We start from the raw sequence: 71,188 nt of genomic DNA, 5'->3' as shown, positions 1-71,188 counted from the left end.
GCCTGCTATCATGACTTCAATATTATGTTGGAGGTCTAGCCAAAGGAACAAGGCAAGAAAAATAAATGATGTAAGGATTGGAAAGGAGGAAATAATAGCAAGGATGCTGAAATAATAGTAAGACAAATATATAAAACTTTACTGTGTTCCTATACTCTACAGGTAATTAGGAAATATAATTTAAAGTTGGGAGATTTCACATAAAAATCTGGCTTTCTGACTTCTATTGAGAAATGGGGGGAATTCCCTGGTTGTCCAGTGGTTAGGACTCCGGCCCTTCACTGTTGAGGGCGTGGGTTCAATCCTCGGTCGGGGAGCTAAGATCCCGCAAGGTATGCGGTGTGGCCACACACACACAAAAAAAGATAAGAAAAATGGGGTATCTGGTACCATGGGGCAGTAGTCAGGTGGAGCTGGGCTAGCCAGACCTTTAGGTGAGCACATATATTACATGTGTCTGAAAAGTGGAAAAGCAAGATGGCCAGGCAGGGCCACATGATTTTTCATGTCCCTGGCCCACTTTACTCATTCATCTTATTTATAGACTCTGTGGGTATATGACTCTGAGGAGCCCTGTAAATTCTGCTTCTTTTTCGTCCAGTCCTCTGTCTGTCTCTAAGCCAGAGCTGCCCTCAGTTTCTCTATCAATAAATGTGGGGAGTTGAGTCATGGTTTACTGACTGTATACTAAGTGCCACACCCTGTGTTCTGTGCCTTATTTATATGTTACTGAGTCCTCAAGACACCCCTTGGAAGCAAGCTCTCTTATCATGTCTATTTTACAGGTGGGGAAACCAAGGCTCAGAGAGGTATAACAACTTGCCCAAGGACTCACAGCTGGAATGTGTGGAGCTGGGCCTCCAGTCCAGGACTGACAAACTCCAGAACTCCTGCCTACTCTTAGGATTTCTAAAGCTCTCACCAGCTCTGATGAGATGGTTATTTTTGGAACCACTTCTCTGAGGCTCCAGCCACAGCTCAGCTCCTTGGCCACACTACCCTGTCCAGGCCACCAGGCTCTCCTGCATGGATGACCATATCATCAGCCTTCTCTTTTTTTAAAAAATTAATTTATTGTATTTTATTTATTTTTGGCTGCTCTGGGTCTTTGTTGCTGAGTACGGGCTTTCTCTAGTTGTGGTGAGTGGGGGCTGCTCTTCGTTGCGGTGCATGGGCTTCTCATTGCGGTGGCTTCTCTTGTTGCGGAGCATGGGCTCTAGGCGCATGGGCTCAGTAGTTGTGGCACAAGGGCTTAGTTGCTCCGCGGCATGTGGGATCTTCCTGGACCAGGGCTTGAACCCGTGTCCCCTGCCTTGACAGGCGGATTCTTAACCACCTCGCCACCAGGGAAGCCCATCAGCCTTCTCTTTGGTCTCCCTGCTTTCTCTCTTCCCCCACCATGATCCATTCTCTTGACAGCAGCCCAAAGGATCTCTCTAGAGCCTGATCAGATTATGCCACTTTCTTGTTTAAAACCCTCCAGTGGCTTCCAATCCCTCCCAGGGTGAAATCTAAAGTTTTCCCTATAGATTTCAAGGTTCTATACCATGCAGCCCTTGTCTCCTACCACTTTTCTTTTTTCTTTAAATTTATTTATTTTTTAAATTTTTTTTAAATTTTTTTATTTTTTGGCTGCGTTGGGTCTTCGTTGCCGCGCTCAGGCTTTCTCTAGTGGTGGCGAGCAGGGGCAGCTCTTCATTGCGGTGTGTGGGCTTCTCATTGGGGTGGCTTCTCTTGTTGCGGAGCACGGGCTCTAGGCACGTGGGCTTCAGTAGTTGTGGCACGCGGGCTCAGTGGTTGTGGCTCACGGGCTCTAGAGTGCAGGCTCAGTAGTGGCGCATGGGCTTAGTTGCTTCGTGGCAAGTGGGATCTTCCCGGACCAGTGCTTGAACCCGTGTCCCCTGCCTTGGCTGGCGGATTCTTTAACCACTGTGCCACCAGGGAAGCCCTCCTACCACTCTTTTCTTATTTCACTCCACTCCAGCCACACCTGCCCCCTAGCTGTTCTTCCAACATATAAACTAGTTCCTGCCTCGGGGCCTTTGCACTTGCTGTTCCCTCGGTCTAGAATGCTCTTCTCCCAGATTTCTTATGGCTGGCTCCCTCCTTCTATTCACCTTTGTCCAAAAGTCATTTCCTCAGAGAGGACTTCCCTGGCCAATCTGTCTAAAATAACCCCCACCCACTCCCATCATTCTCTAGTCCCTTACCCTGCTTCGTTTTTATTCATCACCCTTGACATTATATTAGACATTTCTTTATTGTCTGTTCCCCTCATTAGAAACCCACAAGGACAGGACTTTTTTCTGTTTTGTTCACTGGTATATCTACAGTGCCTAGAACTTCCCAGGAATTGCTCGATCAATATTTCTTGAGATATTTTGAACGAACAAGGTCCCCTCCACATATCCCCTCCTCCCACCTCACAGAGGCCAAGGGTAAGTTTCCCCCAGTAAGAATCCGCCACATAGGCTGAGAGAGAGCTGGGAGGTAACGTCTGGTATAAAGGACTCTTTCCTTTGTCTTAAAAGGGAGCTGAGAATATCTGGGACAAATGACAAAGGCGGTGGCTTGGAAGTCTCAGTTGACAGAGCAGGTATCCTGCCTGGCCCAGGAGAACCGGTTGCACCAATTTTATCACCCCTGGGGAGGAAGGAGTTGAGGTGGCAGCTGCAGATGCTCCCAACCCCCAAGGCTGCCAGCAAGTGCCCTGTGGATTCTCAGGACCTGAAGGGTGGTGGTGTCAAGGGAGTTTAGTAGATTCTACCTCAGGGTTGGGGGTGACCCCATACTGGCCAAGGGTGGCTGGTGTATGGTCAGGCACAGAACCTGAGGCAGGAGGCCAAGACCCAACTTCTCTGTATAGAATCACAGAGAGTAAACTGAAGCCCAGAAAGCAAAAGGGTCTTGTCATGGCAAACTGAGTTCAGATCCAGCTCTCCTGACCCCCAGGTCACAGCTACCTCAGTCCATTCATTTATTCACTCAACAAATATTTAATGAGCGCCTACTATATGCCAGGCATAGTTCTAGGCATTGGCGGTACACCATGAGCCAAACAGGTAATGATCTGTGGAGTTCCCCTGTAGAGGAAGCAGAAGATAAATAACAAAGTAAATAAGCAAATTATATAATATGTTAGGAGGTGATAAATTACTGTAGAAAAGAGAAAAAAATAGAGGCAAGTAGAGGTTTGGGGAGTATGGGGTGTGGGGCAGGTTGCAGCATTATTTGGGGTGGCCTGGAAAGCCTCACTAGGAACGAAACATTTAGGAAAATACTCAAGGAAGAGGAAATGAGCCATGTGGTTATCTGGGAAACAGCATGTCAGGGAGAGGGCACAGACCTTGCAAAGCAATGCCCTAAGGCTGGAGGGCCCTGCTGTGTTTGAAGAACAGTAGAGAGGCCAGTGTGGCTGGAGCAAGGAGTTGGAAAGGTAGTGAGGTGACGGGAGGATCATGACACATCATGTAGGGACTTGAGGGACATTGAAAGGCCTTTGGCTTTTACCCTGAGGTATGTGGGGAGCCATCAGGGGGGCTGTGAGCAGTGGATCTGACATGTATTTTTTAAACGACCCCTCAGGCTGCCATTTAGAGAATGTGCTGGAGCGGGTAAGGGTGGAGACAGGAAGGCCAGAGAGGAAGTGTATTAGTTTCCTATTGCTGCTGTAACAAATTACTACAAACTCTGTGGCTTAAAACAACTCAAGTTTATTTTCTTTCAGTGTTGAGGTCAGGGGTCTGGGATGGTTCTTAATGGACTGAGATCAAGTTACTGGCAGGGCTGTGTTCCTTTTTGAGGCTCTTGGGGAGAATCCATTCCCATGCCTTTTCCAGTTTCTAGAAGCCACCTGCATTCCTTGGCTTGTGACCCCTTTCTGGCTTCAAAGCCAGAAAGGTAGCATCTTCCATTCTCTCTCTGACTCTGACCCTCCTGCTTTCTTCTTGTGATTGCATTGGGCCCACCAGGATAATCTCCCCATCTCAAGATCCTTAATTTAATTCTTCTGCAAAGCCCTTCTTGCCACTTAAGATGACATTCTATAGAATGTGGACATCTTTGGAAGGCCAATATTCTGCATACCACTGGAGGCCACTGCAAAAATCCAGGCAAGAAATGATGGTGAAATGAGTCAGAGTGACAGCAGTGAAGATGATGAGAAGAGGTGGGGTTCTGGATATATTTTGAGGGTAGAGCCAACAGGATATTCTGAGATTGGATGTGGACCTTTCTTTTCCAGTGGAGGGGGACTTCTAGTCTACCTCTGTGTTGGGCCTGGACCTGGGTGAGGATGTGGGTTTCTCTGGCATGAGGACCAAGGAGTCATCAATCCATTACTGGAAACTATGTGGCTCCTTAGGGCCTGGTGCCTGTCACATGGCCTGCACGTGCTCAGTTGAAGGGGTATGAAGTATGTCTTGTAACCGACCATTAGCTCAAGTGCAGGGGCCCCTCCAGGGCACAGTCTCCCCCGACTCCCCACTGTCCAGGTTCTGCTGGGTCTGACCTACCCCTATTGCTAACTTTGGCCTGTTCTCCAGGAAGGTCACACTTGCTCCCATGTCCATCACACTTTATTTATGTGTTTGTTTATGTGTGAAACCGAGTCTCCCTAAAACCGAGTTCCTGTACTGAGTTTATGATTAATCTCTCTATTCAAAACTTTATTCCCCTGCTTGTCTCCTCTGACCTCAATCCCTTTTTTGTCCCCTCTGGCCTCAATCCTGTGCTAACTGAACGCTAATCAACCAGAGTCAGCTATTGTTGATAACATCATCAATGTACTAAAATTGCTACTACGTCATCATTAACTTACAAACTCAGGTTGTTTCTCTAGGGCAAGATGAGCCCACAGATCCTCAAGCCATGGACCCCCTGGACAGAGAATTATAAAAAGGAGACCTCCTGATTCCTGAAACCATGATTAAGAAATGTCACAAGACAATGATTAATCCTAGTTCCTTTGTTCTTGCCCCTTAAAACATCCCTAACTCAAAGACCAAGATGAAGTGGATCTGAGACTTATCTCCCACTCCTTTGCTTGATGCCCTGCAAATAAATCCTTACTTTGCTGCAAATGCCCGCTGTCAGAGTTTGGCTTTCTGCATCACGGGCACACGAGCTCTTTCTCGGTTTCATGTGTATCTCTCTGTCCATTTATTCGTTTGGATGTAGGCAGTATAAGCATAGTGGCTAAGCAGGTTGTATTTACAGTAAGAATCCCAGCTCTGCCCCTACAAGCTGTGTGACCTTGGGCAAGCTATTCAACTTCTCTGTTTCTCCAGTATCTAATGTACAAAATGGGGATGATAATAATGCTCATTTCATGTAGTTGTTGTGTGGGCTAAATGAGCTATTTCTTGCAAAATGCTCAGTTTGGTGTCTTGCTTAGAACAAAGTGCTCAATAAAGATTTTCTATTACTTGCTGGGGTATAGATGCCAGCCACGCTACTTAATAACGGTGTGACCTTGGGCAAGTCATTCAACCTCTCGAAGCTTCTATTTCCTCAGCTGTAATCTGTACCTACCTCATCGAGCTATAGTTGGGATGATTAAGTGAGGTATTCTATGTAAGCCATCTGATTCAGCATGAGGGCTCAACAGATGTTATTGACTGTTATTCCTGTCATTATTGTTTATTTATTGTGTAAATATATATTGGATGCATATTCTGTGCCAGGCCCTTCACCTGTATTCTCAATGAATCCTCAGAATGTGGCCTGGTGTGGAAGTTAGTGTCTCTTTCACAGATGGGGAAACCGAGGCAGATGACGCACCTTGCCATATGGCTGAATGGAAGAGCCCCAGTTCTAAACTAGGTTTGTGTGATAGGCACCAAAACATGTTTTCTTTTTGCTTATGTACAGTATTACATAATTTACAGGTGTACAATATAGTGATTCACAATTTTAAAGGTTATACTTCATTTATAGTTATAAAGTTTTGGCTATATTCCCCATGTTGTACAATATATCCTTTAACTTATTTTATACATAATAGTTTGTACCTCTTAATCCCCTACCCCCAAACATGTTTTCTTTTCATTACTTCAACACACTTTTTTTTGAGTTAAAATTCACATAACATAAAATTCACCATTTTAACTATTTAAAGTGTACAATTCAGTGCTTTTTAATTGGGTTGTTTGTGGTTTTTGTTTTTGAGTTGTAATAGCTTTTTTTTTAAGATAATTTTATTTATTTAAAAAAATATTTATTTGTTTACTTTTGGCTGCTTTGGGTCTTGGTTGCACGGGATCTTTGTTGTGGCATTCGGGATCTTTCGTTGCGGTGTGTGGGCTCTTCTTTGTGGCACGCAGTCTTCTCTCTAGTTGTGGCTTGCGTGCTCAGTAGTTGCAGCGCGTGGGCTTAGTTGCTCTGCGGCATGTGGGATCTTAGTCCCCCGACCAGGGATCGAACCCGTGTCCCCTGCACTGGAAGGCAGATTCTTAACCACTGGACAACCAGGGAAGTCCCTTTTTAAAAAATGTATTCTGGGGCTTCCCTGGTGACTCAGTGGCTAAGAATCTGCCTGCCAATGCAGGGGATACAGGTGTGAGCCCTGGTCCAGGAAGATCCCACATGCTGCGGAGCAACTAAGCCCGCGCGCCACAACTACTGAGCCCACATGTCACAACTACTGAAGCCCGCGCGCCTAGAGCCCGTGCTCCGCAACAAGAGAAGCCACCGCAATAGCAGCCCGCGCACCACAATGAAGAGTAGCCCCTGCTCAACGCTACTAGAGAAAAGCCCGTGTGCAGCAACAAAGACACAACACAGCCAAAAATAAAATAAATTAATTTTTAAAACTTAAAAAAAATGTATTCTGAATATTAACCCCTTGTCAGGTATGGAATTTGCCAGTATTTTCTCTCATTTTGTGAGTTGTCCTTTCACTTTCTTGATAATGGACTTTGGTGCACAAAAGTTTTTAATGTTGGTGAAGTCCAATGTATCTATTTTCTTCTTCTGTTGCTTGTGCTTTTTGTGTCATATTTAAGAAACTGTTGCCTAATTGAAGGTCACAAAGATTTATACCTATGTTTCCTTCTAAGAGTTTTACAGTTTTAGTGCTTACATTTAGGTCTTTGATCCATTTTGAGTCCTTTTTTGTATATGGTGAGAGGTAGGGATATAAATGCATTCTTTTGCATCTGAATATCCAGTTGTCCCAACACTTTGTTGAAAGACTGTTCTTTCCCTATTGAATGGTCTTGGTACTCTTGTTGCAAATCAATTGACCATAGATGTATGGGTTTATTTCTTGTCTCTCAGTTCTATTCCATTGATCTATATATCTATCTTTATGTCAGGGCCACACTGTTTTTGTTTTGTTTTGTCTGGGTTTTGTTGTCTTTGTTGTTTTACTGAGAACTTTTTTAAAATTGAGGTATAGTTGATTTACAATATTGTGTTAGTTTCAGGTGTACAGCATAGTGATTCAGTTATATGTTCCATCATAGGTTATTATATTCCATCATAAGTTATTACAAGATGTTGAATATAATTCCCTGTGCTGTACAGTAAATCCTTGTTGCTTATCTATTTTATGTATGGTAGTTTGTATCTGTTAATGGGGGTGGGCTTTTTTGCATTTTTTTATTGAGATATAATTGACATATAACATTATAGTTATCTCTTGCTATCCTCAGGGATTCGTTCCAGAATCCCCCCTCAGATACCAAAATTTGAGGGTGCTCAAGTCCCTTATTATAAAATGGTGTAGTATTTGCATATAACATCCTCCAGTATACTTTAAATCATCTCTAGGTTACTTACAATACCTAATACAATGTAAATGCTATATAAATAGTTGCTGGTGCACAGCAAATTCAAGTTTTGCTTTTTGGAACTTTCTGGATTTTGTTGTTGTTGTTGTTACTATTTTCAAACCTCAGTTGGTTGAATCCATGGATACAGATCCTGCAGATATGGAGGGCTGACTGTGTATTAGTTTCAGGTTTACAACATAATGACTCAATATTTGTGTATATTGTGAAATGATCACCACAATAAGTGTGGTTAACATGCGTCACCATGTGTAGCTACAAATTGGTTTTTGTGTGTGTGCTGAAGATATTTTTAAGGAGCAATCCCAGATACCCTCCCTCCCCCGCAAAAAAAACCCTCACCTAAATCCGATTCCCCCACATTGCTCTTCATGGGTGCCTAGTCTGTCTGAACCACCTGAAACCAAGCCGGTGGCTTACTTTAAAGGTCGCTCAGCTTCCGCTCTCAATTGAGGAATGTGTATGTGAACTTTAAAACAGATTCTCTTCTGGAAGGAGAGTCACAGGGCAGCATGCTCAGCAGAGTGACTGCCGGGGCATTGTTCGGGGTAAATAATAACGACCAGATAGCTGCCGCTGATCATGGGATGTTCATGAGCTTTGGGAGGAGGCTGGAACATTGAGGGCCAGTGCAGGTCTCCCCGTGAACGGGCATATAGAACGTGGGACTGAGAGGTGGGCTCCCAGGCTGAACGTGGAGACCCTCAGGGAGATGGTGTCACCAGCACGAGGCGTGGGGATGTGTGTCCCTCTGGTCCGTGAGATCCAGGTGGTCGTGCATCAGATACACAGTGTCGCAGTAGGTCAGAGATTCCAACAAGGGAGCCCAGCGAAAGGCATGGCAGGAGGTTGTCCCTACCACTGGGGGCCATCTTGAGAAGGCCAAGTGTGGGTTCTGATGCAGAGCCAAAGGTCTGTGTTCCCTGCCAGAATGATGCCTACAAGGTACCATCTGGGTTTTGCCTTTTCCTGAAAGTTCCTGCCACCAGGTGTGCATTTGCTTGTCAAGGAGCAAAACTGTCACCCTGAGCAAGTGGCTAACTCAATCTTACCCTCACCCTCATCCCCAGGGCCAGGCCGTGACTTGACTTCTCTGCTTGAGCTCCTGGACCACAGAGAGCTTCTCTCTGCTGTGATGAGAGACCCAAGGGTGACTCCTGGGCCCGGTTCCTCTGAGATCCCCCAGTTACCTCCTCCCCCAGTTACCTCCTTCCCTGGTTCTGCCAGCTGTGTTGCAAGAAAAAAAAAATGGGGTGCAAGAGGATGGTCATATTTCAGGTCTCAGGCGAGTCCCTGGGACGGGCCGCCAAGTAAGGGTCCTTGGCTTCACTCAGGAAGGAATTCAAGAGTGAGCCCAAGTAGAGGGAAAGCAGATTTCTTTAGAAATATACACATTCCATTGACAGAATGCAGTCCATCTCAGAAAGTGAGAGTGACCAGGACTACATCGTTTTGATTATTGTAGATTTGCAGTAAGTTTTGAAATTGGGAAGTGTGAGTCCTCCAATTTTGTTTTGACTATTCAAGGCCCTTTAAAATTCCATATGAATTTTAAAATGCAGCTTATCCATTTCTGCAAAAACAGGCAGCTCATATTTTTATAGGGGTTGTATTGAATCTGTAGATAAATTTGGGGAGTTTTGTGACCCAACAATAATGTCTTCCAATCCATGAATATGGGATGTCTTTCAACTTATTTAGATGTTTAATTTCTTTCAACAAAGTTTGTACTTCTCAGTGTACAAGACTTGACTTTATTAGGTTGAACACTTCTCTTCTGTTCCTAGTTTGTTGAGCGTTTTTATCAGGAAAGGGTGTTGGATATACTCTGCTTGGTTTTTACAGCTAAAAATTAGCAAAGTCCCCGGTATTTGACTTGGTATAATTATGTGAGACCAAATTATAATAATTTTTATGATTCATATTCAAAACCCATTCTTCATAATAGGCTTTATTAATTCAGCTTTTCGTGACTTTTTTTTTTTTTTGGCTGCATCACAGGGCTGGCAGGATTTTAGCTCCCCGACCAGGGATCGAACCCGGCCCCTTGGCAGTGGAAGTGAAGAGTCCTAATCACTGGACCGCCAGGGAATTCCCTCCTTGACATATTTTTAAAGAAAATTACAAATATATGGCAGGGTGTCTTTAACCATGTGACCTTGGGCAGTTTCTACTTCTATGGTTCTCAGTTTCCTCAGCTATAACATGGAGAGGGTATAGTAATGCTTATTTCATGGGGCTGTGGTGGATGGAAATAAGATGAGATTTTTGAAGGCAGGGTACTTGGTAAACAAATCAAAACTGCATGCTTCTATTGCTGCTCTTACCAGAGATATTTTAACATTGCAATGTAACGTGTTTAGTTAAGTACATAAGGTATGTAAAGGACACTGATCTTAAGTATAAAAATATAAATTTGTATACACACATGTGAACACCACTGGATCTTGATACTGAACCTGTCAGCACCCCACAATGGTCATTCTTCCTGGTCTATACTATCCCAGGAGGTAACTACTATTCTGACTCCTATCACCACAAATTATAAATAAGTTTTGCCTGTTTTTGAACTTTGTATAATTGGAATCATACAGGCTTTTGTGTCTAATTTCTTTCAGTCAGCATAATATCTTCAAGTTATTCAAGTTGTTGCAAGTACTGGTAGCTCATTCTTTTCACAAAGTTTTTAATGAGCTAACACCCGTCGGTCACAGTTTGAAAAGGCTGTGCATTTGCCCAAGAGACCAGAAAAATGAGGACCGGGGAAGCCCAGAGCTCTCCAGTATTGAGCCAATACACCCTATGAATCTCTACCAAGGCAGTTGAATCCAGGATGGCAGCTACCTTGCCCATGTGTCACTACCTCCCATCCCACATGCTAGGCAGACATCATGAATTTTTTTTTTTTTTGGCCACGCTTCGTGGCCTGTGGGATCTTAGTTCCCCGACCAGGGATCGAACCCGCACCCCCTGCATTGAAAGCACAGAGTCTTAACCGCTGGACTGCCAGGGAAGTCCGCAGACATCATGAATTGATCTCAGAACATTTTTAAGAGATGTCCTGATGCAGACTCAGAATTCTTCTCAACCCAGTAATCCGAGTGACCCACACACCAATTAATTGAGGTTGGTACTAAAGATTAAATCGGAATGTTCTGCTATCATATTCCCAAGATGTATTTCTGGGCTCCCAGAGTTACGACATGAGGGCTCTGCTATCATCCCGGCTTACCCCACAGCAATATGAGACTGATGGTGGTGAGGTCTGCAGAGTCCGACTGTTCATATAGTCTTTGGGCCATGGCTCAAACCCAGCAAATGTTTTGCTACCTGTGTGCCTGGTTGCAGCATGACTTAGATAAGGAGGGAGAGGCAGATTTCTTAGATATGGAGGGGTTGCTGTGCCCATTAGATGGCTTGATGGAACCCACCTCGTTTTTGTTTTTTATTTTGATAAAAACATTGCAATGTCTCAATTACAAAACAAACAGAAGTGTGATTTATGTTTCACAATTTATGCTGCTGTGAATTCTTGACAGTTCTAGTATGTCTCTCACATTTGAAAAATTTCTTCCAACCTGGAAAGTTGGGTGAGATGAACTCGCTCATCCTCTGGGAATAGTTACCTTTAGGTGCAGGCTGGGGTTGTGGCAGATTACAACAACAACAATGACAAGGACAACATTCAAGGCATATTTTTGTCTATATGTAGATAATAGTCTGGGGAGGAGACAAGACTCATATATGTGAAATAATAGAGGAAAAGTTCCATTAAGCTCTCATTTATTTGAAACTCTGTTCCTAAGCAACAGAGTCCAGGAAGGGATAAAAAAGAAGCCAAGTTTTTCTTCATTGGAGAGCACTTCAGAACTGGTTTACTCAGAACTGCTTTACTCTTTGTTTTCATGCAAGGCTAACAAATGCAAAAGATTGGAAGCAGCAGATTAGATTGGTGGGCTTGGGCGAAGTATTGGCTACTAGACAGCCTCAGTGCTAATAGATGGAAAAGTGATTCTTTTTTTTTTGGCCACACCGCGCGGCATGTGGGATCTTAGTTCCCTGACCGGGGATCTAACCCACGCCCCCTGCATTGGAAGCGCGGAGTCTTAACCACTGGACCACCAAGGAAATCCGTAGAAGTGATTCTTGACAGCAAAAGACAAGGAAAAACAATGAAATGTGGCCCCACAACCAGTTGGCCCTTTGTAATGCAGGGGCAAAAAAATCCTCAATTCTGCTACTTTTGAAAGTTTTGAGTCTTCTCCCGGTTTAATTGCTATAGTGCATAATGATGACCCAGAATAAAATATACATTTCTGAGCACCTGCTGTGCTAGGCCTATGCTAACTAAGCAACTTACATTCCCTATCTCACACAAGGTTGGAGGTGGTCCTGCTGCTGTCTCCAGTTTACAGTTTTGGAAAGGGAAGCTCAGAGTAGAGGAAGTAACTGCCCAAGTAAGTATTCAAAGTGGGTTTTGAACCTTTGCAGTCTAGCTTTGCTGTTAGCCTCTACTAGGTTTCGAAGAACGTGTTAGGTGAATACGGAGTAGACGGGCATTGCAGGTAGAGAAACAGCATTATGTGAAGGCTATTAAGTTAAGCTTGTCAGTCACTCAATTTCTCTGAGTCTTGCTTACTCACCTACAAAAATAGTAACAGTATTATCTCTCACAGGCTTGTGAGAATTAAATGTGATATTGCATGTAAAGCATTTTCCACAATGCCTGGATCATAGAATGTGCATAACGTTAATTACTGTTTTATAAAATATTCTTACTTCTCTTCCTGTTCCTCTACCGCTACAGAACTGGTTCCAAGGAGACTACATTTCCCAGCATGCAACCTCGCCCTTTGACCCTAGCTAGACCTAAAAAGCGCGCCGCCGAGAGCTTTAAGCAGGAAGACTATAGCCTCCCGGCATGCAGCGCGCCACCCTCCGTTAGATTTGAGGGACGGCCGGCGCGTTGCCCACCGGGAGTTGTAGTCAGTGGCGTGTTTCCTTGACGCCGGCCGGGCCGGGCGTGGGGGCCTGTGGTAGGTGGCGCGGCCGGGCCCAGCTGCGGGGCGGAGGTGGCGGAGAGGCCTGCGGCGGCAGGGAGCGGCAGAGCGGGGAGCGGGGAGACGGCGCCGAAGCCGAGCCGAGCCGGAGCGGGCGGCGCAGGCCGGCGCGGCGAGCAGCAACCATGTCGGTGTTCGGGAAGCTGTTCGGGGCTGGAGGGGGTAAGGCCGGCAAGGGCGGCCCGACCCCCCAGGAGGCCATCCAGAGGCTTCGGGACACGGAGGATATGCTAAGTAAGAAGCAGGAATTCCTGGAGAAGAAGATCGAGCAGGAGCTGACAGCCGCCAAGAAGCACGGCACCAAAAACAAGCGCGGTGAGTCGGCCCGGCCCCCTCAGACTCCTCTGGCCCGGACTCCACCTTCGTGAGACTTGCTCCAGTGTTTGCTCAGATTCTGGAACTCTTATCCCGTCAGACTTCCTTCCTTGCCTTTCCTGGTCCGGGACCCCTCCCCGTCTGACTCCCTTCAGTGTCTCCCGGAGCCCTGGACTCCTCCATCGTCAGACTGCTATTCCAGCCGTCTCGTCTCAGGCTCTCCCCATTCTGCCAGGCCCTTTCGACTCTAATTTCACAGCACTTCTTCCTCCACCCTCACTCTATTCGTTTCTCTTCTGCCTTTTCCTCCTCCCTCTGGCCTGCCCTCACCCACCTTCCCAGATACTGCCGCCGCCTCCTTGGCTCATTTCTGCCCTCCATCCTAACACTTGTGTCCTTCCTGGTTCCACCCCTACCCTCTCCCGACCCCTCTGTGGAGTCCATGAGCAGTCCTTGGTCTCTCCCCATCCCCCTGACTCAGAATTCTTCTTAAGAAGCCGCCTCGATGTAGAGAAAAGGGGACTGGGGGAGAGGAGAACCCCGGGTTCGGGCTCTATTCACTTGCTGAGTGAACTTGAGCAAGTTCCTTGTCTTCTTGAGCCTCATTTTCCCCATCCGTCAGCCGGGCTTTGGCCTCCATGAGGCCTAAGGTGCCTTCCAGCCCTGTGATTCACTTCTTGTTGCCTTATCAGAGTTTCACATAGCGCAAGCCTTCACCCTGTGATTCACCGCTTCCCGGTCCCTGTGTACCAGAAATAAGGATTCCATTCCTCCTTTGGCCCTGACTCCTCCCCCAGTCCCCGCTGTGGTTCAGGGGAGGGATATTGAACTCTGAGGCACTTTACTTACTGTTGTATGGCTTTCTGGGCAAGTGCTTTGTATTCTTCTTAAGTGAGGTGAATGTGAAAACGCTTTAGTAACTGTAAAGCAGTTTAGGAATATTTGATTTTTCTCGTTGTTATGGCAATATGAGAGTGAGCCATAGCGTAACAACCCTCCCCCTGAGAAGGAGGAAAGGCGAGAGGGGTTTAGGAGCTTTACAAACAAGTATTTAACTCAGAAGTCTGCAGGTCACTAGCTGTGTGACCTTGAGCTAGTGAATTTACCACTGAAAGGAAGATATGGATTTACAGTGCCCAGTATACAGTAGGGGTTAAATAGATGTTTTCTTCATTTTAGCAGAAGAACAAAATAACCCATCCTGAGGATGCTTCTTTGCTGATAGTCAGTGGATACTCTGGACATTCTTTTTGGGGGCTTACTGCATGCACTGTATTCACAGGGTGAACAAGACACAGCTTCCACCCTAATGAGGGAGCAGACAGGGAAATAAATGAAGAAAATTTTGTCTAGTGATGAAAAGTGCTAAAAAAAAAAGTGGGGAGTGATGGGGTGGGAAGGGGTGTCACTTTAGATAGGGTGGTCTGGGAAGTCCTCTTTGAAAAGGTCAGGTTTGAACTGAACCTTCAGAACTTACCAGCTCTGTAGAAATCTAGGGGAGAAGCCTTCCAGGCAAGCAGACAGCATAGAAAAATGCCCGGAGGTTGGCCTCTTTTAGAGAAGACCTGTGTTTCTAGAATGTAGTGATTGAAGAGGAGAGTGGTATAAAATAAGTGGGTGGGGGGTGGACTTTGAACTTCCTGGTAAAGAGTTTAGATTTTATTCCAAGTGGGTGGAAAGCTGTTGGAGGGTGTTATGCATGTCCTTATCATTCACTTAGTTTTAAAAAACACCATCTGGCCTCTCTTTGGAAAGTAGACCTGTGGGGGGTGAGAATGGGAGCTGGGAGACCAGTGAGGACAGAGGCAAGCCATGCATTTGTGGCCTGGAGTCCAGTTGTAGCTCTGGAGATAGAGAGCAGGGTTAGATTTTGCTGTCTCTGGCATTTTTCTTTGATGACTCTCCCTCAGTTAGGATCCTCTGTTGTTCACAGAGGTAATTTAGAGTCAGTGTTTTGACCAGGCTGCATTTGGGGAATGCTTTGCCCATTGCCGGGTGGAGAAGGGCATCAGTTTACATCATCTCCGAACTGAGAGAGCAATTCTCCTGTGGTCTTTTGGTCTGGAGCAGTTTTGTTTCTACCGTTTTAGAGGTGATTGAATTGGCTTTCAAGAGGCTTGGAGAGAGGCTGCCAGCAGACTGTGGAGGACCAGTCTCAGCTAGTTGTAATAACTTTTTGTAAAGCAGTCTGTCTTCTTGAGTTTACTTTAGAGGACAGGAGCTACTGCCCTTCTTTTTAGTGTCCTCTGGGGAAAGGTCTTATTTGCTTGTAGGGATAGTGCTCAGAGGTGTTAACACCACAACATACCATTCATTTAGTTACTTTTTTTTTTTTTTTTTTTTTCATTTAGTTACTTATTGACTTGAACTGTGCTGGGACTTGGAGGATCAGAGATGAAAATACACTGTGCCTGCCCTCCAGGGACTCAGGATTGGAAGTGTGTGTATGGTGGGGGGTTTTTTGTTTTGTTTTGTTTGTTTGTTTTTTGAGTTTGTGTGAGAGAGAGAGAGAAAGAGAGAGGGAAGAGGAGGAGAAGGAGGAGGAGGGAGGAGGAAGAGGGGAAGGAAACATACCAGTCAGTGCTGAAACATGAGCGTGTACATGGGGCTCAGGCTGCAGAGGAGAATATTCTTGCCTGGAGGGGAAAGGGCAAAGGCTGCTTGGCTGAGGAGGGAGATGTGAAGTGGGTCAGCAAGGAGTTTGGGGAGCCCTGAGTGAGAGTATCTCCTGGTGGGAGTCGGTGGGGCAGGACAGCAGATGGTTAACACTGGGTAGTGACCTGTAGCCTTTAGACTTTGACCTGGAGATGGTGAGGAGCATTGGCTGTCTCAAAGCAGAAGAGACAGACCCGCTTGGATTTCTGAAAGAGCACCGCAGCAGTAGCAATAAAGGAAGGAGTGTCAGCCGACCAGGAAGGGACTGGAGGCAGGAATCCAGTAAGGGATATGGGTAGAATCTCATGGACAATGCACTTGAGCTGTAGCTTTGTCACTAGCTGTGTGTTTTGGGCAGGTTACTCTGTACCTCAGATTCCTCCTCTGTAAATAGGGGTACTAGTATCTACTTTATTAGATTAAATTATGTTATGCATGCAAAGCTCTTAGTAGAATGCCTGCCATATGGTAAGTGTTCAATAAATGGTTGCCATTATCATTATTACAAGGAGACTCTTCAGGTGGGAACAAAGGGCCTAGAGTAGAAGCATGGAAAACTAGATGAGAAGTAATACACATCAGAGACTTTTCTGAAGGAGAATCAGAAGAAGGTTGGTGATTGGTCAGAATCGTGGGCAAGATGAAGGAGAGGGAGGAGTTGAAGACAGTTCCCAAGTTTACAGCTTGGACAATGGGTAGGTGGTGATGCCATTAACCAACTTCAGAAACACGGAGGAGGAGCAGTTCTTCATAATTGTGAGTCCTTTGAAGTTTGTAAAACTCCTTTTTTCTTATGAGTCTCATGATATACACTGAGACTTTGAGCTCCGTGAGGCAGGATGTGATAGTCATGTTCATTGCCGTGTCCCCTGTACCTAGCACAGTGCTGGCATGTAGCTAATGCTTAGTAAGTATTTATTAAATGATTGCAAACAGTCTTGGGGGTATGTTCTGTTATTCACATTGTCCGGAGAGGAAAATGAGGCTGGAGAGAGGATGTAACCTGACTCAGAGACCAGTTTTTCTGGTGGCTGTGGGCATCTCGTGTTTTGTTTACTCCCATGATGGCTGAAGGCATCATCATGACCTTTGTCATCACTCAGATCATTAAACACTCACCTGTGCAAGGTGTGGTGCTGAGTCGGGGGAAAAAAGAAGTGAGACAGGACTAGGTCCTGCCCTGTGAAGTGTGTAGCCAAATGTGGATGCTATTTTTGTGATGTAGATGTTGGAAAGATGATAAATTGTCCTTTGAAACAAACCTCTGCTGCTCAAGTAGATTATTTGCATCAGGCAGGTGTGTTCCAGGCAGTGGTTTCAGTTAGGGGCCTAGAGCAAAATTTGGATTGCATATTTTTTCCAAACTTCTTTTTGTTTCCTTTAGTGATGTATTCATTCTTAAGCATGTGGCAGGCTCTTAAACTGTGTCCTAGGTCCCATGCTCAGTGCCGGGAGCTTAGTGCTGGGAATATAGAGAAACCAGACACAGGCCCTGCCATCCAAGGCACTTAAATATTGTCATTTTTCCTTTACTATCAAGTGGAAATAATATTCATCTCACATGACTGTAGTGAGGATTAACTAAGATAATATTCAATATATGGAAGAGTGTGGCACATTGTGGCTATTGAGTAAGTATACTTTTTTCCTTTTCTGATAAAGTTTTTTTTTTTTTTTTTTTTTTTTTGTGGTACGCGGGCCTCTCACTGTTGTGGGGTCTCCCGTTGCGGAGCACAGGCTCTGGACGCGCAGGCTCAGCGGCCATGGCTCACGGGCCCAGCCACTCCGCGGCATGTGGGATCTTCCCGGACCGGGGCACGAACCTGTGTTCCCTGCATCGGCAGGCGGACTCTCAACCACTGCGCCACCGGGGAAGCCCTAATAAAGTTATTGTTGATCAAACCTCTTTGGTCAAGTGGAAGAGTTCTTTCACTGAGAACTAGATGGGAGCCAGGATTGCAGTATAGGTGAACTGACGAAAATCTCCCCAGCTTAGGTCTTTTTTGGTACCTTTCCAAACAGTGCCCAGTTGGTGTTCTCCTTAAGGAAGGTGATCATATATCAAAGATTATTTTCTTCTTAAGGCACTGTAACTAGTTATGAAATATCTACCCTAGGTGGTTCAGACTTCCCTGTTTTCCCATTTTAATAAAGATGAAACCAGGTTGTAGAAAGGATCATATTTTAGTTTAACAAGAGAATTGTGTGAGATTGGGAAGTGGAGATTGGATATCTCACCCTACACTGGTATGTTTCTTTTGGGTTTATGGATGCAAATCAGTTCATTTACAGGTTAATTTAGGTTCAGTTGAAAATGTCTGATGGATGCAGACAGGCCAGACGCTGATGGGAAATATGTCTTCATTAAGTCCTGTTTATTGCTGGAGCCGGGGTGGCTCTCTGATGTTTAATAAAGTTGCTCTAAAATGTTAACACATGGGAAGACATCTTAATAAGTTAAATTTAGTGAATGTGGCTTTTTGGTTCTCTGCAATCAAGGTGTCAGGTTGAAAGCACAGCATCTTAATGGTGCATGTGCCAGCAGGATCTCCTGTCCCAGAGGCCCAGGGATGGAAAACCCGAAACCCACCCAGGGAACTGAGCAATGAGGATTTCTCTTGATGATGCTTAAGTTTCTTGTTTAAAGAGATGGTTGGCCAGATTGGCTTTGGTTTACTTCTGAAGACAGATGGAGTGTCAGAGAAGTCTATGCGTTGGCTGTCCAAACATGCTGGCGCCTCTGATTCAAATTACAAAATCTTTTTTTGCCCCATTTGGCAGGAAGATTAAATATTTTTAAGTGCCTGCCAGTAGGTTTCTAATGTGATTTGAAATTCAGGATAGATTTTGTTTGGAAGTTTAGCTAAATGTGAGGACCTTTGAGCTAGACTGTTTTGCTCAGGGAAGTTCTGAGTTGCCCTGAGTTGGGTTTGAGTGTGGAGAACGAGGTTCTGGAGAAGAGCCTGTAAAGATGTGTGTGAGCCATATACCTCTGGGGCAGAAAGCCAGGACCTGATTTGTTTACAGTGGTCCAGAGCCCTGAGATGGAGCTAGGGCCTACTGGGAGGAGCGGGTGGAGTTCTTGGGGCCTTGAGGGATTCCTTTGGGTAGGAAAGGTTTGTGAAAACTTGGTCCTCTTGCTCTGCTGCTGTCTTTGAAAAAGTGAGAGAGAGGATATCCAAAAACAACAACTTTATATTGGTCACTTTGAGAATGGATGGTTATAATTAGAAGGAAAATTTGAGCATAGCAACAGAAAACAACAGACCTAGCTGGATATAGTACTGGCCTGTTTTTTAAGGTGTTTGGCTTAAGTCAGCAGACGTTTGTTTAGTTCCTTCTAGGAGGAAGGCAGCATGATGGTGTAAGTAGAAGATTCCCAGTTAGAATGCCAGCTTCACCACTCACCAGCAATACCTTGGCAGTTATCCTCTGAGTCTGTTTCCCCATCTGTAAAAAGGGAGTAATAACAATACTTCTCAGGGTTCTTGTGAGGATACGGAATAAGGTGATATGTACAGAATGCGTACCAGAGTGCCCGGCACAGAGGAGGCACGTAAATGTTTTCTTGGTTTCCCAGGTATAGTCTTAGGTACAATAAAGGATATAAAGATGGATAAGACACTACAAGAGCTTACAGTTCAGTGAAGATGACACACACATGTACAAGTAACTGATGACAGGCAAACTATGTACAAATGAAGGGTTAGAGGAAAATACAGCAGGAAGAGATTAATTCATCTCTGAGGGGTGGCAGGTTCATCTCACCCAGTCACCCATCCAGTGCCCAAATTCCCTTTGCAGTATTCCTGCCAAGTGATTAACCTCTGATTGAACCTCTCTGCTGATAGGATTTGTATTAGGTGCTCTATCCTCCCACACTACAGCATAGTCTGTCTTTGGACAGCTCTGACTATGAAATCACCTTTCTTATTTGGAACTGAGATCTGTCTTCCTGTAGTGCCTACCTCTGGTACAGGTTGGGGTGGTAGCTCTGTAGGGAAGCAGTTTGGGCTGGAGGAAAGAATGTGGGATCTGGAGTTAGAAGGTTTACGGGCAGATCCCACCTCTGACACTAGACAGTGGTGAACTGTTTTCTTCACTGGGAAGACAGGTTGCTAATTCTGCCTCTTGGGGCCACAGAGAACAGGTCTAATCCCCCTTTGGGAAGACAGATCAAGGAAAATGGGGCTTACGTCTCAACAGGTCTTCTGTGTTCCATTGATGGTTCCTTGCCTGTTGTTTCTGTTCTTTCCTTGTTACTCTCCTCTGGGTGGGCTCCTGTTCATCAGTTTTGCTCTTAAGGTGTGGAGTGGGCAGAGCTGACCACTCTGAATATGCCGGCTGAGGTCTGAGCAGCACAGCCGAGCACACACAGGACTAGCCGTTTGTTAGGAATTAATTTGGTTCTGTGTGCTGTATGGCCCTGATAATTCCCATATCACTGACACAGTTGTGTTTTTTGTTTTTTTTTTAAACAATTACACTTCCCTGTGGCCTTTCATTAGTGAAGGAATGAGCATCTAGGAGCACCTAAAGTTTGTTTGGTCCTTCTTAAGGAGTGTTAGCTGAAGGATTGAATGATTTAAGTTCTTAACAAGAGCATCTGGCTGGCTTGATTCTCCCATAGCTTCTATTTCTAGTTTTCCCTCCTCCCTCTTCCTTACATGGCAAAGCTGGCGGGAGGGCTTATTTGAGGGATGCGGGAAGGCTACACATCTTCATGGTCCTGGATGTTTAGCTGAAAAGATTAGTGGAATGGTATGGTAGAAAAGTCTCTGGGTTTGGGATCAGGAGACCTGAGTTCACATTCCACCTCTGCTCGCCAGTGGGAGTCTCCTCCTGTTTCTGAGCATCAGCTTCTTCAGCTGCAAAAGCAGTACACGCTATTTACTATACAACTTTGCTCCTCATACAGAGAACAAACAGGTGGTTGCCAGAGGGCAGGGGAGTGGGAGGCATGAGTGAAATAGGTGAGGGAGATTAAGAGGTACAAACTTTTAGTTATAAAAATAAATGAGTCAGTGGAAATGTACCACATGGGGAATATAGTCAGTAATATTGTAATAACTTTGTGTAGTGACAGATGATAACTAGGCTTATCATGGTGATCATTTTGTAACATATAGAAATACTGAATCACTATATATGCACCTGGAACTAATATAGTGTTGTAGGTCAATTATACTTCAATGAAAAGAACAAAAAGCAGCACAGCATTATAAATTAACTATACTTCAATTTTAAAAAAGGTTAAAAACAACAGCAATAACAACAAAACTTTGCTACTCAAAGTGTGGTCTGTGGGAACATTGTGAAATTGTTAGAAATGCAGACTCTCAAGCCCCACCCAGACTTACTGAAGCAGAACCTGCATTTTTATGAGATCTTCAGGTGGTTTGTATGCACATTAAAGAGACACCTCTCTATAGTTATTGTAGGGGTTACATGAGAATGTTGGGCATTTTTCATATGTCCATGCCAGTATTCTTTCTTTCCTGGACACTCAGGGATGCTGTCTGCCTGGCTAATTTGCTCACTCATTTTGCAGCTCAAAGATTGAACTCTTATCCAGCTCAGCCTATTCCCAAATACCTTCAGTAATCTGATGAAGCCACAGAATGGTTGGAGAATTCAGTGGAAGTCTGCCTTCCTTCCCTTGAAAAAGAACTTGAGGGACTTCCCTGGTGGTGCAGTGGTTAAGACTCCATTCTCCCAATGCAGGATTATTGTGGTCATTTTAAAATCGTTTCTGACAGCAGAAGTAAAAGCAAAGAATCCTGTATGTTGTTTCAACTTTTATTTTAAATTTTTTTGTCTTATGGTTTATATTACCTCTGATTTTTTTTCTAACTTTTAAAACAATTTAACTTTATGTATGCAGGAACTTCCATGGTGGTCCAGTGGTTAAGACTCCATTCTCCCAATGCAGGGGGCCCGGGTTCGATCCCTGGTCAGGGAACTAGATTCCATGTGCATGCTGCAACTAAGAGTGTGCATGCTGCAACTAAGAGTTTGCATGCCGCTACTAAGGAGCCCACGTGCTGCAACTAAGGAGCCAGCGAGCCGCAACTAAGGAGTCCGCCTGCCACAACTAAGACCTGGTGCAACCAAATAAATAAATAAATAAATATTTAAAAAAAAAGAGGGCTTCCCTGGTGGCGCAGTGGTTGAGAATCTGCCTGCTAATGCAAGGGACACGGGTTCGAGCCCTGGTTTGGGAGGATCCCACATGCCGCGGAGCAACTAGGCCCGTGAGCCACAACGACTGAGCCTGCGCGTCTGGAGCCTGCGCTCCGCAACAAGAGAGGCCGCGATAGTGAGAGGCCCGCACGCCGCAATGAAGAGTGGCCCCTGCTTGCCACAACTAGAGAAAGCCCTCGCACAGAAACGAAGACCCAACACAGCAAAAATAAATTAATTAATTAATAAACTCCTATCCCCAACATCTTAAAAAAAATAAAATAAAAAAATAAAAAGCTTTAAAAAAAAGAGAGAAAGGAAAAGAACGTGAACACATGTCCTGCTGATGGAGTAGCAGCCTTCTTCATGAAAGAAGCCAGCCATCTAGATAATTGACATGCATTCAGTAAAGCTGTTGGTCATGAGGACCCACTGGTTGTCAGGCACCAACAACTCTGGTGATAAGTTAGGGGTAGTTCCCATCCTCAGGGAGCACCGCTGCCTGTTGGGGTGGTGAAGAAAGAATTTTCACCCAGTGAGCTTGTGTAGAGTGCCATAAGGACCCCAGGTGAGGAGATAACTCCACCTGGAGTAGGCTAGGAAGTGAATTTTTTTAAGTCATATCTTTTTCCACCAGAAATTATTTTTCAGTGAGTTCTGATTTCTTGGTTCAGTGGCTTTGTGGCTGTTTCCTGTTCTGTTTATACGGCATTTATACTGTTCTGATCCACTAGTTTTCTGAATCAGGAGGAACAGATGTTCTCTGAGTGCCTGTTCTGTGTTAGGAGCCGTCTGAGATGCCATGTGGATTTCCAGGCAGTGAAAAAGACACAGCCTGGTGCAAAGGATCCTACTGTTGGACAGATCTGTGGCTCTCTCAGAGAAAAAAGTTATTATGACTAAACAGCCCATACATTTTCTGACTGGAGTCTTAGAACCATCCTAGGTAAAGTGTTTCTTTCAGGAATGTTTCTTTATGGATAAAGTAAAGCTAGAAAATGCAAGGAGTTTCTCAGCTAGGGGAGAGGGAGTGAGGTGGGATGGTGAAACAGGAAATTTCATCATCAAACTTGCCCTATTTGATTCTGTAAAATGACATTTTTCTGGATTTTAAGGTGATAGTGAATTTTTGAGCAGGATTCCTAATTGGGTTAAAACCCAGCAAAGAGCTCTGTCATCTCCTTTCCACCCTCAAAACCAACCAAACAAACCAAAAAACAAAACAAAACAAAACACCCCAGCATCAAGCACCAGGTTGCTTAGGTTGCTTGGCCTGGAGCTTGAGACACAGCACAACCTGCTGAGGAAAGTTTTCTCCTGTTGAACAATCAGGGCAGTTGAGTTTGCTCAGAGCCATGAGGCTCTGTGAGTCCCAAAGCAGGAGTTCAGACATTCACGACCCAGTCAGGGTTTTCTGCTGAAGTGTGAGGCCCTGCCTTGTAGCCCTGCTTCCTGGAGGCCCTACTCCTGGTGGGGGGATAAACCTCGGACAGCAGTAATTAAAGTTGAAAATTGGCCATTAGTGCCAACCGCAAGAACACCCTAAATGTAGCTTGGTGGAGATTTGAGTTGGGGAGATTTGCCCCAGTTTAGGGTTGGGGATGACAATGTGACCTTTTGCATTAGGCCTTAAAGGAGTCGGCAGCGACAGGGTGGGGAGAGGTGGGGTTTGGGTGCGAGCACTTCATGTTTGGTACAGGCACCACCTCAGCTCTAGAGTTACAACTGGAAGTTGCAGAAGAACTTTTGCTCTCTTCTAGCTGTGTTGAGTAAAGAGTAGAGTGTATTTGAGGAAAGGGGTTTTGAAACGAATTTAGATATTGTACACTGTTTTGGGACTCTGACGTTGAGATCCCAATAGACGTTTGCATTTCATTTTTCATTTCAGATGATCCATTTTAAAAGAGGATTGCTAGGAACTTTCACTTCCTTCATGCACCCGTTTGATAAATATACATTAACTTGAGCTGTGTGCCAGATACTGTCCTAGTTTACTGGGGACATGCAGGTGGAGACAGGTCATTGCCTCTGAGGTGCTTATAATCTAGCTAGAGTGACAGACAAGTAAACAGATACAATCAAGGTACAGTATGATCTGTTCTAGAAGCATATTCAGACTTCAGAGAATAGGATATGCAGTGGAGGGGGTCAAAACAGCTGTGTGTGTGTGTGTGTTACTTGAATCTGTGTTTTGTTAAATAGTTATTTTGGAGAGTAGTAGAATGTTAAAGCAGTAGGGAACTCAAAATGTGTGAGTGCTTGAAACTTTGAATTAATAGGAAAAGTTTTGAGAAAGGAAAACCAGGAACATGGGGATATATGCAGTACTTTTTTAAAGTACTTTATTTGAATCAGAAGCCCCTTTGGTGGGGACATAAGAATGGATAAATGTTTAACTTAGTTTAGTCATAAAATAATTAGCTTTAGAATATTAAATTTAAAGTGCAGCTTATTCTGATGATTATTACAAATTTGCTTTACAGTTGTCTTACTTCCTACAAAAGGAAGTAGGAACTAATAAACCTGAGGAGTGGGTTCTTTACTGTCTGCTAAAGCAGGAACTGTAAGTTCTTTGTTTGTAATCTGTGTAAGTCTTGTAATATGTATAAGACCTGATAGTTGTAAAAGCAAACACAAGACTTGTGCACGTGTGCAGCCCAGCTGCTGTTCTCTGCAGAGGTTTGAAGAGGAGTTGCTACTCAGATGAGGCCACCTGAAAGGCTCCCCGTTTGGGTGAGGAGTTTGATCAGCTCCGTGTCCTCAGAATTCATTAGACTAGTTTCTTAATTTTCCATCAGCTGGATCAGTTGCTTTCACCTCTCCAGAGCATTTTCTCCTTTTAGAATCGTGCACAAGGACAGTAAGTGGTTGCAGATTGCTTAGAAGATTTGGTTGTTGAGTTGTAGTGGGTGCTGCTAGCCCTCTGTGGCCATAGCCAAGGAGGGAGCTGGTATCAGCTTGTTGCTCTTAGGAGGCAGGGCCGAAGGGCTGGTGGCTGCTGACCACCCTTCTTTTTTTTTTTCTGGCCTCATCTTGAGGCATTCGGGATCTTAGTTCCCAACCAGAGATCGAACACGTGCCCCTGCAGTGGAAGCGCAGAGTCCTAACCACTGGACCACCAGGAAATTTCCTGACAACCCTTCTTATGCTTAGATTTTAGAGGTAATTTTGGAGGTGTAAAGGACAAATAGCACTGTAGAAAACACCTTTTCTTAAGTTTTTTTCATCATTCTAAAAAAGTATTTTGAAGCAAAAAATTTTTTTCTGGGCAAAAATTCTTCAGAAAATGAAAATATTCCCCCCCATCTTTGGGAAATGCCATGCACTTTACAAACTTGATCACGTTTGATCTTTTCAACAACCTCATGTATTAAGTGGTGTTATTCCCCCCATCCCCCATTTTAGAGATGAGAAAGCTGAGGTTCAGATTACTTGAGTCACTGGGCTGACCCAGGAACCTTGGGCATCCTGAGGTGGGCTGCATCATGGTGGGCTCTAGTATCTTTGGTGTTCCATAGGGCCAGGACTCCATAACTTGGAGTGCTTATAACTCACCAGTGGACAAAATCTTGTTATTGGAAATTAATTTTTACAATATTTCCTCCAGAGTATGAGCACCTGTTATTCTGCAGGAGAGTACTTCACATTTGTGCTGGGTTCTTTGGCTTCCAAAACACTTTCACATCCATGATCTTATTTTGAAACTCAGAGAAGCTTTAAAGGGCAGATGGGGCAAAGTGATTTTAACCCACTTTGCCAGGGAGGAGACTAAGGCTCAAAGCCATTAAGTGGTTTCCCTAGGGCCTGAGCCAAGGCTAGCCTTCATTAGGCTCCAAGTCTAGTGCTTTCCTGCCACATCGTGCACCATTTTGGCTCCCTCTTATTTATGCTCAATCTCAAAAGGCTGTGTGTCAGTAATGGGTATGGGTCGGGTAGAAGAGGATAAGGTTTCAGGTTCTTAGAGTGACTGAATCATCTTATACACAGTGGGACTAGTGCCAGAGAGAAGATGGAGAGGAGACTGTTCATACGTGTCTGGAATGGTTTGAGAGCCCTTATTCACTGTATTCATTCATTCACAGTCCGCTGCAACATCGGCATTGTGCATTCCCCAGCCTTTCTTTTACAGCAGTAAGCTCCTTTTCTCAGTGGTCTCTAGAGCAGTGTTTCTCAACCTCGGCACTGTTGACATTTTGGGTTGGATAATTCTTTGTGGTGGGAAGCTGTCCTGTGCATTGCAGGATGGTTAGCAGCACCCTTGGCCTCTACTCACTAGATGTCCATAGCACCCCCTGATCTCCCAGTTGTGACAACCAAAAATGTCTCCAAATACTTCTAAATGTCCCCTGGGGGCCAAAAGCTCCTAGGGTTGAGGACCACTATTCTAGGGTTGGTGAAGCCACATAGGTACAGCTCTAGAGCTTCAGACGCTGGCCTAAGGGTAAGGGATCTTAGAGAGCAGAGCGGAGGACCTGTTAGAGTGCTTTTTTTATTTTTGTTTATAAATTTATTTTATTGAAGTATAGTTGATTTACAATGTTGTGTTAATTTCTGCTGTACAGCAAAGTGATTCATATATATATATATATATATATATATACATACATACATTCTTTTTCATATTCTTTTCCATTATGGTTTATCACAGGATATTGACTGTAGTTCCCTGTGCTATACAGTAGGACCTTGTTGTTTATCCATTCTCTGTATAATAGCTTGCATCTGCTAATCCCTGACCTGATAATCTCTAGCTCTATTCATGTTGCTGCAAATGGAATTATTTCATTCTTTTTTATGGCTGAGTAGTATTCCATTGTGTGCGTGTGTGTGTGTGTGTGTGTGTGTGTGTGTGTGTGTGTGTGTGTGTGTATCTCACATATTCTTTATCCATTTATCTGTCGATGGACATTTAGGTTGTTTCCATGTCTTGCGTATTGTAAATAGTGTCTCTGTGAACATAGGGGTGCGTGTATCTTTTTTTTTCTTAATTTTTATTGAAATATAGTTGATTTACAATGTTGTTAGTTTCAGGTGTATAGCAAAGTGAATCAGTTATACATATACATATATCCACTCTTTTTTAGATTCTTTTCCCATATAGGCCATTACAGAGTACTGAGTAGAGTTCCCTGTGCTATACAGTAGGTCCTTATTAGTTATCTATTTTATATATAGTAGTCTGTATATTGTATCTTTTTGAATTGTAGTTTTGTCTGAATATATGCCCAGGAGTGGGATTGCTGAATTATATGGTAACTCTATTTTTAGTTTTTTGAGGAACCTCCATACTGTTCTCCATAGTGGATGCACCAATTTACATTCCCACCAACGGTGTAGGAGGGTTCCCTTTTATCAACACCCTCTCCAGCATTTGTTATTTGTAGATTTTTTTAATGATGGTCATTCTGACGAGTGTGAGGTAGTACCTCATTGTAGTTTCATTTGCATTTCCTGTTAGAGTGCTTTTAATCCTACCTTTTTTGTTGTTCTGCTGAGGAAACCAAGGTCTAGAGATAGCTCAGGGCATCCTGGCTCTGCTTTCTGGGAGTGTAACTAGTAATAGTGTCCAGACCTGAATCCTTCCCACCCAAGACTTCTTTCATCATCCCAGAGGCCCTCAGTCTTCTCAGGTTGGAGGACCCTTACCTAGATCCAAACAATATTTGGTACGATCATGTGATAATAGTTGTGCTTTTAGTACCCGTTAATTGAGAGGTACATTATTCCGTTCAACCAGTATTTACTGAATACCCACTATTTTGTGTCTTCGTCCTAGGCTTGTGTCTCACATGAACAGTAGTTCGTGGTCAAGTGGTGGTGGTTTTTGTTATTGTGCAATATATTCATCAGTTAGTGCAGGGTCGGCGCATTCAGAGAGCAGTGGAGTGATAACTGTGAACCCCATAGGCTCACAATCATAGACTGGGAACCAGTTGATGAATTATACCATGAGATTTGAGAGAACAACAGGCCTAAAACTCCAGGCTTTTCTTGAAACCATGAACTGTCGCCACACTTGAGATGGAAGTCTCCACACTCTGTGGAAATAAAACGCCAACAGGCTACTCAGAGTCCTCACTGTAGCTCTCTGAACAGCTGTACACTGGGGCATTTGTGATACAAGAAGAGGCATTTGGCTGGAAACAAGCTTTAAGTTCCTAGCATTAGTTGGTAAATGGTGCATGGGTCTAAGCGGAGTTTAAAATAATGGCCTTGAACTTGAGAATCTGTGTTTCCAAAGCCTCTCATCTCGAGGCACTCAGTTTCTCTGACAAGAACTATTACTCTTATTTCAGAGATAAGAGGCAGAGAGGCCAGGCCACACAAATAGTCCCTGAAAGAGAGCCAGCTACTCTCAGGTTTAGGAGCTGGGACTCTAGTTGGCATCCCAGGATGGAGCTCTTTGTTTCTGTCCGATGATGGTGGAAAAGGAAAAGGGTTGTTGGATTAAGTCCCACCCAATGTAGCCAACATTTTGCGTGCCTGTTGTGAAAGACTCCATGTGAAGGGACTGTATAGGACACAGCTGAATGGGGCACAGATAAATGGGATTTGGGACACAGGAGGGGGTCAAGGTCATTCCAGGCAGAGGGGATTGTGGGAGCCAAGGTACTGAGATTAGCGTACACTGTGTATATATGGGAGGGGTGGGAGCATTATGGGGTGTGGGAGAGGGGCGGTGGTGGCTCAGGCGGAGAAGAGTTGGAAAGGTAAGCTGTGGTCTCCCTGAGGAGGCACTGGATGCCAGTCTGAGGAATCTATGTTAGGCTGAATTTAGTGAGGCACATACCAGATAGACACATTCTGTCTAGAGAGCAGTGTGCTGGGGACCAGCAGCCATCTTTCTGCAGCACCCGGTGAGGTTTCCCATTGGTATGCTTTCTACCCATTATTACTTGAAGGAATGAGGTAGGTATAGGGGCTGTTTCCTTATAAGGGAAGACACATGGCTCACCACCCTTTTTCTCGTTACTTCTTCCTGGTTCCCCTTCTGCTTTTTCCGAAGGCCAGCACATCCTGGACAGCTGGGTAGAGGCAGAATAGCAACTTTTTTCCACTCTCAGAGTATCTCAGATTACATGCCAACCGAAGGTAAGCAGGCAAATAAATATTTCCTACCTAAACCAGTTTGACCCAGCCTCATAAGGTCCTTTGCTGCCTCATATTGGGCATTTCACCCTCAGCTGCCTGGCTGGCTCACTCAATTAGTTGTGATTTTTGTGGTTATTTAATCTTTCCTTTGTTTATCTTTGAGCCAGGAGAGAACTAGTTACTCTCTTTGCTGATGACAAGGACCTCTGTTTCTGAGGCCATATGTTTCAGGTTTAGCCTGGACTCTCCTATCCTAGTCACAAGAATCTGAGAACTAACTCTTTTTTTCCTCCCTGTTTCCTGAGCTCCTGGCCTCCTGTTAATCTTGCCTGTTCCCTGGGTGCTCCCTGCATGCAGGTTGGTTGAACAGAGCCCTAGGACTTAACAGCAGCCTGGTTCTAGTTCTGACTCTGTCCACTGGTATCTTTGGGCAAGTGCCTGCCCAACTCTGAGCATTTGTTTTCTCAACAATAAAACGAGAAGGACAGATTAAAAGAATGCTAAGATTCCTTCCTGCTCTAACATTCTCTGAGTCAACAAGTGCCATATTACAGTGATCCACCAGAGAACCGGGTGTTGCACCAAGGTGTTTTGCTGTGTAGAAAGGTGGAGTAGCTCAGCGTTCATTTTGTCTGTTAACACTTTGGGTACATCCCTGCTCATTGTAAAAGTCAGGGAAGCCGCAGACTGTTTTGTAGAAGGTGCTGGACATTTTCCATTTTGATTCCCTGGTTCAGAGGCCGGAGCTGAATAATGGTTTTTAGCTGCTCCCCTGAACCTCCATCCAGGTGAACAGCACAGATGCCAGAGGGCATCTCCTCGTTTGGATCAGTAGCCTGTCTCTGACTAGACTGCCAGCCTTTTGGCAAATCAGGGACACAGATTTCTGCTGGGGCTGAGCAGGTTCAAGCCCCGCTGGACAAAAACTCAGCACTGACCAGTTAAGCATACCGGGGGTGCTTCCTTGTGGTAGGACTTGACTTCCTCAGCGACCCACCTTTGGGGACACAGGGGATTTGTCTCCTGTGTGAGGGGAGTGGAGAAAGGAACCAGCTACTAAGGGCTGGCCTGACTTGAGTCGTTTTAATTAAATCTACTTTTTAGGATGGCAGTTGTAGATGTAGTTGTAGTCTTAGGGAGAGCCATGGCCTTCTCTGCAAAGGCCTCCTGTGCTTAGTGTAAATCTGGCACCACCATGAGTGGCTAAGTCTCTTAGGGATATGTAAGACATTTACCCACCTGGTTCTAAATTAAGGCCTTTAAAACTTCAAGTGTCTACTAGTGCCCATTAAAACAGTTCTGTCCCTTTTATTAACTTTCACACTACATTCCTGTCTCCTAAACAGTTCTGGAAAATCACACAACTTTAGAGCTCATCTGTCCTGTGTACAGAGGGAAATCCCAGGCCCAGATAGGTCGGTGACCTATTAAAAGTGACACAGCTCATGAAAGCCAACCTGGGACTGCAACCCATAGCTCCTATCGCCTCATTCCAGTGAGTTTTGCCTCACTGCTTCTCAACAAATGCTGTGGTGGCATGTTCCCAGCCCTGCCAGAATGGTTTGGAAAATAAAATTAAAGTTGCCATGAAAGAAAGCCGGCTGACAGGAGAGATGGAGTAGACAGCTACTATTTTAGAGGGTTGTTTTCTTTTGAGTTATAACTGGCTGTTGGTGGTTTTGTGGGCTGCCTGGAGGATCCAAACCTCAGGGCCTTTTTGTTGCTGCATTCCTGACATTCTGTGTAACCAGGCTGTCTTTCTCTGCCTCGCAGGATCCTCCTGTGCAAGGGGTCTGAATGATTCCTACTTCTGGCCCATTTTACAGGACTCTGGAGGGCTAGGAAGTCTATAAAGAGATCTAGGAAAGAGTTGGCATATAAATAGCAATTTTTGGTGCTTCCTGATTTTTTCTTCTTTTCAAGTTATTGAGGTATAACTTGTTTATGGTAAAGCAGACAAACCTTAATGAGACAGCTTTGTGAATTTTTACAAACGTAACCACCGCCCAGATCAAGATATTGGACACTTCCAGCTCTCTAGCAGTCTTGATTTTTATAGTAGCTCAGGACTTGAGAAGAGAGTGTTATTTGTCTACTCCGGCCTCTTTAAGAATCTCAGAGGCCATTATATTTTCCTTCTGTTACTCATTCAACGTATGTTTCCTAAACACCTAGTAGTGCAGGGTTCTGTGCTGGGAGTACAGAAACGGCTAAGTGTTGGCCTGTCTTGGCTCACAACCCGTCAGGGATTATGACTAGAATCCAAGGGAGAAAGAGAAGGGCTGTGAGAGGCAGCTTGGAGGAGAGAGGCTGCCTCTTGCTGGGAGAGGAGAGGATGTGTGTATTTATGTAGACACACAATTTTCCCCACTTCCCTCACTATCTAGAAATACGGGAAAGGGGCTAGATTATGGACTTTCAGTCTCTTCTCAGCCAGTTGTTTGCGTTCTCAGGCCATGCTGGGAACTTGGAGAGGTGCAGGCCCAGCTGAAAATCCACATCTATGGGGTTTGCTCAGCATTGCCTTCTCTGCTGGGAAGCAGGGGAGAGCTCGGCAGTGTGGAGGAAAGCAAAACCAATAGGCACTCCCTGCTCCACTTCTTTGGCCCCCAGGCTCTTAGGAGCTGACCTCCCTTCTCTCTTGGGTTTTCTTTTTTTTTAATTAATTAATTAAATTAATTAATTTTTGGCTCTGTTGGGTTTTCGTTTCTGTGCGTGGGCTTTCTCTAGTTGCGGCGAGCTGGGGCTACTCTTCATTGCGGTGCGCGGGCTTCTCATTGTCGTGGCTTCTCTTGTTGCGGAGCACAGGCTCTAGACGCGCAGGCTCAGTAGTTGTGCCTCATGGGCTTAGTTGCTCCATGGCATGTGGGATCTTCCCAGGCCAGGGCTCGAACCCGTGTCCCCTGCATTGGCAGGCAGATTCTTAACCACTGCGCCACCAGGGAAGCCCCTCTCTTGGGTTTTAAGACTCATAAGGCTACAAGTCTTCTGTGAGTTAATTTTGGCCTGAATTTCTCTGCCCCCCTTGGTTGAATAGTTAAAACATAGAAATTTTCTGTCTCTTAAATGAAAACAGACCCAAGATGGACTTTTCTGATCTTTTTTCATTTGTGAGAAGCAAGTTTTTGTTTTGTTTTAATTACTAATAAAGGCATAGGCTCTGGTTGGTAGGAGGGGAGAAGGCCATTCCAAAGTAGACACAAGGTGATTCCTTTCTTTAAAGAGTCTCCTGAAGTAGTGAAGACCAATACCTGAGACAAGGTCATCATGAAGAGATAACATGCCAGGACATCTGAACATGACAGAGCTATATCTTGGTTCATGTGTAAATAGTAGCTAGGAAAGAAAGAGGGGCAGATGCCTTAGTCTGGCTGAACTTTGTTCAGAATCTGATGAGTCACTCTATCTTGGAAACATAAGAGACTTAGATCATCTGGGTCTGTTCCCCACCCTCATTTTACAGATGGAGAAACTAAAACTTTGATTTGACCAGAGCTGGAACCAGAACCAGGTCTTATATCTGGTGGGCTACAAAGATGTTCTGGAGGAGTGAGTGCTCAGCAGGATTTGGAAGGAAGCTTGGCTGGGAGAGAGTGGTGGTGAGGCAGTGAACCGAGTGGCCCATGCATTGCATGGTTCCCCACATTTGGAGCAGGAGAACCAAAGTGCCAAGGCAGATGCGGGAGGTGAGAGTGGAGAGGCAGGGAAGGCGGCCAGTCATCTGAGGGGAGGGCCTGGGAGCCCCACAGCAAGGGGGCTTGGGGGCTGCTGTGGCCATGATTAAGGATACTAATTGACTGGAGAATCTTTAGTGTTTATCCTCCTTTTTGTTTTCTAATTGACTACTTGGGGACACTTGAGGTACATATTGCTTTCCTTGATAGGAAGCCTATTTTTTGACATTCCTTTCTTTACATTCTTTTCTAAATAATCAGAATCTAGTCTAGCACTGTTGTGTATTGTTTAAGGGAATAGAGGTGATTTTCAGTTTCTGCTAATTCTGTGCACTTTGGAGTTAGTCCTCCAGTTTTATTATTCTCACTTGCATATATGGTTATAAGCTACAGTGTTCAAGAGGGAAGACCAGATAGCAAGCTTATGAACCCATCTGGGAGTTTTTTTGGTGGTAAATTATATATAACATAAAATTTACCATTTAAACCATTTTTTAAAAATTTATTTATTTATGGCTGTGTTGGGTCTTCGTTGCTGTGCACGGGCTTTCTCTGGTTGTGGTGAGCGGGGGCTACTCTTCGTTGCGGTGCACGGGCTTCTCATTGCGGTGGCTTCTCTCATTGCGGAGCACGGGCTCTAGGCACGCAGGCTTCAGTAGTTGTGGCGCACGGGCTTAGTTGCTCCGCGGCATGTGGGATCTTCCCGGACCAGGGTTCGAACCCGTGTCTCCTGCATTGGCAGGCAGATTCTTAACTACTGCGCCACCAGGGAAGTCCCCATTTAAACCATTTGTAAGTGTACTATTTTGTGGCATTAAGTACATTCACACTGTTGTGCCTGATCTGTTTTTACTCTTTGAATTTTGGGGGGCCAGGATTAACCGTTGAGCAGAAAGGTGCTTAAATTTGATGTCTGCCGTTAAGAGAAGCTATTTGTCCTCTCTGAGCCTGTGTCCTCATCTGTAAAATGGGAGGAGTAATAATAAGGGCTCTGGAGTCAGACAAACTGGGTTTGAATTCAGGCTCCATTACTTTCTAATTGCAATCTTGGGGAAGTTACTTAGCTTTCTGAGTCTCAGTTTCTACTCTGTCCATTTTGAAGAGGAAAGGAATGAAGATTTATTGAGCATCCACTATTATGTATTGTGCTACAGAAGTATCTTGCATGTGCTGCCTTATTGCCCCGTGAGATGCAGATGTTATTTTACACATACGGATTGTGAGCCTCAGAGAGGTTCAGTGACTTGCCCAAGGTCAGCCACTTAATAAGTCTTGGGAAAAGCCTTTTAGGAGTGACTGTTATGGTACTTTCTGAAATGGGATTTTTTTTTTTCCCTCATATAAATTCTGATTCAGGGGCTTCCCTGGTGGCACAGTGGTTGAGAGTCCGCCTGCCGATGCAGGGGACACGGGTTTGTGCCCCGGTCCGGGAAGATCCCACATGCCGCGGAGCGGCTGGGCCCGTGATCCATGGCCGCTGAGCCTGTGCGTCCGGAGCCTGTGCTCCGCAACGGGAGAGGCCACAACAGTGAGAGGCCCGCGTACCGCAAAAAAAAAAAAATTCTGATTCAGTTAATGTTTGCTGAGCCTCTCTCAGGTGATAGGCATGGTAGTTCATGCCAGGATATTGTCTTACTACCATTTTATTTAATTATTTAAAAAAAAATTTTGGCCGCACCGGGCGGCATGCAGGGTCTTACTTCCCCAACCAGGGATCAAACCTGCGCCCCCTGCAGTGGAACCTCGGAGTCTTAACCACTGGACTGCCCGGGAAGTCCCAAACATTTTATAAATGAGGAAATTAAGGCTCACCCAGATTGTAAACAATAGAGCCAGCATATGGACCCAGGTCTGCCTGACCTCCTACATTATGGTACCTCAGGATTACCTGATTGTGGCCCAGTTGTTTGAAGCAGTTGTTGATAAAAATGAATTTAATTCCAGCATTAGAATTTGACTAGTCCCAAGAAGTTAATTGCAGTGATATTTGACTTGAATCACAAAAAAATAAAAGGTATTAGAGTGGCGGGGGGTATAAGGAGGAGGCCTTCCCAGCCATTATTAGCACATCTGTTCAGAAGCTTTGCAAAGAACAGAAATAGAGAAGCTATCATTCTTTGTATTATATTCTCAGGAGGTTGGAGCCAGGAACAGATTTCGTCTTTGCTCTCGCATTGACCCTGGAGGTAGACCTGTGGAGATCTGGCAAGGATAAAAATCTCATTAGAGCTCTCTCCCAAAGTTGTCAGGATCTCAGGCTGTTGTTGGGGGTCTTTAGTCCATTAAGGTAGTTTTCGAACTTTTTTATTTTTAGCAGCTAGACATGGTTCAAAGAAACTCTTGTGGAGAAGCAGTGATGGCAGGTCCTTGGGCACAGTTTAAACCCTTCTGGCTTGGTAGAAAATGTTTGGTTGTTTGAAGAACCTCTAAAACATTTTCCTTAAGCCCAGGGGTCCTTGAAAACCGCTGGCTGAGGCAGAGTGACTGACCAGACTGTAGACATCGCTTCCCCCTCATTCATTCAAATGACACTTGGGCTTGAATACCTCATCTATGTCAGGGACTGTGCCCAGGAAGTTCACTGGGCTGTCTAGGGGGATGTCAGCTACAGCACGGTGTTAGTGTTTTCGGGCACTTCAGTGAGGGCCTGTGCAGGAGCATGCAGGGGAAGGGTCCTAGCCTGGCCTGGGGGAGTGGGGTGATCAAGAAGCTACTGCCTGGGCAGCCCTGCAAGACCAGTGGAAGGTAGCCAGATGAAGCATGAGAAGAGCATTTGGGGAGAACTGGAAGCCTCATGAGGCTGCAGAGAATGAAAGTCGGTATAGTGTTTTCTTGGCAAGGTAGTGAAATGTTAAAGTCTGTGTTTAGAAAGACCACTGGTGGACTTCCCAGGTGGCGCAGTGGTTCAGAATCTGCCTGCCAGTGCAGGGGATACGGGTTCGAGCCCTGGTCCAGGAAGATTCCACATGCCGCGGAACAACTAAGCCCGTGCACCACAACTATTGAGCCTGCGCCCTAGAGCCCACGAGCCACAACTACTGAAGCCCGTGCGCCTAGAGCCCGTGTCTGCAACAAGAGAAGCCACCACAATGAGAAGCCCACGCACCTTAACAAAGAGTAGCCCCCACTCGCTGCAACTAGAGAAAAGCCTGCGCACAGTAACGCAGTGAAAAATAAATAAATAAATAAGTTTAAAAGAAAACAAAAAAAAGAAAGACCACTGGTGACAAGTGGAGAAGGGACCAGAGGGGGCAACCCCTAACCCCATCACACACTCCCCTCCCTCTCCTTTCCCCAGCTCACACACCCCAGTCCGCAGCCTAGTGAGCAAGCACCCAACACAGTCCCCTTGCCCCCAAGAACACACACCCAGCTGACCCCACAGGACCCTACCCTGGACACAGTCCTCTTGCTCTTGGGTCCTCATTGCTCCAGCTGCTGGGAGGGGCCTTCTCTCAGTGTGCTGAGGAGCTAGAAGCTGCGGCTTAGGCCGGTGATCTGTGTGTGGGTAGAGAGGCTTTTTGAGCCCTTAAGGAGGGGGAGTCTGAAGTTGCCTTTCATGTTCCAGCCTTGATCGGGTCTGCCAGAATTGAGAGGGGTGACAAATGGTTACGGGAGAGGAGGTGGGGATTGCTGACCACCTAGCTTCTCGGGAAGAATGAGTGTAGAAATAAGAGGCAGGAAACAGGACCTTAGCCAAACTCCCACCTTATCGCCCTGACCTAGGTGGCTGGCAGGGTGCACGTAGGGGAGGAAATGCCCCTGTCCTTTTGAGATGCACTTCAGCTTCACTTTCCTTTTGTTCTGAGAGCCTCAGAACCTTCCCTGTATGCATCTCCCCACCATGGGACAGGATCTGTGACTGGGAAGAAAAGGAAACAGAGAGGTTCTCATCCTGGGAGGTAGGGTGACCTTATATCATCCAAATCGGGACACTTATGGGAGGAGAAGCAGATGCCATTAATATTTACTCTGGTACAGCAGATATAAACTGGGACTGTCCCGGAAAACCAGGATGTATGGTCACGCTACTGAGAACTTGGGGTAACCCAGTTCACACGCACAAAAGTTGCTGAGGGCAGAGGATAGCTAGAAGAAAATGTCAATTCTGTTGTTATCTTTCTAGAGGCAGTAAGATCTGTGCAGAGGCTGTTGCAGTGGTAAAGGCATGGAGGAAATTCGGGGCAGCCGGGTTGGGAGATGGAAATAGTAAGGAAGCTGACCTGCAGAACTTGGTGGACCAATCAAGAACTCCGGATAGATCCAGGAGGTTCTGGCTTTGGGAATATCTGTCTCCTTTTGCTCTAGCTCCCTCATTTTTAACTCGTTGGGGGTCATGGATCCTTTTGAAAATCCAGTAAGTGCTTCAGAAAACTACACATACAGTACATAGGAAATGTTGCATGTTGTGTTAGGGATTCTGGAACCCAGGTTGAGAATCCCTGCTCCAGATTCTCTCCCCTGCTATTTTTCTGTTCTACCTCATTTCCTGAATTGGCCAGTTTGGTTTTAGTTGGAGGTGAAGGGGGACTTGTTGACCCATGACTGTGGGAAAGGGCAGTGTGGAGCTGGTCTCTTTCTGCTGATTTATTGATTTACTGACTGACTTCCCGTGAGTCTGGGCTATGGCCACAGGCTGCTCTGGCTTATAGATTTGGATCCTGGGGGTAAAAGAATCGCTACCTCTTTCTACCCCCATTTCTCTCCTCTGGAATCTCCTAGCAGATTTTGGAGAAGGAATCTGATTGGCTGCTTGGGTCATGTGCTCATGACTAGACCAATCACTTATGGAGGAGGGGCTGTTCTGCAGCCCGGCTTGCATCACAAGCCTACTCCACCCCTATGGCCAGGGAGGCAGTGTCTGTTTGCAAAGGCTTGGAGTTTGAGGGGGTTGGTCCTTAGGAAAACAATTGCCCCTGCACTTTTCTCCTCCTCCCTGGTAGAACTCACTACTCCTGCTCATCCATTCTTTCCGAGCCCCGGTAGGGCCTGTGGAAAAGGACTGGAGACCTGGTTTCTGGTCCTAGGCCCACCCCTCCACCAGGCTTTGGTTCAGCGGGGGTTTACTGAGCACTTACTCCTCTGTGCCTGAACCTCCCTGGGCCTTAGTTTCCTCCTTTGTACAAACAAGGTTGGATTTATTCCCCAAGAGTGTGTTTGTCCAGCCAACCATCCCTCACTGAGCACCTACTGTGTACCAAGGATGCTGAGATAGAGAGACACAGTCCATCCTCCCAGGAGCTCACATTCTAGTTAAATTACGGCAGTGTAAAGATGGAGATATGCTATAGGGTTCCAGGACTCTGAGGTTCTGTGCCCACATTTTTTGTGGACTAAGGCAAAATTGTCTTTTTCCAGAAAGGTGCCAGCTTCCTGTGGCTCCTCTTGCCCTCCATCCCTTGCTGCCATTTGGGTAAGGAAGGTGGTTTGTCTTTACAACTCTCTCATGTGTCTCTGATTCTAAAAGGAGAGGAGACTGGTTTGGTTTTATCTCTTCCTTTGGAGGAACCCTGAAAAGTGTTTTTCTGCTGGCATTCCCCCCCCCCCCGCCACTTCCCCACTAAAGACCCCAGCCCCCAGACCTCTGTTGTCATCTAAGTTGCCAGGATGCTGTCATGGTTGCTCAGGCAGAAGGGGGCTCTTGTTGGCATGGATTCAGCTGGAAGCAGAGGAAGAAAAAACAGCTGGAAAAGAAACATTTCATTCCAGCCTGGGAAAGGAAACCAAGGGCAGGCTCTGCTTCCCGTCTGTTGCAGCCAAGAACCTGGTCAACCCAAGTAAGCCCTGGACCTGGTGGGTACTGGGAAGAGCTCAGTCAATGCCTTCACTCCACTGCGGTGCCAGACCACAGTGGCAGTGCTGGGCATTGTTAAGTTGTAAATGTTTGGTGTTTTAAATAGAACTGCCTTTTCATATCTGCGGATGGGGAAGAAATTGGCTGTTTTATTTAAGTTACTTTTGTTTGTTTGTTTTGATTAGATAGCCATGTAAAGGGTACATAATTTTTAAAGTGCCTCCTCTGCCCCAGCCATTGAGTGTCCCTTCATGAGGCAACCGATTAAAAAGCCCAGAGATAGTCTCTGCAAATTACAGACATATACCTATATATTTTCCTGACACACATGCAGAAATGGTTGCAATCAGGTTATCTTTGAACTCTGTGCTCTTTACAGTTTTGTAAGAAATTATTTAGATTTGACCCACCCAGAAGTCCCTGAACTTCTTTGTCTTCGCCATATGGATTTAGAGAAGGTTAATTCAAATTTCAGGCACTATGAATTTTGAAGTTCATATCTCCACAGAAAGACCTGCTGAGAATGGTCTTTCCCTTCCTGCCTCATCTTCTCTCCCCTGTGTCACTAGTTTCTCTGAGAAATGGTATCTCAATCACCTGATTGCCCCTGCTGGGAGCCTGGAAGTCATTCCTGACTCCTCCATTTCCTTCCCCTGTACATTCAAACAAGTGATATAGGCCCATGGAGTCTTCCCTCCTGGTATCTCTCAAGTTCATCCTCCCCTGGTCGCCCCTCTGCTGTGGCCTTAGTTCAGGCCCTTAAATCCAAGCCCTCTGGGTTATTGTAGTGGGTTGCCAGTCCTTTTTCTCCGCCGCAGCCAGGGGGCTTTGTGAAGGGCAAATCTGATCATGCTCCTGGCCTGCTTCAAATTTTTCACTGGCTTCCCTCTAACTCTGGGATATTAACAAGACATAAAGCCTGTTCTTGTGTTTCTCTCTTGGGCTTTTCTATTTCCCCCCTCCCTCATTCTCTCCTGCCCTCCGTTCTTCCTGCCTGGGGTAGGTCCCTCTTGGCTATCTCTTATCATTCTTTAAAACGTGTGATAACTCCAAACCTTAGGTTCTCCTCTTTGGGGCGCCCACAGTTCCCTGTGCTTACCTCTCATCATATCGCATTGTCCATCTGTCTGCTGGTTTGTGAGCGCCCTCAGCCTTGGGGCTGTATCATTTTTGTCCCTGCTTTTGTAGCAAAGTGTCATGAGCAAAGTGTAATTCCTTATATAGTAGGAGCATGGATTTGGGTTGTACGAGGTATTTGTCATTCTAAGTTGTCAGAATACTGGCATGAAGTTGTTTTTAATATTCCCTTCTTTTCCTTTTAATATCTGTGGAATCTGTAGTGATGTTACACCTATCATTCCTGATACTAGTAATTTTTTTTTTTTCTGATCAGTCTGGCTAGAAGTTCAATTTTATTCATCTTCTCAAAGAGCCAGATTTTTGTTTCATTGACCTCTATTGTTTCTGTTTTCTATTTTATTTATTTAATTTTTATTGAGATATAATTGACATATAACATTGTATTAGTTTTAGGTGTACAGCGTACTGATTGGTGTGTATATATGATCACCACAATAAGTGGTGACCCAATAAATGATCACTATAATAAGTGTAGTTAACATCTATCTATTTTCTATTTTATTGATTTTTACTTTGATCCTCATTCCCTTTCTTCTATTTTCTTTGGGTTTTCATTTGTTCTTCTTTTTCCAGTTTCTTAAGGTGGAAGCTGAAGTCACCTATTTGAAGTCTTTCTCCTTTTCTCATATAGGCATTTAGTGCTATAAAATTTTCCCTTTGTGCTTTAATGGCATCCCACAAATCTTGATATGTTGTGTTTTCATTTTCATTCAGTTCAAAATACTTTGTAATTTCCCGTTTTATTTCTTTTTGGACCCATGGGTTATTTGGCAATATGTTATTTAGTTTCCAAATACTTGGGGACTTTCCACAGATCTTCTGTTTATGATTTCTCATTTAATTTTATTGTGGTCAGACAACATAGTTTGTGTGACTTAAATCCTTTTAAATTTATTGAGACTTGTATTATGGCCCAAAATTTGATCCATCTTGGTAAATGTTTTGTTATACGCATGAACAGAATGAGTATTCTGCTGTTTGTAATGGAGTGTTTTACAAATGTCAATTAGGTCAAGTTTGTTAATTTTATGTTGTTCAAGCCTTCAATATCCTTACTGGTTTCCTGTCTACTCATTCTATCAGTTGTTGAAGAGGGGTATTGAAATCTGACTGTGATTGTGGATTTGTCTATTTCTCCTGGCAGGTCTATCCATTTTTGCTTTATGTATTTTAAAACTCTTTTGGCTCCGGACGCACAGGCTCAGCGGCCATGGCTCACGGGCCCAGCCGCTCCGCGGTATGTGGGATCTTCCCGGACTGGGGCACGAACCAGTATCCCCTGCATCGGCAGGCCGACTCTCAACCACTGTGCCACCAGGGAAGCCCTAAAACTCTTATTAGGTATATAACCATTTACAGTTGTTATATCCTCCTGATAAATGGATCCTTTATCATTATAAAATGACCTTTTTTGTCCCTGGAAATATTATTAGCTTGTCCGATATTTTAATTAATATAGCCACTCGAATTTCTTTTGAGTAGTGTAACCAAGGTATAACTTTTTCCATCCTTTTAGTTTTAGCCTATTTGTCTTTATGGTTGAAGTATATTCCTTGTAGGCACCATATAGTTGGATCTTTTTACTTTATTTTTAAAAATAAATTTATTTATTTATGTATTTTTGGCTGCGTTGGGTCTTCGTCGCTGCGGACGGGCTTTCTCTAGTTGTGGCGAGCGGGAGCTACTCTTCGTTGCGGAGCGCAGGCTTCTCATTATGGTGTCTTCTCTTGCTGTGGAGCACAGGCTCCAGGCACGTGGCTTCAGTAGTTGGGGCATGGGGGTTCAGCAGTTGTGGCACACGGGCTTAGTTGCTCAGGAAGGAAGGACCAGGAAGTCCCTTGAGCAGTTTTATTATGTTGTGCTTTGGTATAGTTTTCTCATGCTCAGGGTTTGTTGAGCTGCTTGGATCTGTGGGTTTTTGGTTTTTATCAAATTGGAAAAATTTTGGCCATTATTTCTTGAAATTTTTTTTTTATTTACTCTTCTCCTTTGGGGACTCCAGTTACACTTACAGAGGCTGCTTGCATCCATCCCACAGCTCACTGAGCTCTTTTCATTTTTAAAATTATTTTTTTCGGGACTTCCCTGGTGGCGCAGTGGTTAAGAATCCATCTGCCAATGCAGGGGACAGGGGCTCGATCCCTGGTCTGGGAAGATCCCACGTGCTGCGGAGCAACTAGCCTGTGCACCACAACTACTGAGCCTGCGCTCTAGAGCCCCCAAGCCACAACTACTGAGCCCGCATGCCACAACTACTTAAGCCTGCATGCCTAGAGCCTGTGCTCCACAACAAGAGAAGCCACTGCAATGAGAAGCCCGCACATTGCAACGAAGAGTAGCCCCCGCTCTCTGCAACTAGAGAAAGCCCATGAGCAGCAATGAAGACCCCATACAGCCATAAATAAATAAATAAATAAATAAAATTATTTTTTTCTATTTTTCATTTTTCGGATAGTTTCTATTGCTATGTCTTCAAGTTTACAAATCTTTTCTTCTGCAGTTCTAATCTGCTGTTAATCCCATCCAATAATTTTAATGTCTGGAAGCTCAATTTAAATCTTTTTAAAAAATATATCTTCTGTAGGTCTCCTTAACTTTAGTCTTTGCTAACTCTGACATCTGTATTAGTTCTAGGCCACTTGCAATTGATTGATTTTTCTCTGCATTATGGATAGTGTTCATCTGCTTCTTTGCAGGTAACTTTTGATTCAGTGTCAAATATTGTAAATTTTACCTTGTTGGGTGTTGGATATTTCTGTATTCCTATAAATATTCTCAAGCTTTGTTTGGGCATAGTTTCCTTGGTAACAGTTTGTCCTTTTGGGTCTTGCTTTTTTTTTTTTTTTTTTTGTGGTACGCGGGCCTCTCACTGTTGTGGCCTCTCCCGTTGTGGAGCACAGGCTCCAGACGCGCAGGCTCAGCGGCCATGGCTCACGGGCCTGGCCGCACCGCGGCATGTGGGATCTTCCTGGACCGGGGCACGAACCCGTGTCCGCTGCATTGGCAGGTGGACTCTCAACCACTGCACCACCAGGGAAGCCCTGGGTCTTGCTTTTAAGGTTTGTTAGATGGGCCCACAGCAATGTTTATCTTGTATAAGGCTAGTTATTTCCTGCTGTTGAGACAAGACCCTTCTGAATACTCTACCCAAAGTCCTGTGAATTATGACTTTTCCAGTATGGCTAAGGAGCAGGCACTATATCTAGCCCCATGTGAACACCTACCTGGTACTGTTTTCTCTAATCCTTTCAAGTGGTTTTTTCCCTGGTCACAGGTAGTTTCTTCATACACACATACTGATCAGTATTCTACTCAATACTTGAGGGGGACCCTCTGCAGATCTCTAGAGTTTGTTCTTTCTCTGCAGCTGGGGACCCTCTGCAGATCTCTAGAGTTTGTTCTCTCTCTGCAGCTCTCTCCTCTCTGGTACTCTGTCCTGTGAACTCTAGCAGTTTTGGTCTCCTCAGACTTTCAACTCTTATCTCTTCAACTCAGGAAGTCTGCCAGGTTCTGCCTGGGTTTTCTCTCCTTGCACTGAAGTCTGGAAACTCAAAGCAATAAACTGGGGCAATTGTAGGGCTCACTTTATTTATCTCTCTTTTTTTTCTTTAATAAGTTTATTTATTTATTTGTTTTTGGCTGCGTTGGGTCTTCCCCAAGAAGTTGGCTGCGCGGGCATTCTCTAGTTGTGGTGAGTGGGGGCTACTCGTTGTTGCAGTGTGCGGGCTTCTCATTGCGGTGGCTTCTCTTGTTGTAGAGCACGGGTTCTAGGCGCCCAGGCTTCAGGAGTTGTGGCTCGCAGGCTCTAGAGCACAGGCTTAGTAGTTGTGGCGCACGGGCTTAGCTGTTCTGCAGCACGTGGGATCTTCCCGGACCAGGGCTCGAACCCGTGTCCCCTTCATTGGCAGGCGGATTCTTAACCACTGCGCCACCAGGGAAGCCCCACCTTGTTTATTTCTCATCTCCCAGAATTGCTGTCCTTTTTTGACTGATGTCCAGTGTCTTGAAAACCATTGTTTCATTTCTTTTAGGTGGGGAGGTAGATCCATTCCCTACCATTCTTCTTGGCTAGAAGCAGGAGTGTGGATTTGGGTCTGCCAGTTATTCACAAGCTTTGAGAGTTTAGCAAGTTATTTAATCTCTCCAGTCTCCAATCTCCTCATCCATAAACGGGCTAAAAAGACTAATTCCTTACTGTGAGGATTAAATGAAGGAATAAAATACAAGGCTCTGAATAGGTGTTAGCTCAGGTTAGTATATGAAAAAAGAACGCAGGGCCAAGATTTGAGCTCCATGCAACTATTAGGGATTGAGCAGAGGAGGGAAAGAATCTAGGAAAAAAAAAAAAGCCAAGAAGAAATCGTTGTAGGGGCTGTGGAACCTCAGGCTAAGGGTATCTCCCCAGAGGCTGGCAGAAGAGAGGAATTTCCGAAAGAGGATGTCAGCAGTCCTAGAACTTATAAAGTGATGGAGGATGAGGGCATCAGGGCCTGCAGTCTAACTGCAGTTACCTCTTCTCCCTGAATGACATTTGTGATTGATATTTGTGGCTAATGTTCGATCTGAGTGTTAACTTCCTCCACCCAGCTAGAGCAGCAGAGTTCAGAGGCTGGAAGTGGTCTCTGATTTTTCTAACTCAGTTTGTGAAAAAGAGATACTGCTAATTTCATTGGACAGGAAAAACTTGATTATGTGAAATACGCGGGAAATGTATTGATGTTAATTACATTTTCCATCACACAGGGTCAATCAGAAACAACCTTTTGTGTTTGTTTCAACCAATCACTGGAAATCTTAGAACTGTACAGTTTCACATATTGTTAGAGCTGGAGGAAGACCTTAGGAGGGAACTGGTCCACTCATATCCTTGATGACGAGTCTGAGGCCCTAAGAAATGAGGGGCCTTGCTAAGTGATGTAATTTGGTCTTGGCAGAGTTAGATCTAGAAGCCGAATCCAGGAGCACAGGACCTGGGTTGCAGGTTCTGTCTAGTCAGAGGTCTCCCTAGGAGTAGTGGAAGGAGCATTGTCCAGGGGCAGGTCACCTGGCTTGGATTCTTCCTTGGCCATTACCTCTAACCATATGACCTTGAGCAAGTTGTTGAACGTTTGGGGCTTCCATTGCCTGTTTTTAAATTGGGCATGACCTTAACTGCCTGAAGGCAAGGGGTTGTCCTCCAGAACTAAGATGTTGCGGGGTGGTCAGGTGTAAGGTGGTGGGCAGTGGTGGGTGCGGAGGTGAATTGGAGAGTATGTGCCCCTTCAAAAAGCACTGCTGCTACTTAGCTCCCCTCGATTGTTGCCAGACAGCAGTGTGGGCTCAGTGTTGCCGGAAAATCTGCATTTTCAAAAGGAAGCCCCAAATCTGGATTTTTGTGTGAAATATGCATTCAAATCAAATTTATGCATTAAGACATGGGACAACTAAGACAAATCTGTGGACTGTATGGGTGCACAATTTTAGCCTCTGATAGCTGTTTAAATGAAATTCTGTGACCTGGTTGCCATACAGGAAAGAACCTTGCCTTAGATCCCAGAACATAGGCTATCTGACTGTGGCCCTTAAAAACCAAGGGCAGGGCTTCCCTGGTGGCGCAGTGGTTGCGCGTCCGCCTGCCGATGCAGGGGAACCGGGTTCGCGCCCCGGTGTGGGAGGATCCCACATGCCGCGGGGCGGCTGGGCCCGTGGGCCATGGCCGCTGGGCCTGCGCGTCCGGAGCCTGTGCTCCGCAACGGGAGAGGCCACAACAGAGGAAGGCCCCCATACCACAAAAACAAAAAAACAAAAACAAAAAAAAAAAAAACCAAGGGCAGATCACTTTCCTTCCTGGGATCCTAGTTCCCCAGCCTGGCCTCGACTTACCCTTATCACAAGGAGGTACTTCCTGGATGCCTGCTGTTTCCAGGAAGTGGAACACCTCCTCTTCCTGCCCAAATTGAACCCAGCTGCAGCAGAGCCGTGGGAAGCCATCATCTGTCCTTTCGGGGACAAGAGGATGCAGCCACACAGGCCTTTGCACTATTCCCCTGGGAGAGCCTGCCTCCCCTTGGCCATTTTCTTTTCCTCCTTATGGCCCAGGCCACTCCCACTGGCCCACTCTGGAATCATCTGCTGTTTACTCTGGGTCACTGCCACCTCTCTCCAAATGTAGTCACAGGGGAGGTCCCAGAGGAGGTCCCAGACTCGCTGTCCCTTAAACAATCCCTGGACCCTTTGGTTTTAGAGTTCTAGGCATTCCAGTCGGGGTTAACACAGAAAAAAAGAGTGGACAAGTGACGGGAGTTTGAGAAACCTTACCAAGTTCTTGTAGCTGTGGTCTCTGGGTCTTCTAGAATACAGAGGGGAGGTCATTTTAGGTCTTGGAAAAGATCTGGAGGCCATTACGGGGAGAGAGGACAGAGGGCCCAGCCCACTGGCCTCAGAAGAAATGACAGGGCAACGCTGGACTTTCTGGAATGCCCCCCCTTCCCTATCTCAGTGCTGTTCGGCTCTTGAGAACCTTAAGAAGCTTGTGGTCTAGGGAAGAGATAGGGCAAGTACGAGGAAAGAAGACATTTATTCTCTAAAACAAAAACAAAAGCCTCCCTACAAACTCCCTAACTATGTAGAATTGTCATCCCAAATGCAGAGGGGTTGATTAAATGGTTGGGTTTTATCACGTGTACATCTAACCAATTTAAAATCCACTAGAATTTTTTTTGTTGTTGTTGTTAGAGGCTTTTACTGCCTACTGTCATGGATTATCGATTAGTTGAGAGTTTCTGGGCAGACTGAGCTGCCCCTTGGATGCCTTTTGTGCTAGACTTCTGGCTTGTAGAATCTGTTGGGTGGGGAAGCACAGAGGCTCTCAGATCCCCAGACTCAGGCAGAAGCAGGCCAGCTGGTGCAGGGTAGACGTTCCTTCGTGGAGTAAGAACATGCCCTTTACAGATAGGCAGCCTGGCACTGATCCTATGCTTGCCACTGCTTAAGTGTATGACTTGGGCAGGCGGTAAACTCTTTGAACCTCAATTTCCTCATCTTGAGATGGGACACTACAGTACCTACCACGTAGGGTAGGATTTTTTGGGGGGACCAGTGAACACATAAAGCACAAGCCATGGTGCCTGACATCCAAGAAGCCCCCCATAGGTGCTAGCTGCTGTTATATATTTCTCTCCACTGTGCCTCAGCTGTATACTGTTTCTTGGAGGGACATGCTGGGCTGGGGGAGGGACAGGAAGATACAGAGCTCCTCAGAGAGAATGTCAGACACGGGCAAGGAAAGAGAGAGGCAGAAAAGGAAAATGCTCATATTTATCGAGTATTTTCAGAGATTATCTTTCTCACCTGTCCTTGGGGTAGCTATATCACTCCCATTTTCCATTTGATGAAGAGGTGAAATAATTTACCCCAGGCCAGTGTGACCCAGGGCCAGGATTCTGACACCAAGCCCTGTGCTCTTTTCTCTGTGCCCCAGTGCTGGTACAAGTCAACCAAGACAGAGGTTGATGGAGCTTGTGTTGGGTACATAATCATGGTGGTTTTAAATTGTTTTTTCCCAAGCTGTTTTTTTTGGTGGGGGGGGGGCGGTGTGGCACAGGGACTCGTAGTGGTATTGGTTCTTTTTCTACTAAAATAGGATCTGAGAAGTCCTGCAGGTAAGTAATACCAGTGACCAACATGAACTGAACAGGTATGCATGTCTGGCCCAGTGCCAGGGGCTTCACATACATGTCTCATTTTAATCCTCACAATAACTATGAGGTGGGTTTTATTATTACCTGAGGATTAGTGAGGTTAAGTAATTTGCTTAGGGTTTACTTGATTGTGCAGCTGAAACTCACAGCTGGATAACTGGACTCAGTAAATGACCATTGTAATTTGATGTGACCCTGCATTTCCTAAGCTTATTTGACCGTGTCTTATCTTGCCTTTATCTTTCTTTACAGAACATACTTTCTGTTTGCTGTTTAAATGATTTTGAAGCAGTTTGTTAGATTGTTAATTGAGTGGGGCTTATTTCTTTCATCTCTGTCCATGTTAAACAGTTAAGGGGCTTTTTTCTTTCTCTCTAGAATTTTCCCTCGCAGGGAGTACTATACTCCCTGTGTGTTTGCTGATGAAGTCAGCCAGGGTTTCAGGCTCTGCTTTCCTGGTCACACACAAGTACTTATTTTATCGTTGCTAAATGGAGTGTATTAGCTCCAGGCCATGGAGAGCAAATTAGGGGAACTGGGAGATACAACACAGAGAAGGAGGTTGCTCTGAAAAATGCTGTCTGCACCTCTAGCCTGAACTCTCCAGCGGTGGGGGAATAAACGCAGCAGTGTCAGAGACGGCTTTCTAAGGCTTTGGCAGGATGAGACCCTCTTTTCCACAGGTGAGCCTGGGACACTGAGTGACGATGAACACAAAATCGACTCTGTCTGGGCATTTTGGTTTTGGAGACCTTTCTGTAGGTTCCTGGCACCTTTAGATAAGGTAGAGAAATGAGAGCCCAGCCCTGCCCCCGCCTTCTGAAACTACAGGCAGGATCAGCAGCACCCATTCTGGGGAGAGTCCTCTGGAACCAGGCAGACCAGCACCTCTTTTCCATTCGTTTTTTTTTTCTTCTAAATGGGGACTTAGGAGAGCATATCAGGTAGCTTTCCGGTTCTTTGATGTGTTAGCATGAGCTTTTATTTTATTTTTATTTTTTATTTATTTTTGGCTGCATTGGGTCTTCATTGCTGCGCATGGGCTTTCTCTAGTTGTGGCGAGTGGGGGCTACTCTTTGTTGCGGTGCGTGGGCTTCTCATTGTGGTGGCTTCTCTTTTTGCGGAGCAGGGGCTCTAGGCGCGCAGGCTTCAGTAGTTGTGGTGCGAGGGCTCAGTAGTTGTGGCTCGCGAGCTCTAGAGCACAGGCTCAGTAGTTGTGGTGCATGGGCTTAGTTGCTCTGTGGCATGTGGGATCTTCCCGGACCAGGGATTGAACCCGTGTTCCCTGCATTGGCAGGCGAATTCTTAACCACTGTGCCACCAGGGAAGTCCCAGCATGAGCTTTTAAATGGGGTTTGCAAAAGGCAGAGTTTATGATTGGATGAAAGAGCATTAGGAGACTGTTTTCCTTATGCCGGGGGAGCTGCTGATTTATTTATAGCGACTTAATTTGGAGGTAGCAGAGTTGAGGTGGTGGAAAGAGCCCTGGGCTGCAGACCTGGGTTCTAGTCCTGATTCTTCCTCTAACTCACTGTGGGATCCTTGCAGGCCGTGTCACCTTTTTTGGGCATCATTTTTTCTCAGTTTCTAAGGAGATGGGTTGGACTTTGGGATCTCCGAGAATCCTTCAAGCCCCCTCTGCCTTTGATGCCAAGATTGTAACTTATTTGGTCAGGGTTTGGCAGAACATCCAGTGCCATGTGGTGCAGGGATGCTTACTGATAACCGTCCCTCCAGGAGGATGGATTTCTTTGACATTGGTGGTGAACTTTGTAGTTTTGACTTTAGATCTTTTCTTGCCCATACACAGGGCAGATGACAGGTGACCCCAGCAAAGCGACTAGTGGCTTGAGGGCCAGGTGTGGTTCTCCTGGCTGAGGGTACACTGAACATCTGAGGTTTATTCATGGGCACAGTGAGCAAGGAGCATCTGACTGATTGCTGGAGGTGGGCAAAGCAGGGCTCCCTCAGCTTCACCGGCTCCCTGCCCGCCAGTAGCTCTGCCATGACCAAGCCACTGAAAGTTCTTCCGAATTCTCACTTAGCGTTGCATTTGTGGGTAAGTGTCCGCTGGAGTGTGTTTGTGTTTTCTATGTAGTTCATGCTGAGAGTGGGAAAGAACCAGCGCCCTCCTCCTCTCCCAGCCCTTGGACCTTCTGCTGCATGACTTCAGCTGTAGAATCTTGAGTCTTTGAAAGGACTAGACATCATCATTCATTCAGTGAGAGGATATTACTGGACCCTCCTTCTCCCCAATGCCTGAATCTCAATGTATTAGTCATTAGTGTACAGTTATGAGATCTTAGCATCTGTTGAGATGCCCTGGGCTAATGGCCTCTATTCTGAATGCCCCCAGATCAGGGCAGGCAAACTTGCCCTCCTCAGCAACTCTTCAAAGATAAGTCTTAAGTCTGCCTTTGCCGAGGAAAAAGGAATGTCCTACCTAGTTGTACCGAACTGATGCATTCTTTGAAAACGGTTTCTGTACCAGTCACTAAAAGATGCCTTGCAGGAGTTTCTGGTCCTGGGTGAGTGTCTTTTCCACTGGTCTCTCTGCTTCTTAGGGTATCTCTTCTGTATTTTTTCTTCAAATAGCTGTTTAGAGTTTCTAATGAAGCAACTGTCTGGAGACCAATGTTTATTTCAACATGGTTGGAGTTGTTTTTGCTTCAGCTTTCAGAGCCAATAAAGCTGGTTATTAGATTCTGTAATTGCCACTGTAATTACTCTCTTGGAACCAGCAAAGGCATAATTAAATACGGAGATTCCAAGGACTATTTTTTTCCATCTAAAAGCAACCTTTTAAACTTCTATTGGCCTGGGGTAGATTTCAGTTGTTAAAGCATTGTGTTTATGAATGATACGGCGGGGGGGGGGGGGGGGGGGGCAGGGTTCTTTGGCAGAAAAGGGATTTTTTTGGACACCTTCTTTGAATATTTGGTTTAGATGAACTCCTTGTTAACCCAGTACTTGTTTTTATTTTTTTTTCCATTCCCCCCCACCAGTTTTATTGAGATATAATTGACATATAACATTATATTATATTTAGGTGTATAGTGTAATGATTTAATGTATGTATATATTGTGAAATGATTATCAAAATACATTCAGTTAACATGCATCACCTCACATGATTACATTTTTTTTAAACCTTGTATTGAGAACTAAGTACTTGTTTTTTTAAACCAACCATCAGGAATTTGGAGAAGTATAAGGCAAGATACTAAGAGCTAGCACATATTTATGAAAAACCCTTTAGGCTTTGGCTATATATAGAAGCAAATTTTTGTGGTCAGCAGTAAGATTGGGATGGAGGCTGTTTTACTTGAAGTGGAATGGTCTGCAGGAAGAGAGGCATTTTTACTCATTTAGCTTGCCCTAAGTTATACTTCACCAGTGTGCCACATGTTTGTAAGATACGGGGTGGTTCAGGTGCTCAGAATATTTATGTTTACACATATTCTTGCAGCCCAAAGGCTGACCCCATGTCAAATTTCAAGGTTACTCTACTCATGAACCATGTATGGAAAGGGGGAAATGAATCACATACCCTTTCACTTTGGGATTCTCAACTAGTTGAGAAATACACACAGGGTTTAGATTGGGGTAAACAAATGGACTGTCTCTGCCGGAAGCGGTCCTGAAGAGTTCATTGCAAGGAGGGGAAGAGACCGTGTGAACCCTGAAGGCAGGAAAGGGAGCCCAGGAGGGCCAGGCTGTTCACTCAGGAACTTTTCCTCCCCTCAGACAGGGCACACCTCGTGGCGAGGATACAGGGGGAAGGGTGGGCCCTTGCAAAAGTTCCTGTTTTATGGACCAGGACGAATGCAAGGAAAGAATACTGCCCAGTGACTGTTTTAGCCAGTGTTTCAATGAGATGTTATCTTTTCTCCACTGAGTAAGAGGTACACAGGAGATAAAATATGGGTGTACCCCACATGAGGGACCCTGCAGAGTATATGAAAAACTTAAAAAAACAGGTGAAATTGGAGATTCAGTTTAATATATATTAAGCACTTGCTGTGTACCAGTCATTGTGCTGGATGATGGTTTGTAAAGATGAATAATATAAACATTATTTCATTCATGGGGGACTCTTGCTTACCTCCCTGGTATGTTTGGGTGTTTGCTTCCAGATAATTTATTGCTTGGGGGATTTTAGCAGCGGGGTGTAGATCAGAGAAATGCCAGATTGGCATGCAAGGAGTCACTGCCAATTGAAAATGTACTCGAACAAAAGTTAAAGCTGTTCTAAACCTATGATGTTAACAGGCAAGGAATGGTTTTAAAAATCAGAACATAGCTAACTGTATAAAATCAAGGCTCCCGCTACACTCAGGACACTGAGAAGCAAGGCAAATGTCACCTTGTTGTTCGTTCTTGAGAACTGTCCCAGTGTCACTTGCCATCATCCCGAGCCCGTGTGGGAAGAGCAGGGGCCTGGGGGTTTATACAGACTAGTGGTTGAGCCTTCCCCTCCTCTCATAACAGCAGGATGAGCCACTCCACCTTTCTTTTTTTTTTTTTTTTTTTTTTAATTATTTTATGTATTTACTTTTGACTGCGTTGGGTCTTGGTTGCTGCTTGAGGGCTTTCTCTAGTTGTGGCTAGCAGGGGCTACTCTTCGTTGCGGTGCATGGGCTTCTCATTGCAGTGGCTTCTCTTGGTGCAGAGCATGGGCTCTAGGAGTGCGGGCTTCAGTAGTTGCGGCGCGTGGGCTCAGTTAGTTGTGGCTCTCGGACTCTAGAGCGCAGGCTTAGTAGTTGTGGCACACAGGCTTAGTTGCTCTGTGGCATGTGGGATCTTCCTGGACCAGGGCTCGAACCTGTGTCCTCTGCATTGGCCGGCGGATTCTTAACTACTGCACCACCAGGGAAGTCCCCCTCCATCTTTCTGATCCCCAGTCTTGTTGGTGTGGATCTGGGATCTGTACCCTTGGACCATGTGGGAGGATTGAATGAGGAGGAGGGCAGGACCGCAGCCGCCGCCCTGCTTGCTTATCATGCAGCCATTGCTCAGTACACCTATTGAATCTTGACTGGTGAACAAGTTGTTATAGGCTGGGCTATGCTGTGGGTGATGGGGGAAGCTGAGGAGGACCTGGGAAAGGGGTATGTGTGGGACATTGGCCTCCGAAGGCTTGAGAATCACTTGTTGATTAGGGTGTGTCTACAGTCGGTTTCCGTGGAAAAGCAACACAGTATCCGCGAAGTCAGGAGGAAGCAGCCCCAGGCCCTGAGCATTTGTATACCAGGACTCTCCCGGGATGCCTTCCATCTGCCATGATGGTCAATGGCAAAGGGATTCGGAACTGGTGCTGGGGCTCCCGGAACCAGGCTTGTGGCGAGAATCCCAGTCCCTTGCCTCCCGCAGGGCCTTGCAGGCCACATTAAACCACGTGGAGGCTTTGTCCTGTGGGCAGAGGGAGCTGTTGCGGGTTCTTAAGCAAAGGAATGGCATATGGTTGGATACGTACTCCCTCTCCTGTGATCCCACAGTTCCCCGGATGCTCCCTGCTGCACTAGATGGTGCCTCCAGGGCAGGGTCCTGTCTTTTTCATTCACTGGGAGGCATAACAGTTAGTATGGCAGCCCGTGGACTTTGGAGTTCCATACCTGGCTTAATCCCATCTCCGCTGCCTACCACCTGGTAACCTGAGTTGCAGAACCTCTCTGAACCTGTTCCCTCATCTGCTAAGCGGGTGGTCATTTCTACCTTAAAGGGTTGCTGTTGTGAGGTACTTACTTGGCAGGCATGGCTTAGTACTAGCAGAAGGCGAAGATGTTCAGTAAAGGGTCTTGGGGACCCCTGGGTGTGACTGCAGGTTGGATTTTTTGAAGTCATAGGCCATCTGGCCATTCATACCAGAGTGAGGGAGATAACAGGTTGAATGGCTTTTCAGCTTTTAATGAGGCACATTTCATTGTTCTTCAGATTTTTAGCAGTGTTTCTTTAGCCTGCTTTATCCTTTGGCTGGAGGAATTTTCCTGGTGGTTTTTGTCTGCTGCTTTTATTTTTTATTTATTTATTTATTTATTTATTTATTGCTGCATCGGGTCTTCATTGCTGCACGCGAGCTTTCTCTAGTTGTGGCGAGCAGGGGCTACTCTTCATTGTGGTGCACGGGCTTCATGGGCTTCTCATTGCGGTGGCTTCTCTTGTTGCGGGGCACGGGCTCTAGGCGCACAGGCTTCAGTAGTTGTGGCTCGTGGGCTCTATAGAGTGCAGGCTCAGTAGTTGTGGCACACGGACTTCGTTGCTCCGTGGCATGTGGGATCTTCCCGGACCAGGGATCGAACCCATGTCCCCTGCATTGGCAGGTGGATTCTTAACCACTCTGCCACCAGGGAAGTCCCTAGTATAGTTTCCTTAGAAAATTGAGTGTGCTTTTTGTGTAGGAGAGATTATTAGCCCTCTGTTATAGTGGAAGCAGAAACTGAAGTGCATCCATTACAGTTAGGGAGAAGGCTCAGTGAACTCTAGGACATCGCCCTGTGTCTGGGCTCTCTGAAACCCTGTTTTCTTCCCCCTGGGCAGCTGCCCTCCAGGCACTGAAGCGCAAGAAGAGGTATGAAAAGCAGCTGGCACAGATCGACGGCACACTGTCAACCATTGAGTTCCAGCGAGAGGCCCTGGAGAATGCTAACACCAACACCGAGGTGCTCAAGAACATGGGCTATGCCGCCAAAGCCATGAAGGCTGCCCACGACAACATGTACGTGGCCACCCACTGGTGGCGGGGGGCACCCATGTGGAAGGGCAGTGCTGGCCCTGGAGTGCCTCAATCCCGGGCCATGGCCTTGGGCAGACCCCTTGACTTATCCATTCAAGCACCTGAGTTTGTTTCAATTTGCATTCTTTTTTGGAATGCCTTCTAAAATGGATTATGTGCCCTGCTGCCCTCAGAAGCAGATCTCATGGAATGAAACAGTGTTTTCGAGTAATTCAGGGTTATTGGGATGAATATAGAGTTTCAAGCTGGAAAGGTCCTTAGAAGGTTCTCTCACCCAATCCTCTGATCATCAAGGTGGGGAAGTTTGTCCCTGGGAGAGGAGGTGACTTGCCCTGGGTTTGTGTAAACTTGGATAGGACTGGGATTAGAATCAGTGCCCGTGACTTTTGCCTCATGCTGTCAGGGGTCCTGAAAAATGTGGTACATTTGAGGGCTTTAACTCCCTCTCTTCTTAGGTCTGGTTTTGATGGAATTTTCTGCCTCCCCCCTTGCTCTTGGGCTTTGGCTATCATGTTGACAGTGTTCTTGACCTCAGCATTCCTTTATGTGGCTACTTCTCACATACAGTGGCCTAAGAAACTAGATAACTGAGCTTGTTATATTTGTAATTAAAGGCCAGGGTAACACTAGGCTCCAAATGAGGGCCTCTCCCAAACAGAACAAAATTCTGCATTTGTTGTAGTGCTTGAACTTGGCATCGTATATTTGGGGGTGCTGGGAGCACTTTTTTGCTTCCTTTGGGTACTCAGCTGCACTGTAGAACAGGGACTGGCCAAATGCAGCCTGTGGGCCTGCTGCCAATTTTTGTAAATAAAATTTTATTGAAACACAGTTGTGTCCATTAATACATATTGTCTGTGGCTGCGTTTGTGGCACATGGCAGGGTTGAATTTTTGTGACAGAGATCGTATGGCCCACAAATTCTAAAATATTTACTGTTTGGCCCTTTACAGAAAAAGTTTGCTGATCCCTGTTCTAGAAGTGTGGGATTGCAGGAAAAGTAGCCTTCAAATAACTGAGCTATCGTCTGAGGGGATGGTCACTGGACTGAGCTTCCTGAGTGAGGTCCATGTCTGCTTCATGTCCATGTTCTCCAAGATGCCTGGCGCACAGCACGTCTCAGTGAATATTGTGCATGCCTTGAAGTATACATGTGTATATTATATTGATTAATTGTAAGTTTATATGATTGACAGTGTTATAGAAAATAATTCTGCATTGTTTGCTTTTCCTTTGGGGCCTAGTAGAGGAGCCATATGTGGATCTGTGTAGATGGGAAGGGCCTGTCAAATGGCGTGGCTCTGTTTTATGATTTGTGATTTTACCTCCCACGGTGCAGAGTTGCCCTTGAGCTTGAAGAGCTACTGGCCCAGGAGTTCAAGTCCCATGGTCTCATCCATCGTGTTTACCAGCTTGCACGAGAGACCCTGACAATGGCACCTAACTTTGCCAAGCCTTATTTCCTTAGGGTGTTGGACTAGGCGATGTCTAAGGATGCTTCCGTCTTCTTGATTCTGTGATCCTCTATTTTAAAGAGGAGGAGGAAGACAAAGTAAAGACAAAAAAAGGAATTCCTCAGAGGGAGTAATTGCGGGGCTGGGGCTGGGCAGCAGATTGCGGGGAGTGGGGCTCCTGCTTCTGCCTCACAGGCCCTCTTTACACAGACTGTCCAACATGACATCTGTCTGTTTCATTTAAAGGGACATCGATAAAGTTGATGAGTTAATGCAGGACATTGCTGACCAGCAGGAACTTGCAGAAGAGATTTCAACAGCTATTTCAAAACCTGTAGGGTTTGGAGAAGAGTTTGACGAGGTGAGTGGTTTCATGCAGATCACACAGGCTTCACAAATGATTCCTGGGCTGCCTCTGATGTGCTCTTGAAGCCTCTCTGGCAGGGAATATGTGGTTTGGAAATCACCAGTTCTCGTCCCTCCAGAGACTTGAACCTAGACAGGGTATGGTATTAACCGTCTGTAATTCTGGGTTTTGAGGGCTGCTTTCACTGTTGGGGGAGCTTAGGTGGAGTAAAGGAACCTTTGTTGGGACCCCTCAGCAGACTGCAGGTCAGTATTGGTTTCAACAGGTAGTTACCTGCACCTTTCCGTGGTGAGTCCTGGGCTCAGAGCTGGGGCAGCTGAGGTCACCATGCCCTGGAGAGGTATACAGGATTTGCCCGCAGACAACTCTGACGTGAGATAAAGGTGAAGCCAAGGAAGGAACATTTAACACTTGATCCCCCCTGAAGGATCCGTCTGGAACTTGGCCACCTACCAATTTCTGCTGTGGCAATTAGAACGTTGGGTCTCTTAGGTTTTTAAAATACAGTTACAGGCCCTGTACTTCATTCTGCCTTAGATTTGAGTCCACTGAAGGTCAGGCTTTCTTCATCAAAGCTAATTCTTTGTGCTGATTCCCACTGTATAGCTGAGGAAACAGCCTGTGGCTCTTACCCTTGGACATTTACTATAGTCAAGGACACGTGCTTGTCCTTGGCTCCCAGCACCAGGGTTTTCATGTTTTCAGACTGGAGTTTGATGGACTAGTCAAGTTCAGTTCAATTCAGCAGACATTCCCGAACATTCTCTCAGTGCACCCAGTTCTGAGATAAAGAAATGGGAATGATAAAATACAATCCCTTTTCTCAGGTTGCTCACAGCCTGGTGCAGGGACCCCAGACGTAGACAGCAATAATAGCTCGTAGTGTGTTACGTTCACCAGTGGAAGTATGTTTAGGATGTTTGAGTCACAGAGTGTGGACCTGGAGTTCATCTCCCCTCTGACCTTCTCAGAGGGGCTGTGGGGCTTTTAAAAAATGAGCCGTCCCCTGAGCCATCAGCTAAGAGGTACCACTGGAGGGGCTGGGATTCCCAGGTTGTCTCTCATTTTTGTGTTTGCTTTTACCAGGATGAGCTCATGGCAGAATTAGAAGAACTAGAACAGGAGGAACTAGACAAGAATTTGCTGGAAATCAGTGGACCGGAAACAGTCCCTCTACCAAATGTTCCCTCTATATCCCTACCATCAAAACCCAGTGAGTACTTCTTAGCCACAGTCATGACATACCCATGACCCACGTGGTGGGTACTCTTGTGGTTGGTTGCCTTCGGTTTGGGTCCTGAGTTGCCCAGAGTTGAGGACCAGATAGGATCTGTTGTGACAGCCCTAAAGACGGTGTCACCTGCTCGTTCCTAGTTTCTCTGTAGAGCAGGGTTTCTTAACCTTGGCACTGTTGACATAGCCAGACCATTCTTTGGGTGGGGACTGGGAGGGGGCCCTGTCCTGTGCTCTGTGGATGTCTAGCAGCACCCATGGCCTCTACCCACTAGATGCCAGTAGCATCCCCCTCCCCAAGTTTTGACAACCAAAAATGTCACCGTATTTTGCCAGATGTTGGGGGGTGGGGCGGGTCACAGCCAGTTGAGAACCATTATTGTAGAATTACTTCCCCTGTGTCACCAAACAAGGGGAGAGTTTGACAGCTCTTGCTCCCCGTCTAGTATCCTGTGCTGTGCACACCTGTAAAAGCCGGGGCCTCAGAGGTTGCCACGGTAGGAAGGAAGCAGCTTTGGCTTTTTTAGAAACCTGGTTCTATAAAACCTTCACTTCCTTCTTCCTTGCCCACGCCTCCCGCTGCCCCACACTGTTTCACCCTTGGGTAGAAGTATTCCACACAGAACTTCTAGAAAAGGTGAAGCTGCTTGATTTGGCATGGAGAGAGAGGCCAGGGAGCAGGGTGTGACCAGGCTGTGTCACCTCACTCTCCCACAGATCGGGGGAAGTGACCCCTCTAGTCGAGTCAGCTGCCCGGGGTGGGATGTGGGCAGAGGGGGTCCGGAGGCTGTCCAGCAAGCTGCCGGCAGTGTATAGAGGTGGCTTAAGCCCTTGAGGTGGAAGGGGGTGGCGGGCGGGGATTAGAGCACTTCCGGGGTTCTTTCCGCTCTCCCCCACCTTGCACGCTCTGGGACTGAGGCCACGCATGGAGCCTGATGGACTCTCAGTGTAGAGTCCTCCCCGCTTTGTCTGGCTCCGGTGTTGGGGGAGGGGAGGTGCTGGGGAAAGTGTGCCTGGTTATCTGGAGTTGTATGTTGCAGCTTTTAGGTACAGAGAAGCAGCCTGCTGATAGCCTGGAGATGAGGCTGGCTGCAGGGGCGGGGCTGTTTTGTAGACACCATGTAGCGCAGCCCTGGCATCCAGCCAGAGTGTGTGGCAAACACTGCAGCCAGCCTTCCTAAACTAAACAGCTTTTCCTCTTTTCACACAGCCAAGAAGAAGGAAGAGGAAGACGACGACATGAAGGAATTGGAGTCCTGGGCTGGTTCCATGTAACTGGTCCAGTGCGGGCTGGGCCCAGACAGACTCTGGTGGCCTGCGAGGCGGGCAGGCGCGTGCGTGTGTGGGGCAGGCAGGCCGTGGTGCAGGCAGGTTCCATCGCTCTCGAATCTCCCTCCAAAGCAGTAGGGCTGCATCACTGCTCACTCTGCATAGCATGGTCTGCACCCAGCGGTACGGGTTGGGGGAGGGGGGTGGGGGGCTGGGAGGTGCCTGCTGTTTATAATGTTGAATTTCTGTAAAATAAACTGTATTTGCAAATCCAACATTGAGCTTCTGGACTACGCTAACTCCACTGCTGAACCTCAATGGAAAGGGTCGACCGTTTGCAGTTGAAATGATCTGAAAATGTAGCCTCTGTCCTTTTATGTCAGCTGACTTGTCGCACATCTCTTTGTAAGACTTGTATGGTACTGGCAGAAGAATCATTTTTTTAAAGCCATAGGCTTTTTCCTTGTCCTTGGTTGTAATAATGCATCTGATTTTGGTTTCCTCAAGAGCCGTATTTCTGTCCATCACGTGTGTACGGGCCCCGGTGTTTCCCACCCTGGCCCACTCCTCTCTCCCACTCGCCTGGTCTTTTTGGAGTTTGTGACACTGATTTGAAGTGGATGGTGTTCTTTTGAGAGCGTGTGAGATTGTTAGAGTTAAATTCCAGCTATACATTTTTCTAACATAGCTCTAAGGTCCTTGTTGCTGTTTGTGATAACTGAGAGATAACTCATTGGAAACATGTGCATACATTTATATTCAGATGAAGTTATGGTTTGCACCATCTATTAAATATCTCGATTAATTTTCATACTTTGCCATTGTGTTTAATCAGTCTGTCGTTTGCTTTGGGAGTTGGCCCTGTCCAGGCCAGCGTGGTATCCAGTGGAGTCTGTAGAAACGAGCATGATGTGTATCAACAATCTGAACCAAGAGCAGAGCGTGTCTTACTAGAAATGTGTTTAGGTTCCAGAAACCATGGATCTGTGACCTTCACCTTGCTTGGGGACCCTCTGGGCACAGTTCAGGAGTGAGTTTGTTCTTGTGTGGCTCCAGGGTCTTCCCTAGTTCTCCGTCAGCATCCATGGGCAATGCCAGCAGGACAACAGACCCTCCCTCCACCTGTTGGAAACATTGGTGTGCCCACTGACTAGGCCCATCTCGTGCCTTCCTTGTGGGGTGGAAGCATAGGGTGACTGAGAATCTAGCTCACAAGTCCTAGTCTCAGGTCTGCTGTGACTTGCCCTGTGACTGTGACCCGGCCTCTTCCAATGTCTCTAGTTTTCCTTAGTCTTATACTACCTTAAGAATCTGGTGAACACTGTGGCGCCCCTCCTTCAGAAAAGTGGATCTGTGCCTATTCATCCCTAATTCTGAATGCAAATTGGCAGAATTGAGAGGATCGCCCTCCAGTACCCATCCCCAAACCGCTTGAGATTAAAACCAACCTGATAAACAACAAGGTCCTACTGTATAGCACAGGGAACTAATATTCAATATCCTGGGATAAACCATAATGGAAAAGAATATAAAAAGAATGTATATATGTGTATAACTGAGTCACTTTGCTGTACAGCAGAAATTAACACAACACTGTAAATCAACTCTACTTCAATAAAAAAATAAATAAGAAAAAAAAAAGAAACAAGTCAAAAAAAGAAGGGCAACCTGAGTTCACAATTAAACATGCCATCGCTCACTGGGTGCCAAGCTGTCCACCTGCCCTGGATCACATTTTCCCATCTGTGAAACAGTGGGGCAGGACCAGATAGTTTCAGATGTCCTGTCTGAGAAGCTGCTCCTGCCCTGCCCCTCACCCCTCACTGGTCCTCCTCCCAGGGCTGCCACACTTAGAATCAGGACTTGACCACAGTAGCTTGAAAATTCATGACTTGTCTGGATGTTGGGTCTGGACATTCTCAGAAGTTCTTTCCACCTCAACAAGAATCTAGTGGCAATGTTCGCTGCCAGATTCCATCTTCTCAGCCTGCGGTTGGTGGTCCGAAGGCATCATTTAGTGTGGGAAATGTAGAGTGGACATTATGCTCTTCTCGTCACCTGCCTCAGGGTCTTCTCACCCCAGGAATAGGTGAGGGGAGCTGGCACATCCAAGCCTCCAGCTCTGGCAGGCCTGAAGCTAATTCTTGGGCAGTGTCTGGGGCTCCTCTGAGAAAGAGTTGCTTAATCCTACTAGATGTGGGCTTTGTGCCGGGCCTGTGGGATGCACCGTTCAGTAATGCCCAGTCCCTTTCCTGCTCTCTGGAGGTTCTCAGGCTGGAGAGAGAAGCGACCGTATCAGGATTCCTTTGCTACAAGCTACAGAAGATTCAACTGATATAAGCAGTAAAGACATTTACTTATCCATTCAAAACTTATTTATTGAGCACCTCCAGTTGCCAGGCACTGTTCAAGGCACTGGGAGTGTATGCAACAGACCAAGGCCCTGTCCTCAAGATGTTTATATTCTGATAATCTCAGGACAAGAAGTCTTATGTTGGGGACTTCCCTGGAGGTCCAGTGGTTGACTCTGTGCTTCCAGTGCAGGGGGCATGGGTTCGATCCCGGGTTGGGGAGCCAACATCCCTCGAGCCATGCCGTGTGGCCACACACACACAAAAAGTCTTATGTTGGCCGGGGGTTTGGATGGGGGCGGTGGGGGCATGGGGGGAGTCTGGATTTGTAGCAGTGGCTCAACCGTGTCCTCAAGAACCAGGTTCTTTGTATCCTGCTCTGCTCCCCATGAACATTAGCTCTTCCTTATCTGGCTTGCTGCCTCTTGGTCACGAGATGGTCCTTTATCACACACCCGGGGTCTCGAAGCAGGAGGATCAGCACTAGCCGGATTTTCTTTCACCTCTGCTCAGGTTAGCAGGAGGCACACCTTCCCCGGGAGACTCTACACAAACTACCCCTGTGTCTCATGGTCCATAATTGTCACATGGCCACTTCTTGCTGCAAAGGTATCTGGGAAAGTGGGGACCAGACAAAGGGGTCCAATCAGGATCCTCCACTCGGGGTGCGGTTGGGGGCCTCCCTTCCTGGAGCCCATTACTGCCCGCTTGATATCTGGACTAAAGTGGGTTTCTCCAGATACCCAGAAAGGAAGAAGAGGGGATGGTTGCTGAGTAAGTGGCCTCAAGTATCCGCCTTGGAGGCAGACACCAAAAACCAGACAGACGGGAGATTACGTGCTTCAGTTTCTTCTAAAAAGCAGATTGGATCCTGACGGGTTCCTTTCAAACCCCTCAATCTGCCTCCACCCTCTCCTCTTCTGTGGTTGGAAAACTAAAGGTATTTTGGAATTACCCAGGGAACTTATTAAAAACTCAGTCTCCTGGGCCCCATCCCCAGAGGTGGGTGGGGACCCAAGAATTTGCATTTTAACAAACGCCTTGGGTGATCCTGTTGTAGGTGGGCTGGGGCTACACTTTGGAGCACTCAGGTGGACGGGATAAGGCAGAATGGCTTACGTGGCCCCTCCGTGACCTGCCCCCTTTTCACCTCCCCCCTCCCACCGTGTCTCCCCTTTATGCAGGCTGCAGCCCCTGGGCCTTCCTCTGCACACGGCCGCCTCATCCTGCGCAGGCTTGCTGCTTCCTCTGTTCCCCTCCCACCCCACCCCCCCGCCCCACCCCGCCACCCCGGCTCTTGTGATTCCCCACTCACTCCCCAGACAGTGAGGTCACTGCATTTCCTGCCTCCTGGATCTCCTTGGCACAGGTCAGGTACTCAAGGGCGTTTGTGTGAATGATGTGTGTGGTCAGAGAGGACTGCCTAGCCAGGACGGGGTGGAATTTGCACTTGGGCTTGTGTGCCTGTGAAGGTTGGGGAGTTCTAGACCCAGGGGAGCTTGTGAAGGGAGACGAGGGGGCAGGGAGCTGAGGGGCTGCCTCAGGAGGATTTGACTCCGGAAAGGGCTTGCTTGGGAAGAGGTGGGAGGTAGAAGTGGAGAGGTTGGGGCTGGACTGGGATCTTGAGTGTCTGAGAGTAAGGAGTCTATGCAGTCCTTAAGAATCAGGCAGGGAAGGGAGAAAGGAAGGAGGGGAGGGAGGGCGGGGGAAAAGGAGGAAAGAAAATAAGTTGCTCAGGCAATGATTTGGGGGCCAGAGGAGGGGTAGAGAGGAAGCTTTCTAGGCTGCCTCCCATTTCCCTTAGTGAAGTGAGTGCGGCATTTATAGAAGCAGCGGTACCGTGGAGTAAAATTCTGGACACTGGGTGGGTGTGTGGACAGACCACCGCAGCAGCAGGCCAAGGTATATAGATGCCAAGGCTCCAGAGTCTTGTGGACCCTTAACTACATCTGCAAAGACCCTATTTCCAAATGAAGTCATATTGTGACGTTCCATGTGGACATTAATTTAGGGGACACTATTTAACCCACTCTGCTGCCTCATACAGCTGTGAGATCATGGCCTGTTAAGCACCCAGCAGGGTTTTGGAAGCTCTGTGCGGTATTACAAGCCCCATTTGCTAGATGTGAAAACCAAGGCTTAGAGAAGCTTTGGGTTCCATTGCTAATAAGTGACAGAGAGAAGAAGCTAATGAATTTCTTGTGCTATGAAGGCCATTCATTCAACAACTGTATTTGGGGCACCTTCGTGCCAGCTCTCACAAAGCTCTTGGTGGGAAAATTTGGCCATCGCCATCCTCCTCTTCAACATCATTGCCAGCACAGGCTGGATAATCAATGCAGTGAAACCAGTTGAGAAGGGGGCACCTGACACAGGAGGGCTTGTGGGAGGAAGCACTCTCTCAGCCAATACTGAGGGGTGCTAAGGACTCAACAAGGGAAAAGATGTGAAAGGCAGGGAGCCAGGAGGATAGTTTTCAAGAGCATGTGCAAAGGCCTGGAGGCCACCTTGGGCTTGCTCATGGATCTGAGCGGGACAATGACATAGAATCAGTAGACCTTTGGTAAGTATTTATGAAATGAATTACAGATGAGGAAACTGAGGTGCCAAGGCACTTCAAGTCCTATAGCAAGTACAGGAAGAGCTAAAAAACATGAACTTGACTTGAGTCCCTGTCTCACCATCCAGGTCTCTTCCTGTCTGCCCTGGTTACCCACCTTGCAGAAACAGCTTCCTTCCTTCTTGCTAAGCTGCATCCTGTCCTTACCCAATTAACAGAGGAAGCAGGTGGAGCTGGGATAGAAGCATAAATCTTTGGGTCCTGCAGCCCAGACTCTGCACCCATTCCAGGCTAGATTTCCATGAGGCTCAGGCTAAACTGGACCCAAATTCCCATCAGGCAACTTGGGCTGCAGTAGGGGAAAGCAGATGTGTGTTCTCCTGCTCACAGTGATGTTACTTGCCTGGACTTTTTGGTTTTCAACAAGAACAACAGTCTCGAAAGAATGGCAAACATTAAGGGAGCATTTACTAAGACCAGGTGCTTAATCTGCTTCATCTCATTTAATCCACACAAGAACTGTTTCAGGGCTGGACCACTCATTGTCCTATTTTACAGCTGAGAAAATAGGCTCAGAGGGATAAAGTGACTGGCCCAAGGTCACAGAGCTGGCAAGCCATGGAGCCACAAGAGTCCAGACCCCAAGCCCTTCCTTGCCATGTTGGTGGGGGAGGGGTAGGTTCGCAGGGACTCCCCTGTCTCCTTTAGAAGGTGCCACTCTGAATGTGACCAAGTGCTGAGGTCCAAAGAGGAGGCCACTCTCTCGGAAATCTTCCTACTGAGAGTAGAAAGGCCGTAGGCAACAGGATCTAGAATCATCCAGGTGACCTGGAATGGAGCTGTGGGGTCGGAATCATACAAGTGGAATTGGGCTCCTAGTTCCTTCCACAAGGGGCTTTGAAGATGGGACTCCTTTGGGGCTGGTTTGCCCTTCCCACCCCGAGGCCCCACCTCTTTTCCCCAAAACCATCTCACCATCTCATCTGTTTCCTTCTCTTCCTCCTCCACTTGGGCAGCTATGGGGGGGGACACTTGGGTCCCTTGCAGAAAGTGTGGACAGGGATCCCATGGTATATTCGATGGCACTTCCGCTTATCTATTGCTTCACAATAAACCACCCTGAAACTTAGTTGTGAAAAGCAACTGTTTCATTATGTTCACGGATTCTGTGGTCAGAAATTCAGAAAGGGCCCAATGGGGATGACTTGTCTCTGTTCCATGGTAACTGGGGCTTCACCTGCAAAGCCCCGGAGGCTGGTGACGTCAACAGCTGGACCGTCTGGAGGCCTCTTCAGTGGCATGGTATGTGTGGCTTCTCCATGCGGCTCGAGCCTCCTCACGGCATGCAGGCCTCAATGTAGTCCAAGCTCAGGGCTCTAAGAGTAGTTGTCATGTGGAGGTGCCTCACCTTTATGACCTAGTCTTGGAAGTCATGCGGAGTCACGTCACTGTGTTTTACTGGTTACAGATGAATTGCAGACCCACCCAGGTTCAAGGGGAGGGGAACTTCACCACCCAATGAGGGCAGGCTTATTTCTAAAAGAGCATGAGGGAGGGAGGGATAAATTGGGAGCTTGGGATTGACATATACACACTATGATATATAAAATAGATAACTAATAAGGACCTACTGTATAGCACAGGGAACTCTACTCAATACTCTGTTATGGCCTATATGGGAAAAGAACCTAAAAAAGAGCGGATATTGTATATGTATAACTGATTCACTTTGCTGTACACCTAAAACTAACACAACATTGTAAATAAACTACACTCCAATAAAAATTTTAAAAAAAGAAAAAGAAAAATAAGAGCACGGGGGCCAGGAGATATCATTTGGGCCCCCTTTGGGAGGCACAATCTGCCATGAGAGCTAACACAGAGTGCTTAGTATGTGCCAGGTATTGAATTAACTCATCCGGTCTCTGAATCCCCATCCAGAGAAATTTTTTTTGAGTACATGCCATATCTATATATATCTATATCTATCTATGTCTGTATCATCTATATCTATATATACACATGCACACACTGAGTGGTATATTGTGTACATAATATATTGTGTGCATAATAAACACACAACCCCTTGAGGTTTTATTATTGATTTATTATCGATTTGGCTGTGTCCGGTCTTAGCTGCGGCACGCGGGATCTTCGTTGTGGCGCGCCCGCTCTCCAGTTGTGGTGCGTCGGCTTAGTTGCTCCCGCGCCATGTGAGATCTTAGTTCCCTGACCAGGGATCAAACCCGTGTCCCCTGCATCGGGAGGTAGATTCTTTACCACTGGACCACCAGGGAAGTACACCCCCTTGAGGTTTTAAAACGCTGGGATAAGAAGTAAACAATCAGCACTTCCAATGTATTCTTCCTGTGTTCCAAAGTAGTCAAAAGATTTACCTCTGAAATCTGTCCCCTTTCTTCCCCTCCATTTGGTCCAGGACACCACTGAATCTCATCTGGGCAACTTTAACAGTTAGCTCTCTGATGTCTCTGCCACCCACCTTGCCCGACCCCCACTAATCCTTTCTTTATAGAAGCCAGAGCCAATGTCGTCGGGACAGAGTCACAGCCTGCACATTCGAGGAGTGCTCTGGCAGGCCCCTGCCTGTTTTTCCAGCTTCCTTGAGGCTCACTCTTTTGGCAGCTTTTCTCACGCTGGCATTGGCAGAACATCTCATCAGAGATTCATCAGAATCTCCCAAGACCGATTCCATATGCCGGCTCCTGCGTGGATCAGAATGTCTTGGGCAGTGGGGCTCTGGAAATTGCATTTTAAACATGCTTCCAAGTGATTATCTTTTTCATTAAAGTCTGAGAATCCCACTTAGCCTGTGAGATAATCTCTTCTAATGTAACACCCTCACTCCCATTCTGCAGATGAGGAAACTGAGGCCTAGAAAGAATGACTTTCCCATGGCCTCAGCGTTCATGTTAGGGAAGTGAAGGGTTAACTCTTCAGACTTCAGGGCGAATGTGCACGGAGAATCTCCAGGGGGCGTTTTCCAAACTTCTCGATCAGGGTGTAGTTTCCACCGAACACTTTTTGGGAAACGTTGCTACCACTCCATCCAGTAGGCGGTGTGATGCTGTGGTCCAGGGCAGGAGCCCCGGCCCCCAAAGAGAGTGGGGTCCTTCCCGCCCCCTCCTCCACGGTTTGAGGGACGGACGCTGCCGCGCTCCCGGGTGCCTGCAGGTGGCGCCGTCTCCCAGGAAGTGAGGCACCGCGCTCCGCTGGAACCTCTGGGAGGGGTTGGGCTCTTCCCGGGTGGTCTGCGCCCTTGGAGGGAAGGGCGAGAGGAGGTGGGGTGGGGGAGGTGGAATGGGCATGCGCTTAGAATCCCCCCAACCCCAGCATCCCCACCTGCCTGCTTTCTGGGGTCTGATGAGAGAGACGGACGCGGGGATACTGGGGTTGGTGGGTGGGTGGGGGCATTATAACCACAACAATCGTAATAATAATAGTCATTATCTACTGAGCCGCAGGGACCGGGCGGGCGAGGAGGTGCGGCAGGTGTGCGCTGCTCCCTCGTCCTCTAGGAGGTGGCTCTGTTGGTCCCTGCCCTCGCCCAGGACTCCTGTAAAGGAGGTCAGCCCTATGAGTGACACCTCCTCCTTGGGCTTGGCCTCCACGTGGGAAGGTGGGGATGGGTCCCAGGCCCAGGACTTCAGTTCTTGAACTGAAGCTGGACCGCACACTCCCACCTCAGGCGAATTAACTTTTTCAACCCCACAAACCCGGTTTCCTCTGCCCCTCCCTCCTGTGAAGCTTGTGGACCCTCTGTGGAGGGCCCCAGCCTTCCTGCCCTGGCCCTCCAGCTTCAGGAGACTCTGGAATAAGGGGTACCCAGAAACTATATTTTTAGCGCACTGCCAAAGTGGGCCTTGGACACACTCTGGGAAATGCTGATGAAGAAATGTCTTTGATAAAATAAGACTCTGACTTGTAATGTTTGCTGATTTCCATGGTGTAAATACTCCCACCAAGGCCAATTTCAAGCTACCAACAAGATAACAAAATTCCTCAAAATTGAAAAATTGGCTCTCCGAGATGGTACAAGCCCGCTCCAGCATACCAGTGCAAAAAGGTTGATGACTGAGTGTTTAAGAAAGATCCTTTCTCTGCTTTGGTCAGGACCCTCTATGTAATTTGCAGGGGCCATGCAACATGAAAATACGGGGCCCCTTGTTCAAAAATTATTAACAATTTCAAGACAGTGACAGCAGAGTATTAAACCAAGTGTGGGGCCTTTCTGGGTGAGGGCCCTGTGCGGTTGCACAGGTTGCACACCAACGAAGATGCCCTGGCTCTGGTCCAGGCCACCAGCATCGCTTGCTTGTCACTGCTTCCTCACTGGCTTCCCTGTCTCCCTGATCCCCTATGAACCATTCTCCACTCAGCTGCCAGGGGTACCTCAATATCTAGGCCAGGTGTTGTAGCTCCCCTGCCTGCCTCTTATCCTTAAGAGTGGGCAGGCCCTTCTGCCTGGTCTGCTTCTCCCACCCCTGGCTCCCCAGCTCCATATTCTCATAACTCCACACAAGTCCCGCTGCACTCTCATCACCTTAGAGGCATTACATTTACTTGTCTGATGTCTGTCTCTCCCTCCATACCCTAAGTTCCATGAGGGCAGAGGCCATTGTATTCCTGTGCTCAGAACCACTGTGTGCATGCACTTAGTAGGTCTCCATACTTGCTAGCTGAATGAATGAATTAATTGATGAAACAATTAATTAATTCATGGTCCAAATAATTATTTGGACCAGGACAGGGGTTTTCCAATTTTTTTGGTAGCAGAATCATTTAGTCCAATGAGGGTAGCCCATTATATGATAAAAGTGTAGCTGGCTGCTTTGCCTGCTGTGGGGCGGTGGGTGGGACCAGAGCCCTGACCTTGGGTCCCACATGGTCATGTCTCTGCAGAACAATGAGAGCTCAATGGATCTGGTTTGGTGACAATATTGCCACTTTCCTTTTCTTCCTACATTCAACCTTAGCCAACCGCTCGTGGTTAATGTTATGATTTGTTCATATCAGCCAGACTCTGAACTCTTAGCTGTCACATTGGTTATAAATCCAGGTGATGATCCCACGAAGAGGGGAGAGGCAGTCACTGAGGCTGCCTCTTCTGAGCACCTACTGCACACCGCCAGGAAAGGTGGGCTGGGTGTCAGTGGGGGGAGACTGCCTTCTCCCTGTCCCAGGCTATGCAGATCCCTCTTGGCCACCTCTCAGCAATCAGCACAGCGGCTGGGGTGTCATGAGCAGAGGATTGGGTGTCCTTTGGGGAGGATGCTTATGGTGAGCACAGGGACAGGGCCACAGCCCCATTTGTCAGGGGACCAGCCTGACTCAGGCCACTCTGCTGTCATCCTGGCCTCATGTTGGTCATAAAGTGACCTTCCATGGCCAGAGGCTATGTGCTCCCCCTCACTGGTCCCTAAGCTCAATTTAACACCAGCCAGCATTTATTTAGCACTTACTGGGTGCTCAGTGTGCTGCTAAGGGCCTTGTGCATTTTATTTCCATCAGTCCTCACAAGAACCCTAGGAGTGGCTGTTATTATGTCCCCCATTTTACAGATGAGAAAATGGAGGCTCAGAGAGGGGGATTGATGTGGCGAAGGTCACACAGTGGGCGAATCAAACTGTCTACCCACTCTGACCCGGGCCACTGAGCCACAGACTGGCCCTTTATCATCCTCCCCTCCGTATGTATCTTCTCCTGTCTCTTATGAGACACCTGTCATTGGATTTAGGGCCCACTTGGGTAATCTAAGGGGGATGTCATCTTAAGATCCTTCATTTAATTACATCTGCAAAGACCCTTTTCCCAAAGAGGGTCACATTCATAGGTTCTGGGGGTTTGGATGTGGACATATCTTTTGGGGAACCACCCTTCACCCTACTATGGGGTGTGGCACCTTCACAGATGCCCTGCCAAAAACAAGAAAGTGGGAAGCAGAGAATTCCTCTAAGGACAGTGCCTTGTGCAGTAAGCTCAATAAATGTGAACCCAGGGAATTCCCTGGGTGTCCAGTGGTTAGGACTCCGGACTTTCACTGCCGAGGGCCCGGGTTCGATCCCTGGTTGGGGAACTAAGATCTCACATTGGGGAACCAAGATCCCACAAGTGCAGCGTGGCCCCCCCCCAAAAAAAATGTGAACCCAACGAAAGAACTCGAGCACAGGGAGGAAAAAGCCACCGGGAGAGCCTACCCCTTTGGGACTTATCTCGGAGAGGGTCAAGCTGGCCCTCTGCGGGCCGGGGCGGAGGTGCACCCTCAGCTCCAAGGCCTGTCTCCGGGCCAAGCCCTGGGCAGGTGGGCATCTCTGCATCCCGTTCTGGCAGAGCACTACCCAGAAACATATTTTACCCATAAAAGGACCAATTAAGAAGGCAAATGTTTTCAAACAGGAGGATTTATTGGCATAGATTGTGCCATCTCTCCGAGCGGGAGGAGTGGGTGTGCGTGAGGAACCATCTGGAGGGGAGATGTTTATCATATTTATTTAGTTACGAGTTGCTGGTTTGGAACTGGCAGGGCTTCATTAGGTGTGAGCATGGATCCCTGGGAGGGTGCACAGATTCGGGAGGCTCTGGGAACACACGTGGGCCTGTGTCTGAGCAGACACATATGTCTTTGTGCCTGAGTGCATGTGTCCGCGTGCCTGCGTGTGTGTGTTCTCATGCACACTCATGTGTGCACACCCCTTGATCACATTCTTCCTTATGTGTGCGTGCACATGTCTCTGGGTGTGCAGAGGCAGGTACACCATGAGTGTAAATGGCCTGCATGCATGCTCTGGTGTACATGTGTGCATGAATGTGCCTGTGTGCTCGTGGGCGTGTGCACTCTTCTTTGCACGTGGATGTGTGTGTGGCCTTGTGTACACAAACCCTTGTCACAGACCTGTCATGCCTGTCTAACTCAACTTCTGTCACCATTAGACGTTGCTGATCACGCTCTCCGTAAAAGTCTCTTCCCGGCTTCCCTGGTGGCGCAGTGGTTGAGAGTCCGCGTGCCGATGCAGGGGACACGGGTTCGTGCCCCGGTCTGGGAAGATCCCACATGCCGCGGAGTGGCTGGGCCCGTGAGCCACGGCCGCTGAGCCTGCGCGTCCGGAGCCTGTGCTCCGCAACGGGAGAGGCCACAGCAGTGAGAGGCCCGCGTACCGCAAAAAAAAAAAAAAAAAAAAGTCTCTTCCCTGGCAATGCCCCATGTCGCTCTCCCTGTCTGATCACTCTCTCCCTGTGTCCCTCTTCTCTTCTCCCTCTAGGCCAGGGATTGCCAGCAGGTCCTGTGAATGAGAGAAGAGGGTCTGGCCTGGGTTAGGATTTTGACGTAGACTCATTCTGCATATTAAAGGCAAAGGAATTGTCTTGGCGTCTGCAAAGATATATGCTCTCCTCTTTTACTTGAAACACTGAACTCTGACTCTCTGAGACTACCCTTTATGATAAAGGTGTGGGATGTAGAAATCATTGCAAGGGCAATAATAACTGACAACAGAGCTACTTAGCCTCAGATTCTATGAGACGATAGGGAAGGGTGAGATCTGTGGTGAATTCTTCGTTACTTAACTTCTTAGCTACTTCTCAGCAATGGTTGCTCTTAGGGAGTACTAGCCCACGTTGCCAGATCTTCTGATTTTCCAAGAGAAGATAAAGATTTGTATTTTTAACTGAGCATGGCTTGCTTTTTAAACATTGGCTCAAAGATATTTTAAACACACACAAGTGCGGGTCAAACTTAACTTGTGTGTGGGAAGGATGAAGCCCACGCCGCTCATTTGTAGCCTCTCACCCACACTCTCCTAGGTGAGCCCTGCTGCCCTG

The 71,188-nt window shown here is 46.6% G+C and overlaps 1 protein-coding gene across 1 annotated transcript; it reads left to right on the top strand.

Moving 5' to 3' along the window:
- The first annotated feature begins 12,819 nt into the window (after nucleotides 1–12,819).
- Nucleotides 12,820–59,252, top strand: CHMP4B (charged multivesicular body protein 4B). The gene is made up of 5 exons (XM_007105897.4): nucleotides 12,820–13,168; nucleotides 53,923–54,100; nucleotides 55,819–55,933; nucleotides 57,026–57,152; nucleotides 58,383–59,252. Exons 1-5 carry the CDS (start codon nucleotides 12,979–12,981, stop codon nucleotides 58,445–58,447), a joined length of 675 nt encoding a protein of 224 aa, XP_007105959.2. The 5' UTR covers nucleotides 12,820–12,978; the 3' UTR covers nucleotides 58,448–59,252.
- Nucleotides 59,253–71,188: the final 11,936 nt, after the last annotated feature.

The sequence above is a fragment of the Physeter macrocephalus genome, chromosome 14, assembly GCF_002837175.3.
Source record: "Physeter macrocephalus isolate SW-GA chromosome 14, ASM283717v5, whole genome shotgun sequence".
In the NCBI taxonomy this organism is placed as follows: Eukaryota; Metazoa; Chordata; class Mammalia; order Artiodactyla; family Physeteridae; genus Physeter; species Physeter macrocephalus.
Note: the sequence above shows the minus strand (reverse complement) of the source record. Positions and strands in the feature narration are given on the sequence as shown.

Excerpts from the sequence above, each read along its gene's own strand:
- CHMP4B (XM_007105897.4), top strand. The coding sequence starts at position 12,979 with ATGTCGGTGTTCGGGAAGCTGTTCGGGGCTGGAGGGGGTAAGGCCGGC. Across the intron at positions 13,169-53,922 it reads CGGCACCAAAAACAAGCGCG|CTGCCCTCCAGGCACTGAAG; the intron begins GTGAGTCGGCCC and ends CCCCCTGGGCAG. Across the intron at positions 55,934-57,025 it reads TTGGAGAAGAGTTTGACGAG|GATGAGCTCATGGCAGAATT; the intron begins GTGAGTGGTTTC and ends TGCTTTTACCAG.